This window comes from Monodon monoceros, unplaced genomic scaffold (genome assembly GCF_005190385.1).
Source record: "Monodon monoceros isolate NGI ecotype Baffin Bay Population unplaced genomic scaffold, NGI_Narwhal_1 Super_Scaffold_10, whole genome shotgun sequence".
NCBI lineage: Eukaryota > Metazoa > Chordata > Mammalia > Artiodactyla > Monodontidae > Monodon > Monodon monoceros.
In genome coordinates, this window is record NW_021703766.1 from 53,390,824 (window position 1) to 53,462,912 (window position 72,089).

General features: G+C 42.3%; 4 protein-coding genes, 1 long non-coding RNA gene and 2 pseudogenes across 5 annotated transcripts in view; 1 reads left to right on the forward strand and 6 right to left on the reverse strand.

Moving 5' to 3' along the window:
* LOC114907469 overlaps positions 1-829 on the reverse strand; it is a 1,128-nt pseudogene extending 299 nt beyond the window's left edge.
* A 4,967-nt stretch (positions 830-5,796) lies between these two features.
* On the reverse strand, positions 5,797-11,000 carry LOC114903498 (annotated as a pseudogene).
* A 3,896-nt stretch (positions 11,001-14,896) lies between these two features.
* Positions 14,897-24,148, reverse strand: LOC114907473. Its single transcript, XR_003796746.1, has 4 exons — positions 24,116-24,148; positions 21,340-21,429; positions 20,970-21,019; positions 14,897-15,192 (listed from the first exon to the last, which is right to left on the reverse strand). It is a non-coding gene; the product is annotated as an uncharacterized LOC114907473 (long non-coding RNA).
* Positions 24,149-29,175: 5,027 nt separating this feature from the next.
* LOC114907442 (zinc finger protein 160-like) lies at positions 29,176-47,824 on the reverse strand. Its single transcript, XM_029243114.1, has 4 exons — positions 47,654-47,824; positions 45,252-45,341; positions 37,080-37,206; positions 29,176-32,026 (listed from the first exon to the last, which is right to left on the reverse strand). The coding sequence occupies exons 2-4, from the start codon at positions 45,264-45,266 to the stop codon at positions 30,699-30,701; spliced, it is 1,470 nt and encodes a 489-aa protein (XP_029098947.1). The 5' UTR covers positions 45,267-45,341; positions 47,654-47,824; the 3' UTR covers positions 29,176-30,698.
* On the forward strand, positions 41,890-44,325 carry LOC114885133 (CDKN2A-interacting protein-like). Its single transcript, XM_029204550.1, is given in 1 exon segment — positions 41,890-44,325. A coding segment is annotated over 1 exon segment (1,179 nt). The 3' UTR covers positions 43,069-44,325.
* A 5,385-nt stretch (positions 47,825-53,209) lies between the features above and the next one.
* Positions 53,210-66,009, reverse strand: LOC114903503 (heterogeneous nuclear ribonucleoprotein A1-like). The gene is made up of 3 exons (XM_029236336.1): positions 65,911-66,009; positions 65,519-65,760; positions 53,210-54,143 (listed from the first exon to the last, which is right to left on the reverse strand). Exons 1-3 carry the CDS (start codon positions 66,007-66,009, stop codon positions 53,210-53,212), a joined length of 1,275 nt encoding a protein of 424 aa, XP_029092169.1.
* Positions 66,010-71,339: 5,330 nt separating this feature from the next.
* Positions 71,340-72,089, reverse strand: part of LOC114883925 (zinc finger protein 160-like) — a 20,292-nt gene continuing 19,542 nt past the window's right edge. Inside the window, exon 4 of the mRNA XM_029202265.1 lies at positions 71,340-72,089. This exon is cut by the window's right edge and continues 1,331 nt beyond it. Within this exon, the coding sequence (XP_029058098.1) occupies positions 71,832-72,089 (258 nt within the window). The 3' untranslated portion in view covers positions 71,340-71,831.

A 72,089-nucleotide genomic window follows, 5' to 3' on the forward strand; every position in this document is an offset into this window, starting at 1 on the left:
AGCTTCATGGTCAGAACTTGAACGTTTTCATAGAAAGGAGTCAATTTCATCTATAAAGATGATGGAAGACTGTGGCTTCATGGCAGGGAGAAAACAGCAGCAGGTAGTTTCTGAGATTCTCCATACCACTTACCGGCCAGTGTTGAAGGCTGAAGGTTAAGAAAACAACCTGCTTTTTTGGCTGTAGCCTTGGTAATCAATGTTCTACCACAGCATGGAGGCACATAGAGAAAAAGCACCTTCTGGAGGCTGCAGAACCTTGGAATTTTCAAACAAATGTTTCTTTTTTTTTTTTTGGCGGTACACGGGCCTCTCACTGTTGTGGCCTCTCCCGTTGCGGAGCACAGGCTCCAGACACGCAGGCTCAGCGGCCATGGCTCACGGGCCCAGCCGCTCCGTGGCATGTGGGATCTTCCCGGACCGGGGCACGAACCCATGTCCCCTGCATCGGCAGGCGTACTCTCAACCACTGCACCACCAGGGAAGCCCCAAATGTTTCTTTTTGATAGGTAAGATGACTGTATCTTTCAGATCCATAATGACATCATTTAAACCTCCTATATCACTCCAAGTAACATACGTGTTCAGACGGTCTAGTTGATGAGCAGCAATACCCATTTCATATTCTGAAAGCTTCACATTTTTCACGCCAATTGGCTTAATTTTTCTGCCTGTTTCAGAGCTTTTGCTTTCTGATTGGATGAATTGCATCCATCATCCATTCGATTGTAAAGTATGTTATTGCATCAAATATCATCAAACAGAAAATTAAACCAACATCATTCCGACCCAGGGGACGAGAAAAGGCTTCAGCATGTTCCATCTTGATTGTTAACAGTCGCATAAAGAACAGGAAATTGTTAACACCACCATTCTCTGCGAAAGGGTGCCTAGGCTTGAAGAACCATCTCCATTTTTGCACTAGGTCGTACCAGTGCCTGTGCAACAATCAGATCTGGCTCATTCTGGCCACCTTCACCTAGGACCCTGGTTCTGAGGTCACCCAAGACAACCCCATGCCCCTGCGGCAAGCCAGCTACCTAAACTTTCCCTGGAAATGACCTAACTCATAGGGGCAGCACTAACAGAGACCTAAGGGCCTAGGCCAGGTGGACGGCAAGGTGAGGACTGGGACGCCCTTGGAGGTTAATCCAATGGATACCAAGGGCTGCGGGAAGCTGGGGGGTGGCACTAAGGTGGGGGGTGAGAGGAAAGGGAGGTGACCTTTCCAGCTTGGCTTCCCAGATCCGATCTGGTCCGCAAAGGACCTCAGCTGGACACTTCACCCCTGCCACAAAGCCCTGTGGGAACCCATGACTCACTCCCTCACAGATACCTCACTTTAAAAAAAAAAAAAATTTATTTTTGGCTGCATTGGGTTTTCATTGCAGTGCACGGACTTCTCATTGCTGTGGCTTCTCTTGTTGCAGAGCACAGGCTCTAGGTGTGCGGGCTTCAGTAGTTGTGGCGGGCGGGCTCAGTAGTTGTGGCTCACGGGCTCTAGATCACAGGCTCAGTAGTTGTGGTGCACGGGCTTAGCTGCTCCACGGCATGTGGGATCTTCCCAGACCAGGGCTTGAACCCGTGTCCCTTGCATTGGCAGGTGGATTCTTAACCACTGGGCCACCAGGGAAGCCCAATACCTCACTCTTCAAAGGCCAACATACAGAGACAAAAGGCAAAAGCAGTAATAGGATAGAAGCATGGGCCAGACCTATCTGCTGGTCTTACATGGTCTACTGGGGAGGCGTCTGTGGCTCACACTGGGGACATAAACACTGGTGGCAGACATCTCGGGAAGCATTCATCTGCATGAGCTCTTCAGGAGGCTGACATGTCAGCACCAAGACCCAGCTCCATCCAACAGCCTGTAGGTTCCTGTGCTGGGACTGCTCAGGCTAAACAAGAAACTGGGTGGGGACACAGCCCCAACCATAGCCGACAGGTTGCCTAAAGAAATCCTGAGCCCACAGCCATCTCTACACATGCATCTACACCTGGCCCTGCCCACCAGAGGGCCAAGACCCAGCTCCACCCACCAGTGGGCAGGCACAAGCCTCGAGACCAGCCTCACCCACCATGGGGCACACGTGAGAAGCAAAAAAACTGAAGTCCTGCAGTCTACAGACAGAATCTGCAAACACAGGCCAGACACAACCCTGGGACCAGCTGGCCCCTGACCCTTGGCTTGCAAGAGGGGAGTGTACTGCTCTCCAAAGGATGTCGCCTAAAGTGGGAGACACCTTCTCATCTCTCCAAGGATGAGAAGCTCAGCTAACCTACCACATACCTAAAAATACAAATAGCAATTTAGACAGAATGAGGCAACAGAGGATTATGGTTCAGATAAAGGAAGAAGATAAAAGCCCAGAAGAACTTAGTTACATGAAGATATGCAATCTACCAAAGGAAGAGCTCAGAGTAATGACCATAAAGGTGATCAAAGATGTCAGAAGGAGAATGGATGCACAGAGCAAGAAATGAAAAGTTTTTAACAAAGACTTAGAAAGTATAACAATCCAACAGAACTGAAGAATACAACAACTGAAATGTAAAGAAAAAAACAAAAAACTAGAAGGAATCAACAGTAGACTAAATGAGGCAGAAGAATGGTCAGTGAGCTGGAAGACAGAGTAGTGGAAACCACCCCCGAACAGAAAAAAGAAAAAAGAATGAAAAGAAAGGAGGACAGTTTATGAGACCTCTGGGACAACAGCAAGTGTGCCAATATTCACATTATAAGGGATCCAGAAGGAGAAGAGAGAGAGAGGGCCTGAGAAAATATCTGAAGAAACAATAACTGAAAAATTCCCTAACAAGGGAAAAGAAAGAATCACCTAAGTATAGGAAGCGCAGAGTTCTATATCCATATAAAAACTTCACAGTAAACACAAACCAAAAATCTGTCATAGATACACATTCAGAAAGCACCTGAGGGCTTCCCTGGTGGCACAGTGGTTAAGAGTCTGCCTGCCAAGGTGGGGGACAGGGGTTCGAGCCCTGGTCCAGGAAGATCCCACATGTCATGGAGCAACGAAGCCCATGTGCCACAACTACTGAAGTGTACGCGCCTAGAGCCCACGCTCCACAGCAAGAGAAGCCACCACAATGAGAAGCCCGCACACCACAGCAAAGGGTAGCCCCCACTCGCCACAACTAGAGAAAGCCCGCATGCAGCAACAAAGACCCAACACAGCCAAAAATAATTAAAAAAAAAAAGGAAAGCACCTGAAAAGATGCTCAACATCATGGGCTCTTCCACTTTGTACAGCTCCATGGAGCACCTCTTTATTTACTAGGTGGGATGCTGCCCAATGCATGAATCATTCAATAAAGCCAATTAGATCTTTCCATTTCCTTGGTTGAACTGCTGTACACAAATTGAAGTCAAGAGTCTGAAAGGCACTGCTATATGATTTGCATTATAGTCATTTGAATATTCTGCAATAGAGTGTGGAGAGAATAACCCAAGTACAAATTACGAGTATATAATCTCCAACTTGTATGTTGCTTGATCCCATATTGGAAAGATTGTTATAGATGCTTTCAATCCTGAGATACTAACGGTGCATTGCTAGCTTCTGCTATAAAGTACAGAGACGGAATAAAACTGTTGGAAAAAGGAATAACATACATCCAGTGTTGTGACAAAGTTGATTATTTTATTAGTTAAAACAGGAGACTAATGATACATTCTGAATAAAACAGCAGCAAAATGTAACGGCGAGAGTTAAGTGTGAATCATATACATACACACACTATTCTGAGTATTTTCATTAAATGTTCCTCTCCAGAATATTTCTCTCTTCAATTTCCAACAATAAGACTAATTTTCCTTTAAACATAGATATATAAAACTACTATTGCCACTCAATGAAGAAAGTGACCAAGTCTACCCCTGCATTATTGCTACTGGATAAACAGTCCCCAGTAACCTGTCACTCTCCTCTCAGGTAAAAAAAAGCCCAGGGACTTCCCTGGCGATCCAGTGGTTAAGTCTCCTGGTACCAGTGCTTCCATTGGAGGGGGCACAGGTTCCATTCCTGGCTGGGGAACTAAGATCCCCCATGCTGTACGGCAAGGCCAAAAAATTTAAAAAATAAAAATAAAACCCAATCACTTGATATTCTTCCTGCGTTGTTCATGGTCAGCTGGTAAAGCATTCTGCACCATAACACACAGTGGTCTATCTATGAAAGGGCACCCTGAATATAATAATCATGATGAGTCAAGTCACAGTCTTACACTATTCTCTGGCCCTCCCTCATGCTAATTCACACACTATTGAAGTTAATAATTCAGGGGCCTTGTTTTTCCAGGGAACATGGATGCGAATGAACCACAACTAATGAAGTTGGCCCCTTCATCTTACTGATTCCTTCCCAGAGACTGCCATCAAGGCCTGTAATGAAGGCATAAGATCACCATGTTTCCAATGCTAAGCTCTTACTGCTCGCTGCAGGCCAATAAATCCAGAGACTAGTTGCTGGGACAAGGAATGACAACTTTATTCAGAAAACCAGCAGACCGAGAAGATAGTCAACAACTGATCCAAAGAATCATCTCCCCTGAGTTAGAATTCAGGCTTCTTTTTTTTTTTTTTTTTTTTTTTTTGCCGTACGCGGGCCTCTCCCGTTGTGGAGCACAGGCTCCGGACGCACAGGCTCAGTGGCCATGGCTCACAGGCCCAGCCGCTCTGCGGCATGTGGGATCTTCCCGGACCGGGGCACGAACCCGTGTCCCCTGCATCGGCAGGCGGACTCTCAACCACTGCGCCACCAGGGGAGCCCCAGGCTTCTTTGATACTAAAAGGGGAGAGAGTAAAGTCCTGCTTCAGATCAGACTCCCGTGAAATAAAATTTATACTTTATGGCAAGACAAGAAAAATTTACATAAATTCTTCTCTGCCTTTTGGCTTCCTCTCTCCCAGCACTGTGCATTGTGTATTTGCCTGATACATCAACCAAACCTGACCCATCAGCAGGAATAAATACTCAACCGTAAAGACACATTCTCCTAGCATCAACAAGGCAACTCCTTAAAAGATAACATTCCTTTTTGATCTTGTAAAGGTTCACATGACCTACCACGATGATGCTTAGACCTGGATTATGTGAACTGTCAAAAATATGTCACTTGGGGCTTCCCTGGTGGCGCAGTGGTTGAGAGTCCGCCTGCCGATGCAGGGGACACGGGTTCGTGCCCCGGTCCGGGAGGATCCCACATGCCGGGGAACGGCTGGGCCCGTGAGCCATGGCCGCTGAGCCTGCGCGTGCGGAGCCTGTGCTCTGCAATGGGAGGGGCCACAACAGTGAGAGGTCCGCGTACAGCAAAAAAAAATATATATATATATATATGTCATTTGATGTATAACTGTCTGTCTCACAAAAATTATATAACTGTGCTTTGATTTCTAACAGGCAGAACAGTTCTCAGAGCTTTCTGAGATGCTCTTCCCAGGATACAATCCTCTATTTTGGCTCAAATAAAACTTTCCATTTTTTTCTTAGATGCACTGGTTTATTTTCTGGTGACACTCTGGAAGGGGTATGTTAATTTCTTCCTTCCTGAAGCCATTCACAGGTGGGTCTGGTCAGGATGCTTCCTGGGAGCTAAGCAAAGGTATTTTACATTAACACTCATTACAAGGGTGGCAGTGTATCCAGAGATGGCCCATTATATATAATTTAAGTGTATAGGCAACATCCCTTTAGTGACTGACTTCTACCAAAAGCAATAGAATACAAAGGTTAAAGTAAAAGAAACAAGTCCAATATGGAATCATATTTCTTCTTCTCTATTACTTCATCCTTTTTTTTTGGCCGCACCCTGCAGCATTTGAGATCTTAGTTCCCCGAGCAGGGATCAAACCCACACCTGCTGCATTGGAAGCACAGAGTCTCAACCACTGGCCCACTAGGGAAGTCTCTGTTCTCCCCTATTACTTCAAACTTCAGATTGAAAAGCACAAATAGTAATGTATGCTTTTTGAGAAAAATCAAATAATTTAATATTTTATACACTGAAGACAATGGGCCATTTCCATACATGTCCTTCTTCCTCAAAATACACATCATGTCATAAGTTTTAACAGCGGGTGACTTGTCATGGTTCTGCTGTATGTAATATCTCAAAGAGGTAAAGATTTATTCCTAGTATGCATTCTCTAGTGTATGGGCTGTTGTAAGAATTGCTCAAAATATTCACCAGATGCCTTAAATTTTTAAGAATTCTCCCAAATATGTGTTCTTGGGTGAACCATACGGACACACTATTTCAAAGAGCTTCCATGTGTATATATATTGACCTGTATGAATGCTCTCAACACCAAAGGTGTGCATACTTGATGTAAAAATTTACAACATCCATTACATTTGAAAGTTCGCTCTTCAACATAAATTCTCACTGTTCTACATTTTTGATCTTCAAAAATGAGACTTAGCAAACCATATTGCTTTGAGTGGTTTCTCTCCAGTATGTATTCTCCAATGAACTCAAAGATGTGATTTTCGACTAAAGGCCTTGCCACACTCATTACATTTGAAAGGTTTCTCTCCAGCGTGAATTCTCTTATGAACTGCAAGGTTTGATTTCCGACTAAACATCTTGCCACACTCATTACATTTGAAAGGTTTCTCTCCAGTATGAATTCTCCAATGAACTCGAAGGTGTGATTTTTGACAAAAGGCCTTGCCTCATTCATTACATTTGAAAGGTTTCTCTCCAGTATGAATTCTCCAATGAAGTCGAAGATGTGATTTTCGACAAAAGGCCTCTTCACACTTATCACAGCTGTAAGGTTTCTCTCCAGTATGAACTCTCTCATGCCTTAAAAGGGCTCCCTTTACACTAAAGGCCTTGCCACACTCATTAAATTTGAAAGTTTTCTCTACAATATGTACCCCCTGATGACTTATAAGATATGAATTTCGACTAAAGAACTTGCCACACTCATTACATTTGAAAGGTTTATCTCCAGTATGAATTCTCCAAAGAATTCGAAGATGTGACTTTTGTCGAAAGGCCTTACCACATTCATTACATTTGTAAGGTTTCTCTCCACTATGGATTCTCTGATGACTTAAAAGAAGGGTTCCCTTTACACTAAAGGCCTTGCCACAGTCATTACATCTGAAAGCTTTCTCCACGTTATGTACTCTGATGATCTGTAAGATGTGCATTTTGATGACTTGTAAGGTGTGATTTTAGACTGAAGACCTTGCCACACTCATTTGAAAGGTTTCTCTCCAGTATGTATTCGACAATGAACTTGAAGATATGGTTTTTGACTTACCTTTTTTTTGCCTTACCACATTCATTACATTCATAAGGTTTCTCTCCAGTATGAACTCTCTGAAGACTTGCAAGGGTTCCATACTGACTAAAAACCTTGCCACAGTCATAACACTGATACGGTTTCTCTCCAGTATGAACCCTCCGATGAGCAGCAAGGTGTGAGCTTTGGCTAAAGAGTTTGCCACATACATACATTTATATACACTTTTTCCTATATGAATGATCTGATGTCTCCTGAGGTATGAGCTGCCATTAAAGGTTTTGCCACACTCATTACATTTGTAAGGCTGCTCCACAGTATGAATCCTCTGATGGGTTGCAAGCTTTGCATTATGACTAAAGACTCTGCCACACACATCACATTTCTGTAATTTCTCTCTTGTGTGGATGATCCGATATCTAATGTGGTGAGATCCCTGAAGAAAGGTTTTGCCACACTCATTACATTTGTGAGGTCTTTCCCTGAGTGCTTTCTGATCTTGTGTCTGTATTGAAAGATGGATAAAATCATTCTCATATGTATTAGGGACGTTGGTTTTGACATTAGGAGGAATTCTTTGAAGTGGTGAAAATGAGGAACTACTGTTGTTAGACCTTTCAACTTCATCACATTCATAAAATATCCCATCAGTTTTAAATATCTACAGTTTCTCTTGAACATTTAATCCAAGCCTATTTCCAGTGGGTTTGATCCCTACATCCCTTTTACCATGTCAATCTCTTTCATCAGTGAGATTTCCATTATGGGTTATAGGCATTCCTTTGTCATTTCTTTCATTACCTCTGCACCAACACTGAAAGTCATACATATCTTCCTGGATTTCTCTGATGTGCAAATGTTTTGACTTCATGGTTTTCAGGTCTTCCCAACATCAGTGTTTGGAACACTTCTCCTGGATCAGTGTTCGCTTTTGGTTGTAATTGCTTGATCACATGTATAGGAAAAATATCTACAAGACATAAACATCTATAGGTATCCTGTCACTACAATTCACAAATAAATATTTCGTGTTGAATACATGATATTACACCAAAAGTAATACTTATACCAAGCACAGTTAGGAAACTTTCCAAACATGATCTTAAAAGTTTGATAAACTCAAAGCATGTAATGCTTAACTAAAGAAAGAGTGATAAAATATAATTCAAATTACTTTTACGGTAGTCTAGTTTCAAACTCCTAAGACAAAAACGCTCACATTTGACAAACATATGTCAGCTCTCAGAGAAAGGGTATTTTTCCACCATAACCCCAAAGACCATACTCATTAACAGTAAACATGCTGCTGGCTCATAATTGAGGAGAAAAATTTTTATACTGCAGATATATTCTGCCTACTTCCTATACATAAATCAATGCTAAATAACTGACAACATATTGTAATGGTAAATAATACAAAATTAGCTCTGCCAATGAATAATCTAAGTAACTGGCTCTTTAGAATTGTAAAACAGATACAGCATAGAGAAAGTGAAGAATCCAACAAAACAGTTGTTAAGAAAATAATGCATTTTTCTAAATCATGCTATAAAACTATGTACCCATAAGGAAAAGCATTTTATAACATTAACAAGTAGTACGTTAGTCGTATTGCATAATACATGCTGAACAACCACCATCTGTAAATCACACGTATAAATTAATATGTAAAATATTCTTCAGTTCTCTATCAGGCAATAAGTAGAGAATTCCCTATCTATGCAGTACCATTAAAAAGGTAGTTCCAAAATATATGGAATGAACAGTGAACACTTTGTATACTCATTAACTGAGGTCAGACACGTTGCTGAGAACAAAGTGCAAACGAAAAGCAAGCAGGATATAATGAAGACAAAGGTGTATCATGAAAAACATGACAGAATACTAACATATCTTTTTCTAAAAAAGTAACTTTTCACTATTTATGAAAAAACATGCAATATTCTAAGCCATCTAACAGCAAAAATTTGTTTTAAAAGGCTTGAGGTAAATTAACATGATTTTTAAAATCAGGGCAGTAGATGCACAGGTTTATGTACATTAACCCAACTGACACAGAAAGGGGTGACAGAACCATAACTTGAATCCGGACCTATAGACTGAGAACGCTCATTCTTAAGCATGACCACCCACAGGCAGGACAGATTACCAAATAATACAACTAATACCAGAAGTTTAGAAAGAAAACGTCAAGGGAGATGCAAGAAGAAGTCAGCTGTGTAACTACTAAGTTTATTCGGCCGTCCCTCTGGGAAATGGTTTCTGAGTCATCACTGCGGCAGGTAGTGCCTTGGGTCATGTCCTGAGAAAGTTGTTCAACAGATTATGAGGGATCATTTCTACAGTGTGAGTGATGTGGAATGTGGATGGATGGGTGAAGGAGTGCTGTCGATTTGGGGACCACAAGGAGAACAACTTAAATATTGGAGCAAATGACAGTGTTTCCAGGACATCAAGATACCATGTGAGGAAAAGTCAGGACTGAGAAAGGATTTGAGTGGTGGGCAGCGTATATGTATACATGGGAGCACAGCTGGTGACTGCGTACCTGTGTGAATATAACTGTACGAGGGCAACTAAAATACTGACCTTAAAAAAAAAGAATTGGTTTAGCAATTGATATGATACTGTCGATTTTTAACTATGAGAATTATACTATGAGTATAGGACAGAAAGAAGAGAGATTTAAAAAAGGAGAGAGTGCGATGCTGTAGGGAGAAAGCAGGATTATATCTATTATATGATTTGCTGTGTAATGTATCCAACTGTATATTCCATAATTTCCACTGTCATACTTACATTCCAGAAAAACACATAATATTCCAGGAGATTGCACAAGAATGTTCTTAGCAAAAATCAGAAGAAAAAAAAACAGGAAAAGGCCATCTAAAGGAGAAGAATGAGTTTCTTCTGTACACACATGTGCAGATACAAAGAAACCGAATAAACAGTCCAGTAGAGTAGGAGGCCATGATTGTAAAAGTGAGTCTCCCTAAATCTGTGTTCCCCTGCTGTTTGATTAACCTCTCTATCCAAAATTTTATTCCATTTCTTGTCTTCCCACACCTGTTCCCCTCAAGACTGAGCAGTATCAAGAAAACGGGGGATTGAAACAAACGGGACCCAGCAGGGCCCTCCTAGATACCTCCTAGATACCAAAAGCCTTTCCAAGTGCCGTGATTCCTCTTGGTAGAAAAAGGCTTCGGTCTCCTGGATCTTCCCTGAGTTTCAAAGAGCAGATTCAAGCAGATACTCATTAGGGGAAGGAGGGAATGCAGAAAGAAAGGAAAAGCAAGCCCAACATAATCTTTCCCATGACTCATAGCTTAAACTGATACCTTGATCTATGAGCCCAAACTGTGGCTTCAACCAGCTGCCCCAAGAGGACTGAAAAAATTGATGACAGTCAGAGGGCCAAGTGAGAAGTAAAATTCTTAAGCCGTCACATCGGTTCTAAGTAAATAATAAAATGTCACAACTATTGCTTTTGCTTTCTCCCAGAAGGAAGTTAAGGGATCAGAAGACTGTGATTAGGAATTTGTTTTGCAGGAACCTACAGAATAATCAGGAAGATGCCACAACATGGTGCCCAAAGTCTGCAGCTGAGATCTTACAGGGAAGCTGGGATCACAGACACTCCCCTCCCTTCTCCCCTTTTCTCTCCAAAAATCTTACACCCTGGCCAACCCGCAAGATGCATTTGAGGCAAGTTTAGGTCTACCATCTTCCGGGTTGGTGCCTCTTTGATTAATAAACCTTTCTCTGCTCCAAACTCCAAAGTTTCAGTTTGTTTGGCCTCACTGAGCACACAAACTTGGGTTCAACCTCATTATGTTTGAATATGTTCTCTGTTCAGAAAAGGTATAGGACTATGCTGAAAGCCATGCTTCAATGGAGTAGCTCCTCAGACCTCTCATCATACTTAATGGTGAAAGAATGAAAGCTTTTCCTCTAAGATCAGAAACAAGACGAGGATACCTGCTCTCAGTATTTCTAAAAAAACATAATACCCGAAGTCCTAGAAAGAACACAGACGCAGAAAAAGAGATAATAGGGATCCCAATAATGAGAGGAAGCAAAATTATCTCTGACATTATATAACATGTAGGAAACCCTGAAGGGCTTCCCTGGTGGTGCAGTGGTTGAGAGTCCGCTTGCCAATGCAGGGGACACGGGTTCATGCCCTGGTCCAGGAAGATCCCACATGCTGCAGAGCGGCTGGGCCCATGAGCCATGGCCGCTGAGCCTGCGTGTCCGGAGCCTGTGCTCCGCAACGGGAGAGGCCACAACAGTGAGAGGCCCGCGTACCGGAAAAAAAAAAAAAGAAAAGAAAACCCTGAAGACTCTGTAAAAAAAGAAACTGCTAGAAATAAAGAAAGACTACAATAAACTTACAAGACACCAAGTCAACATGCAAAAATCAATTCGGTTTCTAAACCTTAAAAATGAACAATCAAAACAGAAATTGAGAAAACAATTCCATTTACAATAACATCAAATAATAAAATAAAATACTTAGACATAATGTTATACATGACAGGAAAGACTTGCACACTGCAAATTAAAAAGACTGCTGAAGGACTTCCCTGGTGGTCCAGTGGCTAAGGATCCGCACTTCCAATGCAGGGGGCCCGGGGTTCATCTCTAGTCAGGGAACTAGACCCCACATGCTGCAACTAAGAGTTCACATGCCGCAGCTAAAGATCCTGTATGCTGCAACTAAAGATCCCTAGTGGTGCAACTAAGACCTGGCGCAGCCGAATAATTAAATAAATATTAAAAAAAAAAAAAGACCACTGAAAAAGCTTATAAAAGACACAAATAAATGCAAAGGTATCTCAAGTCCCTAGACTGAAAGTCAATACTGTCCAGGTGTCAATACTACACAAACTCGTCAACACGTCAAATTATCCCCTAGTGAAATCCCAATAGCTTTTTCCCAAAGAAACAGAAAAATCCATCCAATGTTTCATATGGAATCTCCAGAAACCCTGAATAACAAAAATAAGCTTGAAAAAAAACAAAGTTGAAGGTCTCACACTTATTTCAAAACTTCTTCCAAAGCTAAACTTACCAAAACAATGTGGTACTGGCATCAAGACAGAGAGAGGGATCCTTGAAACAGAACAGAGACATCAGAAAAAAAAACTTGTGTATATGCTAAACTGATGCTCCACAAGGGTGTCAGGACCATTCGATGGGAGAAGGGCAGTCTACTGAACAAAAGGTGTTGAGAAAACTGGAAACCCACTAAGAAAAGTATTTAGTTGCACCACTGTCTTACATGACAGAAAAAAATTAACTCAAGACGGTTCAAAAAGCTAAACCTAACTCCCAAGTGTATGAAACTACTAGAAGTAATCATACAAGGAAAGTTTCTTGACATTGGATTCACCAAGGACTTATCAGATAACACTAAAAAACACAGCCCACGAAAGAAAAACAGATAAATTGGACTATATCAAAATTATAAAATACTGTGAATTAAAGCATGCTCTAAGTGAAAAGACTCTATGGTATAAGAGAAAATATTTGCAAATTATATATTTGATAACAGATTAACATCTAGAATACATAAAGAACTCTAAAAGGGACTGATCAATTCTACCATGGCGGGGCGGGGGGGGGGGCCTTCCCCAATCAACCAACCCACACATTGCAAACATAAAAACAAAAACACGAAGATTAACACAAGATTATGAACTTAATAATAAATACAAATAAGAATCACGTATAATGCATATGAATATACAAAATGAAAGTACCACTGTCTTAAAAAAAGCAAATGATTCTTCATCACTGAAAGTATCATTCCACTTCATAAGCTCCCTCATTAAGATTCTTCAATATTAGCTGTTGAGGTAAATGAACAATGGCACACAGGCAACGAAAAATGTGGCATCAACAACAGATCAGTTCACATTTAGCATCCTGGGATAAATTTCTACACCATTTACAGAGGCTAAAATGTATGATCGTTGGTATATGTGAACAACATTGTCATAGTGCCCTTGAGACAGGCTTTTGTGACAGTCCCCAAAGCCAGAAAAACACCTGGAAAGACTATCAGACAGGCTCTCGTGATACTTTCTACCTCGTGTCTCAAAACGTGCTGACCACTCCAATGAGTAGCTTCAAGTGGTGACTTTGAACGGAGGAGGAAAATATTACAACATGAGGGAAAGTGTCTCCATTAAAGGTTTTCTGGTAACCAGTAAACACAATCCCTAGAGAATCCACCACAAGTTCCCTATTACACATGGGTACATTATCAGAGCAAAGAAACCAGATAAAATTTCAGACCTTAGGACTATACTGCAAAGGAATTTAAGAGATGAAATCATACAAACTAAGCAGAATGTAAAATCAGGAAGAGTCGACATTCCAAGACTAAGGAGAGCAGTACAGGAGCAAAAAACAATGCAACATGTGAGGGTCAGACATTAAAGGCTCTTGAGATGGGACCATGTGCTCAATCCACAGATGCCAAGCTAAGAGCCTGACAGATTCACCACTGGTCTCCTGGTAGTATTTAGGATCAAAAAGAGGATCTCTCCATCCACTGTCCTTACAGTTTTCCTAAGTACAAGCACAGAAGATCCAATCCACCTAGCTGTTCCACACACTCCTGAACAGAAGAAACGGCTGAGGGATCTAAACCAGCAGAGAGGACCTGAGACAGCTACGGCAGGTGCTGAGGGGCCACGTGGAATACAGAGCAGCCAGTTTTTCCACATCTTCTGATTACTTCTTCCAAGTACAGCAACTCTGATCAAACCGGGATGGGCTCAGAGGTGGGACTCCAGAGGCATCAGCTCTGATCTACAGGGACTAAGGACTGAGCATCCAGGGGAATCAAGACCAGAAGGAGACATGAAGCGGCAAGAGACCCCTTTAACACAGCCCGCCTCATGCTCCTCAAAGTCAAGCAAAACCCAGTTCACAGCAGCCAGATGATGAGTGCTGTGGATCATGATAAAGACCTTGCCTTTGTCTCTGGTGGAGCTGCAGCACCACTGCAGGGTGAAAGAAAGCATTTTCCATGATGAAGGACAGGGTGATAACTCCAGGAGATAAAAACTATCCTCTGAGACTTTTCAGTAAATGAACTTCTGTTTTCCCAAAAAAAAACTCTCCACCGTGAGAAAAGTTTCCCAAACACTATTAATGTTGTGGCTTCCTCTCTGCCCTTATGAGGTCCCATCTGTGTTCACACTTCTCACACATTCCCACCCATTCGGTTTTTGGGTCTTTTCACAGCACACATCACAGTCCAGGGCTCTTTCTCTTGCTCCAAAAGGGAGATAATATTCAGATCAAAAACAGAACTGCCTGATTATCAGAACAAAAAATGTAAAGTGCTACGGTTTTCTGAAAATCACAGCTCTTTCTTCAACTAAGGAGTGAGGACATTACAGGTGGGTCAGGAAAAATATTTCACAAATTCATCCACTGCCTCCTTCTAAATGCATCAGGAACAGTATATAATATGCAAATATTGAGCTCTCTTCCTAGAAACACTAAGTCAAAAGCCAAAAGGTAGAAAATGGGAAATTGGGTATTTGTTTAAAGTTTGCCATTGAGCTTTATACATAATTAAGCTCTGGAACAACTCCTGATGTAACATGAAATGGACAGATTATCCAAAGAAAGGGTCAGTTTAAACGCATGATGGCACTTCATGTCTGAGTCCACAGGCTTTTCAGATCAAAGGAAACAGGGCCTCCCAAGAGGCACAGAGGGGAAGATGCAAAGGCAAATCCCAGCTGTGGAGGGAAGTTATCCTCACCCAAGGAGATCAGGTTCCTGTAGGTCTCCACCATCACGTCCCTGTACAAGGCCCTCTGAGCAGCGTCCAAGCATTCCCACTCCTCCTGAGTGAATTCGATGGCCACATCCTCAAAAGTCAACCGTTCCTGAAATGAAAATATATTTTCACCAAGGGGCCATGAGGAGAGTTCACATCTTCATACAAAAGGAAAAGAGGAGTAAGGGGTAAGGATTGACTTGGTTGAAGTGTATGTTCTACCAGGTCCATGTAGAAGTATTGGAAGACATTATGTGCCTCTAATTTTAACTCCTTATGCTTTTTCATAAGAAATTATGATATCTTCCAATTACTAAGGGTTTTTCATCTTTGTGGAAAATCCATGAAACATCTATAAATAAAACTCAAAAATGGGTTGTCTATCCAGATGCGTTTGATATTATGTTCTACACAGTAACTGAAAGTCAATATCTTGATAGGTTGCAGTCTGAGTGGCGTCTTGAGAGAGACAAAGTCCACAATGGCTCTAGAGAAAAGTCAAAATCTTCAATTATGATGATTATAACAACAATGATTAAAAGTTTGGGAATACTTTTCTTTTTTAATTAATTTATTTTATTTATTTGTCTGCGTCGGGTCTTAGTTGTGGCAAGTGGGATCTTTGTTGTGGCATGCAGAATCTTTCATTGCAGTGTGTGGGCTCTTCAGGGCAGCGCACGGGATTCTCTCTAGTTGTGGCGCAGGGGCTCAGTCGTCCTGTGGCATGGGGGATCTTAGTTCCCTGACCTGGGATCGAACCCGCATCCCCTGCATTGGAAGGCGGATGCTTAAGCACTGGACCACCAGGAAAGTCCCTGGAACACTTCTTATTACTCTAAATTACTGTAATATTAATCTAAACAGTACTCTATAAAGTGCTTTACGGGTATGAACATATCATCAACGTAATAGCTCATTAGAGAAAGATCTGTTCTCATCTTACAGAAGAAAAAACTGTGTCAGAGACCCTCTGAGAAACTTGACTCAGGTCAAGAAGTTAACAAATGACACAGCAAGCACCTAAACTCAGAGGGTTGGGCTCTGAAACTGAAACTTAAAAATCAAACAGATAAGTAACAGAGAGCATTAAAAGGACACACAGAGAGATACCTGAGAAAACCTGAAAAAAGTCCAAGGTGAATGCAGAAAAGCATGAAAGGCCATTATAAATGTGGGCACGCACACACATATATTAAAAATTTTAGTAATCTTACTACAATTTAAACCATTAACATGATAGCATAGAAAAAATTCAAGGCCAATGAGTATACTGAAGATATAATTTTGACTACAAAAGATGTAATACATAGTTTTAAAATCATGTTGTTTATCTAAACCAGGGATGCCGTGCACATCCATGAACTTATGCACACACATGTCCACACTAAATTACTGAAATGATAGTTGTTTCCTGACATATTTTCAATTTTTTAATCACCCTTTTACTCACGGGTATTTCAGCATCTTTCAGACAATGAAAATGTATCAACTGTACTGAATTTAGTTTGTCAACATGATTCCATAATAGGCTACTAAAAGAAAAATGGTATGATCATAAAAAAAAATACTTTAACTCCAATCTCAATAACTATATTCAAAAATATAAATACAACTTCAGCCATTAAAATTTACATACTTGGGCATTAACAACAGGCCAAGAGTTTCCTTGTTTTTTCTAATAATAAAACATTGATTTGGGACTTCCCTGGTGGCACAATGGTTGAGAATCTGCCTGCCAAATGGAGGGGACACAGGTTCGAGCCCTGGTCCGGGAAGATCCCACATGCCGCGGAGCAACTAAGTGTGTGAGCCACAACTACTGAGCCTGCGCTCTAGAGCCTGCGAGCCACAGCTCTTGAGCCTGCATGCCACAACTACTGAAGCCCACGCACCTAGAGCCCGTGCTCCGCAACAAGAGAAGCCACTGCAATGAGAAGCCCATGCACCACAACGATGAGTAGCCCCTGCTTGCCGCAACTAGAGAAAGCCCACACGCAGCAACAAAGACCCAACGCAGCCATTAATTAATTAATTATTTAAAAATCGATTCAAAATTAGAATAGTAGTATTCTACATTATTTTCACAGATTAAGAAAAAGTTTATCACAACAGTGAAGTTATAAACTTCTTGGAGAATTAAAAATCATGAAAAAAAGAATGTGGAAAAAAATTATTATTAAAAAACACATTTCAAACAAACATCATGATGAAAAGGAAATACTTGATGCATTCCCTCTGAAGTTACAGTGCAGTGAAGCGGGCTGGCCAGGGTTCCTGCCTTTCACCACTGTACAGGTTTCCTGAGCAGGGACCACTAGAGGAAGTAACAGGAGGAAAACCGAGAGCGAGAGTGAGAGCCACAGAGAGAGCATATCAGAGATTTAAAACTGTGAACATTCACACATCGAAAGACACGGAAAGGTGAAAAGTGAAAGGATGGAAAAGATATTCCATCCTAAAGAGAGCAGGGGTGACTCCATAATACCAGAAAAAAATAAAAAGACAAAAAACATTATATAATGATAAAACAGTCAATTTATCAAAAAGATAAAACAAAAACAATATACAAATATAACATTAGATCTGCAAGAAAACGGAAGCAAACATTAACAGAAATGAAGAGAGAAACAGCACAAGAATAGTATGAGACTTCAATGGCTCATGTTTACTTATGGATGGAACCAAAGAGAACATCAACAAGGAAACAGAGGACTTGAACAACACTGTAGACCAAGTAGACATAACAGACATGTACAGATCACTCCACCCAACAAGAGCAGCAGAAACATGCTTCTCAAGCACACATGGAACATTCTCCACAACAGACCATGTATTAAGGCAAAAAGCAAATCTTAATAATGTTAAGAGATTGAGATCATAAAAAGTATGTTCTCTATCATAATAAAATAAAACTAAAAATAAACAGCAGAAGAAAAAAGAAAATTCCCCAAATTGTGGAAATTAAACAACTCATTCTTTTTTTTTAAGTTGAAATATTTTATTCATTCATTCATTCTTTCTTTCTTTCCTTTTTGGCTATACCACGCCACTTGTGAGATCTTAGTTCTCCAACCAGGGATCAAACCCAGGCCCTAAGCAATGAAAGTGTGGAGCACTAACCACCGCATTGCCTGGGAATTCCCTAAACAACTCATTTTTAAAGCACCAATGGGTCAAGGAACAAATCACAAGGGAATTTTTAAATATTGGGCTGAAAATGAAAATACAACATACCAAAATTTTGAACACACAGTTTAGGCAGTACTAAAAAGAAAATCTAAATGCTTAAAATAAGAAAATGAAAAGATCTCAAACCAGAAATCTATTTTTATACCTCTATGAAGTAGGGGGAAAAAAATCAAACTGAACCCAAATTTAGCAAAAGGAAAGAGGTAAATCATAAAGATTAGACCAGAGATTAACAAAATACAAAGCAGAAAAATATAAAAGCAAAGTAGCGTTGGCGTTTTGAAAAATTCAATGGAAAAACACTTAGCTGGACTAAGAAAAAAGATTCATATAACTGAAAACAGAAACTAAAGTGGAGAGATTGCAAATAATGTCAAAGAAATGTTTTAAAGGATTATAAAAGAGTATTATGAACAATAATGCCTACAAATTATAGAATGGAGAAGATACAGGTAAATTCTTAGAAACATATAACCTACTAAATCTTAATCCTTAAGAAATAAAAAAAATTTGAACCCAATTATAACTAAAGACATTCAAGCAGTAATCAAAAACTTCAAACAAACAAAAAAAACCCAGGACCCAATTCTACCAAACATTTACAAAAGAATTACCACTAATCTTGCTAAAAATGTTAGAGTTGAAGAGGGAACACTCACAAACTCAACGTATGGAGCCATCATGATTCTGATACCAAACCCAGACAAAAACAGAAGAAAGGAAAACTAGAAATCAATATCCCCGATGAATATTGACACAAAATCTTTAACAAAACATTAGCAAACCAAATTCAACACCACATTAAAAAGACCTGACATCATGATCAAGTGGATTTTATTTATATCACTATAAGGGGTAAGGAGGACTCAACATACAAAAATCAATTATGTGGTACACCACATTAACAAAATAAAGGAAAGAATGTCACAAAGGGGGCTTCCCTGGTGGCGCAGTGGCTGAGCGTCCGCCTGCCGATGCAGGGGACGCAGGTCCGGGCCCCGGTCCGGGAGGATCCCACATGCTGCAGAGTGGCTGGGCCCGTGAGCCGTGGGCGCTGAGCCTGCGCATCCGGAGCCTGTGCTCCGTGGCGGGAGAGGCCACAGCAGTGAGAGCCCCGCATAACGCAAAAAAAAAAAAAATGTCACAAAGGATCATCTCAGTTACTGCAGAAAAAAGCATTTGACAAAATGCAACAAACTTTCAAGATATAAACACTTGGGACTTCCCTGGTGGTCCAAGTCCAGTGGCTACAACTCCGCACTCCCAATACAGGGGGCCCAGGTTCAATCCCTGGTCAGGGAACTAGATCTCCCATGCCACAATGAAGATGGAAGATCAGGATCTGCCACTAAGACCCAGTGCAGCCAAATAAATAAATAAACATAATTAGAAAAAAAAAAAAGACAAACACTCAACAAACTAGAAACAGTAATTATCTCAACATAATAAACACCATTTATGAAAAGAGCACAGCTAAAGTCATACTCAAACATGAAAGACTGAAAGCTTTTCCTCTGAGATCAGGAGGAAGGCAAGGATGCATACTTTCTGCACTACTCTTCAACAAAGTACTGAAACCCCTAGCCAGAGCAATTAGACAAGAAAAAGAAATCAAAGTAATCCAAATTGAAAAAGAAGTAAAATTATCTTCTTTCCTAGACAAGGTTTGATATGAAGAAGCCGTAACCTCTTGACAAGAAAACTGCTATATCAAAATACATGTTTTGAAAAATTGCAGTATACAAAACCAACATGCAAAAACTTTCAGTTGCGTTTCTATACACAATGAACAGTATCAAAGGAAAATTAGAAAACAATCTTATTTATTATAGCATTAAAAACAAATGAAATATCAATATTTAGGAATAAATTCGCCAAGAAGGTGAAAGAAGTATACGCTGAAAACTACTTAACAGTGCTAAAAGAAATTTTAAAAGATACAAATAGTCATTCCATATACATGGATGAGAAGACTTAATACTCTTAAAGTATCCCAGCTACCCAAAGTGTGCTACAGATTCAATGGAATGATTATCAAAATTCCCATGGCAATTTTTGAAGAAACAGAAAAAATCATGCTAAAAGTCATAGAGAATTTCAAAAAACCACAAATAGCCCAAAGTCTCTTGAATAAGAAGAAAGATGGGGACCTCCCTTTTTTAGATTTCAAAACATATCACAAAGCAATAGAGATTGTGTGGTATTGGTATAAACACAGATACATAAACCAATTGAACACAAGAGAATGCTCAGAAATAATCCTTTGCATATATGTAAAATGTATTCATAAAGGTGCTAAGACTACAAAATGAAAATAAGAGAGTCTCAATAACAAATGCTGCTGGGAAACTGGATACCTCCCTGCAAAAGAATGAAGCTGAAACCTTACCTACATCAAAGGTAAAACCTTCTATGTGTCAAAGGACGCAACCAACACAGTGAAAAGACAAAAAACTGAAGGATGGAGGTATCAAAACTGATTCCAAGAACTTCCAAATCTCAACAATTTAGGTTGATTTCATAGTTTAAAATGGATAATGGAATAAAACACCCTCTTATCACTGATGTCTATTTCTGAACTTTCCATTCCATTCCCAATCATGAAGATGTTGAAATCAGTGACAGAGTCATTTAGCTGAGAATGTATTATAAAAACTCAGAACAAATTTCTCCTTATTGGTCTCTTCCAGAACTTACCAGGCATTTCTGCATATTAATATCTGCCTTCCACGTGTAGCTTCTTCATTCTGTTTTGTAAAGAGAGGACAGTGCATTCAGATGGGGCCCCTTTACAATCCCTGGTGCCCAACAGCATTGACCCATCCGTGGGTGTGAAGCCCTGCCCAGGACTATGCCCAGCAAAGAAACTTCACAAGTGCCAGATCCAGGTCACAGGATTGTGTGGAGATGGAATCCAAGTGGACATGACAGGCCCTGAGGGAAGGCCCTGGTGACTGTGATGTACAGGTGTCAGGCAGGATACTTCAGAGTCAGAGAAGATTAGTGAGTCCAAAGAATGGCATTTCAAGAAATAAGATGAAATAATCAACTGAGAATATGACTTTACCTGAGAAAGAGCCATTCCAAACTCCAGTTCTTTCCTCTTCCTCCTCTTCCGGGCATACTCCTTAGGCAACATGATTCTTTAGCAGTCAATCTTGAAAGTTTGAAAGATACTGTTTAATGCTTAGAATCAACACACCCCCTTCCTGAGTCACCACCACACACACAGGGAAGCCCTCAGCATGTAGAACAGACGGTCCTCTGCTGCCCACTGTCCCAGGAGGGACTCAGGACAGTAAACTCCCACACAGAGACCAACAGGTGAAGTTTCCCACACTTTCCTTCAGATCACGCTTCCCTGGGACTTCCCTGGTGGCCTAGTGGTTAGGATTCTAGGCTCTCACTGCTGTGGCCCAGGTTCAATCCCTGGTCACGGAACTGAGATCCCGAAAACCGTGTGGCAAGGCCAAAAACAAACAAAAATAAAACAAACAAAAAACCAAGTCACTCTCCCCTCCTGGTGAGGCCCTCACGTACCAAGCAGCAGCGGGCACCTCAGCTGGACCCGACAATCCCCTTCAGGTCACAGACCAGCCCTGATCCATCCCCACGCAGAGCAGAGCCCCTCAGCCCAGATCTCAGCCCTCAGGAATGGGGGGAGTCAGAGTCACTAAGTCACTCAAGCCAGGGATAAATTTGAAACAAATTTTTAAAAGCAATAATCTATTATTTTTAATCCAGAAGACGGGTGTCAACGTTTTGAAAAAAACAAAACTGAGGCTATGGTAATTCCCTGGTGCTAGGTCCAGTGGTTAGGACTCCACACGATCACTGCCAAGGGCACAGGTTCGATCCCTGGTCAGGGAACTATGGCCCGACAAGACCAAACAAAAAAAAAAGTATCTTCTCTAACCACAGTGAAACAAAACTACAAACAGAAAGCATAAGGAAAACAGGAAAATCCCCTAAATGCAGAAATTACATAGTTCCTTCTTAACGATGCAATGAATGACATGTATAGAAAATTGGAGGCCAGCAAAGCTTCTTTCAGAAATTAAAAATTATTCAGAGTAACAAAGAAATTGAATGAACTAAGATTTATTTCAAGCTACAAAAGAATTAAATGTAAAGAAACAAAAAGAAAAGAAGTAAATCCATTACAAAACACACTTTCAATGTTCCTTTAAAAGGCACCATGTAGTGACACAGTCAGTCTTTTCTTGCTCCACTTTTCTCCCCTGAGCTCTACTCCACACCAGGAAAAGGGAAGGGGGTGACCCACATCTAAGTGAATCAAGTCACTGCCTCTCTGCTCAACAGGGTTTGCAAATGGAAGTTTTCTTCTGATACAAATAATTACAAAATGCACAGGCCTTATAGGCAGGAGTTGTGCAATTCTCATCCTCACCTGTATAATTTAAACAAATGTTAAATACATTAGATTCTAAAGACTCAAATCATTATTATCACAACATAATCATCCACATCCAAACAACTCACCACCCATCTGGATCCACTTTCCCCCTCCATCTGCACTATTAGGTGTTTCCATTTTAGTCTGTTTATCTGTCTCCCTATTTCGTTTCTGCCTTTCTCTATTTCTTTTCCTCTACTTTCCTGTTCCTGCCCTTCCTCTCCATTTCTTCCCTCACACCTGTCCTGCCCCGCTCTGCAAACTGTTCCCCCTCTTGATGGTCCTTCTCCTCAACCTGTATGACTGTCCTAAATCTCTATATACTTCTTTCTTCCCCCATCTCTGCGGTTACACCATGCCTCCAGTTACACTCCTTCCCGTCTCTGTTACTCTACCTTCCTCCCCACTCTCGGGCACCCCAGGTGACTGTGCTTCCTTCCTGCTCTCTCTCTTCCGCTGCTCTTCTTGTCACCCTTTGTCCGGTTTTTCTCCCAGCACCATGATACTCTGGAGGCCAAGGTTCCAACTCTTTTATCATCTCCCCCTACTCTGTGTGAAGTGACTCCATTGTTATCCCCTTCTAAGGCTGATCCAGGTCCCCTTCCTTATGTTGCCGTGCAATCTCTGCAGATCCGGCTTATATTCACCTGCTACTTTCAAGACTTAATCACTTTCATTTAACTATCTTTGCACGTCCTTCAGCCACCCTCTATGTTCCCACTGGTTCTCCCTCATTCTTTTCTCCTCAGTTTTTCTACTTCGATCTCAGCCTCTCTGTCTCTGCTTTTCCTGATTCCATTCACTCATGTATAAAATGCCCATCTACCAGAAGGGAATATTTTCTAACGGGGTGGAATTGGGGAAGTAACTACACTGGGTGTTCCCGCGTCTGGCCCAGGTCACCGCCCCCTACGCGAGGTGCGGGGAAGGGCTGACTACGAAGCAGAGGCCTGCGAAGCAGAAGGACCGGCCTGAGGAGGACGCGAGGACAGAGGGGCTGGGAGGGAGGGGGTCTCCGGAGAGGGGCGGGCTCTCCAGAATCCCAGGACCGGGGAGAGGACGCGGGCTGTCCGGGAGCAGGGCGACCGGCGCTGCCCTCCAGGGGCCGAGAGGGTGAGGCTGGGGGTCGCGCATCCACCTCGCGGAAGAGGACTTCACAAGGGAGGCCGGGAAAGTAACGTTATAAGCAGGAAAATGTTGCGAAAAGCGGTGTCTACGTGGACCAGAGGCAGAAGAGTCAGAAGACTAGCCTCTGCGAGACTTCAAACCCAGGGAAAAAATACCCGACCCGTAAGGGCGACGTCTGGATTTACTGGGGCGTAGGGCCGGACGCTGGGGTTTAAAGTCCCTAGAAACTCCCACACCCCAAGGACGGGGTAGAGCGGTACCGCGCAGTACAGACTTAGGCTAGAAAGACGACACTTACGCTCCGCTCCGTGACCTTCGCTCCGCGCTCTCCGCTTCCGGGTCCTTAGGAATGGGCTTCTGGAGTTAGAGGCGAGGCTTCCGGGACGGGGGCTGGGCGGGGCCCTACCAGTGAGGGGCGGGGCGAATAGAGCACCCAGGTGTGCTCACTGAGCGCCGGAGGGAGGATCTGGGAGCAGAGAGGGGTTGGTGCTTCCAGTACCTTGGCCGGTTTAAGTTACTCTCTGCAAGAGTTTGCGGGTAAAAGGTTACGGCTGTGTGGGCCAATTACGTCTGAAGCCAAAATGTTTCCTCTTAAGACTAAAAGAGTTTAAATAAAAAGCTATTTTTGCCCTCAGGTTGTTCTGACATCCTGCTAGTGAGGCGGAAGCAATTCAGTGATCTGGAAACCTGAGTCTCCTGGAGCAGAGGGAGGGGTTGACATGGATCATCGGTTGGATCCAGGAACATTTCCTAAATGGGAATTAATTTAAGTAACTTTAAAAAATAGGAATGCCGTGACTTCCCTTGTGGTACAGTGGTAAAGAATCCGCCTTGCAATGCAGGAGACCCGGGTTCGGTTCCTGGTCAGGGAACTAAGATCCCACATCCTGTGGGGCAACTAATCTCGCACTCCACAACTACTGGCTCGCGCGACTCAACTGGGGCCCGAGAACCACAAGCTACAAAACCCACCCGCCATGGAACCCGCGGGCCACAACTACAGAGAAGCCTGCATGTGGCAACGAAGATCCCGTATGCCGCAACTAAGACCCGACGCAGCCCAAAATAAATAATTTTTTTTTAAAAGAAATAATGGGGACTAGTCTCTATTACAAATACAAAACTCTCTCTGGGTAGAATGATCTATTCCCTACTGACACCGTATAAAATAGCTTTTCCGTTTCTATTCCCTATTAATGCAGAAGGTCAAATTCAACATACTACTCAGTTTCAGAAACTCAGGGACAGGACCTGGAGTCTGAGACTGGAGGACTAAGGCATGTGATCATTTAGGTCACTAACCATTGCCTTAAAAACAGCAATACATATTTTTAAATTGTTATAAACTGCATTATTCTTTGTTTTGTCCAACGTGTTTTAATTCTTTGCCTTTTTAAAACCAACTATTTACACAGTAACATGAGTTGTATAAACAACTCTTTATACAATGACATACATCACTCTAAGCTGTAGAGCATAATGAACTTATACATACTGTGAAACGATTATGACAGTAAGTTTATTTTATCTATATGAAATTATGGTTGCAAACTAAAGAGAAAGCGAAATAGGGGGAAAAAATTCTTTTCTGTTGATGAGAACTGCATTGCTCTTTAAAATACTTATCCTATTCCACACTTGTAATGAATTCCCTTGTGAATTTACATTGTGAATAAAAAATTCCTTTTTTTGAAAAAGAACAAAGTAAAAAGATCTTAGAAGAACAAAATATGCCTAAGCTAGCAGAAGGTAGGAAAAAGGATTAGACAAATGAAAGAGAATAAAACTACAGAAAAAGACAACACAACAGTTCTTTGAAAAATAGAACAAAATGGACAAATCCTTATCTAGATTTAAAAAAGAGAGCGAGAAGACTCAAATTACCGAATCAGAAATGAAAGAGGGGACATTATAAAAGATTACAACTGACCCTACAAAAAAATTTTTTTTTCAATTTAGAAGAAAATACTTAGACAATTCTATGTCTAAATATTGGCTAACCTAGGGACTTCCCTGGTGGTGCAGTGGTTAAGAATCCACCTGCCAATGCAGGGGACACAGGTTTGATCCCTGGTCCCAGAAGATCCCACATGCCAAGGAGTAACTAAGCCCGCGTGCCACCACTACTGAGCCTGTGCTCTGGAGCCCACGAGTCACAACTACGGAGCCTGTATGCCACAACTACTGAAGCCCGTGCACCTAGAGCCCGTGCTCCGCAACAAGAGAAGCCACCGCAGTGAGAAGCCTGCACACCAAAACAAAGAGGAGTCCCCACTCGCCGCAACTAGAGAAAAACCGCCTGCAGCAACAAAGACCCAACGCAGCCAAAAATAAATAATTTTTTAAAAATACTGGCTAACCTAAAATAGATAAATTCCTAGAGAAACAAAATCTACCAAGATAGAACCATGAAAAAAATTTAAATCCGAACCTACACATTGTAAGGAGACTGAATCACTATTCAAAAATCATACAACAAAGGAAAGTCGGAGAGCTTCACTGCAGAACACTACCCAACATTTAAAAACAATTAAGACCTCCCTTCCTTAAACTCTTCCCCAATATATTGAAGAAAAGGGAACAGTTCCAAACTCTATGAGTCCAGAATTATTCTAATACAAAGTCAGACGGTGACACTACCAGAAAACCACACAGCAAAATCCCTAACAAATAATGACGCAAAAAATCATCAATAAAACAATAGTAAACTCAGGGAATTCCCTGGCCACCGAGTGGGTAGGGCCCTGCACTTCCACTGCAGGGGACGCGGGTACCATCCCTGGTCATGGAACTAAAATACCGCATTCCTCGTTGCACAGCTAAAAATAAAATGAAAACAAAAAAATAGTAAACTAAAATCAAAGTCACATTAAAAGTTTACATACCATGACTAAAGGGAATATATTATTGAAATGTAAGGAAGGTTCCACATATAAAAATCTTTCAATGGAAAATACAAAAGGAGAATGAACCGGAAAAAAAAAAAAAACACTACCGATCGTCTCAGTTGACACAGCCCCACCCATCAGCAGACAGGCTGCCTAAAGGCTTCCTAAGGCAGCCACCTCTCTACATGTCCCTAGACATAAACCTGCTCACCAACCAGGGCACAGACACCAGAAGCAAGAAAACTACAGTATACAACCTGCAGACACAGTCCAGATATAGTCCAGACACTACCCTGAAACCACCTGGCTTCTGGCCCTTGGGTGACATGAGGGGGAGTACACTGCTGAGATGCACAGGACATCTTCTACCAAGACCACTTCTCCAAGGTCAAGAAAGGTAACAAACCTACCACATAGATAAAAATACAAATAGCAAATTAGGCAAAATGAGGCAACAGAGGAATGTTTCAGACGAAGAAAGAAGACAAAAACCCAGAACTGACGTGGAGATACGCAATCTACCCGAGGAAGAGCTCAGAGTAATGATCGGAAAAACGATCAAACAATTCAGGAGGAGAATGGATGCACAGAATGAAAAATGAGGCATTTTTTGGGGGGGGGGTTGTTTTTCGGTTTTTTTGCGGTACGCGGGCCTCTCACTGTTGTGGCCTCTCCCGTTGCGGAGCACAGGCTCCGGACGCGCAGGCTCAGTGGCCATGGCTCACGGGCCCAGCCGCTCCGCGGCATGTGGGATCCTCCCGGACCGGGGCACGAACCCATGTACCCTGCATCGGCAGGCGGACTCTCAACCACTGGGCCACCAGGGAAGCCCGAAATGAGGTTTTTTAACAAAGATGTGGAAAACATAAGTAACCCCAAAACAGAATTGAAGAAATACTGAAATGAAAAATACAATAGAGGAAGTCAATAATAGGCTAAATGAGGCAGAAGAATGGATCAGTGAGCTGGAAGACAGAGCGTGGAAATCACGCAAGTCCAGGAAGTGCAAAGAGTCCCATATCCACATAAAAACTACACATTCAAAAAGCACATGAAAAGATGCTCAACATCATGGGTTCTTCCACTTTGTACAGCTCCTTGGAGCACCTATTTACTAGGTGGGATGCTGCCCAATGCATGAATCATTCAATAAAGCCAATTAGATCTTTAAATTTGATTCAATTTTTGTACATCAATGAAGTCAGAGTATGAAGTTCACTGCTATGCTATTTGCACTACAGCCATCTGAATATCCTGCAACAGAGTGGAGAGAATAACTCAAGTACAATTTATGAGTTTATAACCTCCAACTTGTATGTTATTTGATCCCATATTGGGAAGAAATCGTCAACACTGAGAACCTAATGGTGCACTCCTAGCTTGTTATAAGGTACTGAGGCAGGATAAAACTGTATTGGTAAAAGGAACATAATGCATCCAGGATTTAAAAGATGATTAAATTTTATTACTTAAAACAGGAGACCTATGGTACATTCTCAATAAAACAGTAGCAAAATGTAATGGCAGCAATTAAAATGTGAATCATAAACATACACATACTCCTGGTGCTTCTGATTAAATTTTACTCTGAAGATAACTGCTCTCTTCAATATCCAAAAATTAAGACAATTTCTTTCTTGGTCAGAAATGGAGACAACACATATGCTCATGCAATGGATAAAGTGATTAAGTTTTCCTGTGCATTGTTCCTACCACATAATCAGTCCCTAATAACCTGTCACTATCCTCCCACAAAAAGCCCAGTCCCTGCACGTCCTTCCTGCTTTGTTCATGGTCAGCTGGTAGAGCATTCTGCACTATACCCACACTGGCTTATCTATGGAAGGGCACCCTGAACATAACCATGATGAGTCAAGTCAGTTTTACACTATTCTCTCCCCCGCCCTGTTGCTAATCCACATGGTATTGAATTTGATAATTCAGGGTCCTTGTTTTTCCAGGGAACATGGATGTGCATGAACCACACCTAATGAAGTTGGCCCCCTCATGTTATTGATTCTTCCCAGAGACCATCAACAAAGGCCTGTAATGAAGAGATAAAATTATCTTCTCACCAAGGCCAAGCTCTTATGGCTCGCTACACAACAGGCCAAAAAATAGAGAGACTACTTTTGTGGGCAAGGAATAGTGATGTTATTCTGAAAGCCAGCAGACCGAGAAAACGGGGGACTAGCAATGCAAAGAATCACATGTCCTGAGTTAGAAATCAGGCTCTTTATAGTAAAAGGTGAGGGAGTAAAGTCCTGGTTCAGGTCAGATTCCTGTGAAATAAACATAAACAGCAACATTCTCCTAGCATCAACAGGAAAACTCCTTAAAAGATAGCATTCCTTCTTGATCTTGTAAGGGTCACATGACCCACTGCAATGATGCTTAGATCTGGATTATGTAAACTGTCAATAATATGTCATGTGTTGTACCACTCTCTGTCTTACAAAACTTATATAACTGGGCCTTGATTTCTTTTTTTTTTTTTTTGCTGTACGCGGGCCTCTCACCGTTGTGGCCTCTTCCGTTGCGGAGCACAGGCTCCGGACGCGCAGGCTCAGCGGCCATGGCTCACGGGCCCAGCCGCTCCGCGGCATGTGGGATCTTCCCGGACCGGGGCACGAACCTGTGTCCCCTGCATCGGCAGGCGGACTCTCAACCACTGCACCACCAGGGAAGCCCACACACCATATTTTAACACATTGTGACTTGAAATGATTCTGCAGTATATAATATCTCAGGTTAACCTCAGAGAACTAAAGACTTGTTTATTCCGAGTATGCATTCTCTGATGTGTGGTCTGTTGAAAAGAGTGCTGAGAAAACTCAACAAATTCATTACATTTGTAAGAATTCCCCCAAACATGAGTTTTTTTGTTAAACGCTGAGAATGCACTGATTCATGAAGTTTCCACGTATACACTTTATAACCTGTATGAATTCTCTCATGACACCAAACCTACTGGATGTATCCATATTTACAACATTCGTAACATCTGAAATCTTGTTCTCCAACATAAATCCTGTGTTCCACAGTTTTGTTCTTCAGTTACAAGCCTTAGCACGCATATTGCTTTGTGTGGTTTCTCTTAAAGATGTGTATTCTAAAGTCCAGTGCATGGGGAGGCCTGGATAAAGCCTCGATTCACATTTCCATGGCTTCTCTTCAACATGGACTCTCTGCTGCTCCCTAATACGTGAACTCAACGTAAAGGTTTTGCCACACTCATTGCATTTGGGAGTTATCGCTCCAGTATGCTGGGCAAAACATACTGTGATGTTTGGGTAAAAGCCTTGCCACACAAATTACATTTGTGCGGTTTCTCTCCACGATAAATATTCTGGTATTTAAGTACGAGTAAGCAATATATTAAATTTTGACATATTCATTGCATTTTAAAGAATGAAGTATTTGATGACCCCTGAGTTTAAGGCACAACCTAAAAGCTTTGCAAAATTCAGTACATTTGTAACATGCTGTCCAGTGCAGACTACCTGATTATTGGTGGGATGTGAGCCATGAGAACAGATTTCTCACATTCATGGCACTGGTGAGGATTCTTTCCAGAATGCATTATCAAGGGCCTGACCACATTAAATACATGTATCTGGGCTCTATTCAGTATGAATATTCTCAGGAAGCCTAAGATGTGAAGATTCATTACATTTTTAAGGGCTCTCACCTGTATACATCAGCTGATGGCAAGTTAGGCCTGAAAGCACACTTAAGAACTTACCACACTCATTGCATTTCTCACAGTTCCTCCCAATATGAATTCTGTCATGGATCATAAGGTAAGCACTTTGACTAAACACTTTGAGACACTCATTGCATTTGTAATGTAACACTCCAGTATGAATTATCTGATCATAAGTGAGGCTTACACACATAAAAGCTTTGCCACACTCATGATATTTGTATAGTTTCTTTTCTACTTTGAGATTTAAAGACCTTCCCACATATAATACACTTACACAATTTCTCTCAGGTATGGATTTTCTGATGTTTAGTGAGGGTTGAGACCTCAGTGAACGCTCTTCCACACTCAAAACATTTGAAAGGTCTCTCTACCATATGTACTCTCTGATGACTTGTAAGGTGTGAATTTCGACTGAAGACCTTGCCACACTCATCACATCTGAAAGGCTTCTCTCCGGTATGAACTCTCCAATGAAGTTGAAGATGTGCTTTTTGACTAAAGGCCTTTCTACACTCATTACATGTGTAAGGTTTCTCTCCAGTATGAATCCTCTGATGTTTTGCAAGAGTTGCCTTTTCACTAAAGACCTTGCTGCACTCATTACATTTGTAAGGTTTCTCTCCAGTATGAATTCTCTGATGAGTTGAAAGGTGTGAACTGTAACTAAACAGCTTGCCACACTCATTACATTTATAAGGTTTCTCTCCAGTATGAACTCTCCGATGATCTGCAAGGTTTGATTTTCGACTAAAGACCCTGCCACATACTTCACATTTATATAATTTCTTTCCTGTATGAATTATCTTATGTCTACTGAGGTTTGAGTAGCGATTAAAGGTTTTGTCACACTCGTTACATTTGAAAGGTTTCTCCCCAGTATGAATTCTCTGATGATTTGCAAGGGCTGTTTTTTGACTGAATACCTTGCCGCACTCACTACACTTGTAAGGTTTCTTTCCCGTATGAATGCTCTCATGAATTGCAAGGTGTGACTTTGTACTAAAGCCCTTGACACATACATCACATTTATGTAATATCTCTTCTGAATAGATTATCTGATTATTCCTGACAATTGAGCCATGACTAAAGGTTTTCCCACACTCAGTACATTTAAAATCTCTTTCCCTGTGTGTTTTCTGATCTTGTGTCAGTACTAAAGGATGCATAACGTCATTCCCATATACATTAGAAATGTTAGTTTGGACACGAGGAGGAATTCTTTCAAGTGGTGAAAATGAGAAACTATTGTTGATGGATCGCTCAACTTCATTACATTCAGAAATTAACCTGTCAGTTTGAAATACCTGCAGTTTACCCTGAAAGTTTAATCCAAGCCTATTTCCAATGGGCTTGATTCCTGCATCCCTTCTACCATGTGTATCTCTTCTATCAGTGAGATTTCCATTATGGGTTATAGGTATTCCTTTGTAATTTCTTTCATCATCTCTCCAATGACACTCAAAGTCATACATATTTTTCTGGATTTCCGTGAGGTAAAAATGTTTGATTTCACGACTTTTAGATCTTCCCAAGATCACTCTTTGAAATACTTCTCCTGGATCACTGTTCCCTTTGGGTTGTAATTGCTTGACCACATGTATTGGACAGATATCTACAAGACATAAAGAGCCATAGGGATAAATTCAAAATTAACTGTTTCGTGTTTAATATATGATATTACACCAAAGGTAATACTTATACCAAACACAGTTGTAAAACTTCCCAACTATGTATTTTTTTAAATTTTTTTTAATTTTTTTAAAATTTTGAAATTGCCCAACTATGATCTTAAAATTATTAGAAACACTAAAGCAATAGAATTGTTTACTAAAAAAAGAGTTATAAGATATAATTCAAATTGATTTTAGAGGAGACGACTTGCAAACCCGCTATGACAAAAACACTCATACAGGAAAAACGGACGTCAGCTCTCAAAAGAACGGAATTTTTCCACCATGACTCCAAAGCATGTACCAATTAACAGTAAACATACTGCTGTCTCTGAGAAAAATACATTATACTACAGATATATTCTGCATACCTGGTGTACATAAATAAATGTTAATGAACACACAATATACTGTAATGCTAAAAAATCCAAAACAAGCTTATCTAATAATATGTCGCTGTTTAGAATTATAAAACATATACACCATAGAGGAAAAGAATTCAATAGGACAGTTTTTATGAAAACAAAACATTTTTCTAAATATCTTCTACAAAATGACATACCCATAACAGGCATTCTGCAACAATAAGTAAAAAAAAACTTATAGAAATAATGAAAGACTTCAAAAAAAATTACTAGATACAACATCAACATGCAAAAACCAACTGGGTTTCTAAACATTAAAAATGAACAGGGCAGGGCTTCCCTGGTGGTGCAGTGGTTGAGAGTCCACCTGCCGATGCAGGGGACACGGGTTCGTGCCCCGGTCCGGGAAGATCCCACATGCCGCGGAGCGGCTGGGCCCATGAGCCATGGCCACTGAGCCTGCGTGTCCGGAGCCTGTGCTCCGCAACGCGAGAGGCCACAGCAGTGAGAGGCCCGCGTACCAGAAAAAAAAAAAAAAAAAACAAACAATCAAAGCAATTCAATTTACAATAGAATCAAAAAAGAAGAATACTTAAACATAACATTATACAAGAAGGGAAGGATTTGTAACTACTGCAAAATAAAGTCTTCTGAAACATATTAGAGAAGACACAAATAAATGCAAAGATACCCCAAGTTCACGGATTTGAAGTTGATACTGTCAAGATGTCAATACTAGCCAAAGTTATCAGGATATTCAAAATAATCCCTAGTGTAATCCCAAATCCCAATACCGCTTTGCTGAAGAAACAGATGAATCAATCCTACAATTCCTGTGGAATTTCAGGACACAATGAATAGCAAAAAGAAGCTTGAAAACAAAGTCAGACAATTCACATTTCTTTATTTCAAAATTTTTCCAAAGCTACACTAATCAAAGCAGTATGGTACTGGCATAAAGACAGAGAGACCTGTGGAACACAAGAGATTGAGAAAAATACTTTCGTGTATAAGGTCAAATGATGTTCCGCAAGGTTGTCAAGACCACATAATGGGGGAAGGGCAGTCTATGGAACAAAAGGTGTTGAGAAAACTGGATATCCACATGCAGAAGAATTTAGTTGGACCATTATTGTATTAACTCAAAATGCTTCAAAGATCTAAACCTAAGTCCCTAGTGAATAAAACTCCTATAAGCAAATTTACAAAAAAAGATTCTCAACATTGGATTCACCAATGATTTATCAGATGTAACAGCAAAAGCTCACGCCAACAAACTAAAAACAGATAAATTGGACTACATCATAACTATTAACTACTGTGCACTAAACCATACTCAGCAGAGTGAAAAAAAAATGTATGGTAGAATACAAAATATTTGTAAATCATATATTCAATAATAGCTTAACATCAAGAATATTTATTTAATAAATAATTTTGTTGTTGTTTTTTTTTTTTTAAAAAGAAAGACCCCAAAATTCCAACTATAGTTTGTGACAAGGAGAGAGTCTCCATTGCCAAATGCCTGGAAGCTATCCTGCCATTTTCCAGTGATGTAGTGACATTCAGAGCCAAAGTATGTTGCAGAGAAAATAAGATTTGTGCTACTTCCGACTTGACAACTGACACCCTATATTCTCCAGTTAGAATTTGTTCTCAACCAAAAATAATATATTTTTCTTTGATAAGTGATCTTGGGACTTCGCTTGTGGCACAGTGGTTAAGAATACACCTGCCAATGTAGGGGACACCAGTTCGAGCCCTGGTCCGGGAACTAAGATCCCACATACCGCGGAGCAACTAAGCCCATGCACCACAACTACTGAAGCCCGCATGCCTAGAGCCCGTGCTCTGCAACAAGAGAAGCCACTGCAATGAGAAGCCTGCACAAAGCCTGCGCACCGCAATGAAGAGTAGCCCCCTCTCACCACAACTAGAAAAAGCCCGTGCACAGCAACAAAGACCCAACGCAGCCAAAAATAAATGAATTTAAAAAAAAAAAGACTACATAAAGAACTCTGAAAGGAACTGATCACCTATTCCACCATGGGGTGGGGGGCTTTCTAAACCAACCATCCCACATATTGCAAATAAAAAACAAAAATAAAGAGAAACAAAAAACAAAAACCTAATGATAAAAATAAAAGACAGTCATTTATAATGCATACAAAATGAAAGTTGCAGTGCCTTGAACAAAACAAATGATGGTTTATCACTGAAGGTATCACTCTACTTCATAAGGTCTCTCATTAAGTTGCTTCAAAATTATGTGTGAAGGCAGAAAGAACAATGGCACACAGGTGATGGAACATGTGGCATGGCACAGACAACAGTTTAGTCAACAGCCTCACAAATATGAGTATGTGAACTTGGACAATACTGTTGTTCGGAGAAACCGCTACACCACTTACTGAGGCTCAAAGGGGATGGACATTAGTACATGTGAACAACATTGTCACAGTGCCCTTCACACAGCCTTTTGTGACATTGGTCAAAGCCAGAAAAAGAAACTGGAAAGACTTATAGGTCAAGGTCTTCAGACACTTGCTGTCTTGTATCTCAGAACATGCTGACCACTCTACTAAGTAGCTTCAAGCGGTGGTTTTGTATGTAATGGGAAAATATTACGGCATATGAGGGCAAGTATTCTCCTTCAAAAATTTTCTGTTACCCAGTAAACCCACTCTACAGAGAGTCCACTAGAAGCTGCCCATTAAACATAGGTGGATTACCACAGCAAAGAAACTGGATACAATTTCAGACTCTAGGACTACATACTTCAAAATCAAGTTTAAGAGGAAAACTTACACAAACTAAGGAGAAAGTAAAGTCAGGAAGAGTCTACATTCCCAGACTTGATAGAGCAGTACAGGAGCAGAAAAAGACAAGATATGGGAGTTGGATATTATAAGATCTTGAGATGGGACCATTTGCTCGACCCAGGGATGCCAAGCTAAGAGCCTGAAAGATTCATGTATGTTCCCCTTGCTGGATTTAGGATCAAAAAGAGGATCTCTCTGTCCACTGTCCTTACAGTTTTCCTAAGTAACAATCACAGAAGATCAAATGCACATGGCTATTCCACACACCCCTGAAATGTGTGGCAAAAGCAGAACAGAAGAAATGGCTGACAGATCTAAACAGGAAGACAGGGACTGAGACAGCTCCATACACGTTCTGAGGTGCCAGATAAAATCAAATAGCAGGGACTTCCCTGGTGGCACAGTGGTTAAGAATCCGCCTGCCAATGCAGGGGACACGTGTTCAAGCCCTGGGCCAGGAAGATCCCACATGCCACGGAGCAACTAAGCCCGTGCGCCACAACTACTGAGCCCACGTGCCACAGCTACTGAAGCCCATGCACCTAGAGCCCGTGCTCCGTAACAAGAGAAGCCACCGCAGTGAGAAGCCCACGCACCACAACAGAGTAGCCCCCGCTTGCCACAACTAGAGAAAGCCCACGCACAGCGACAAAGACCAACACGCAGCCAAAAAAAAAAAAAATTAAATAATTAAAATAATTTAAAAAAATTTTTTAATTAATAAAAATTAAATAGCAGCTGGTATTTTCCATCTTCTGATTGTATCTTCCAAATACAACAGACATGAAACCAGGACAGGGTCAGGGGTTAGACACTAGAGGCATCAGCTTTGATCTATATGGACTAAAAACTGAGCATCCAATAGAATCAAGTCCATAAGGAGAGAAGAGGGGGCTAGACAAGCCAATAACACAGCCCGCCTCATGCTCCTCAAAGTCAAGCAACAACCAGTTCACAGCAGCCAGATGATGAGTGCTGTGGATCTTGATAAAGACCTTGCCTTTGTCTCTATAGGAGCTGCAGCAACACTGGACGGTGAAAGAATACATTTTACATGTGGAAGGATAGAGTGATAACTCAAGTAGAAGAAAAGTCTCCTCTGAGAGTTTAATAAAGAAACTTTGGTTTTCCCAAAGAACGCTCCACCATGAGAAGCGTTTCCCAAACACTATTAATGTTGTGGCTTCCTCTCTGCCCTGAGATCCCACCTGTGTTCACACTTTTGATACATTCCTACCCATTTGGTTTTTTTGCTATTTTCACACCACTCACCAGAGTCCTGGGCTCTTCCTCTTGCTCCAAAAACGGAGATAATGTTCAGATCAGAAAAAGAAATTTCTGCTTATCAGAACAAAGAAATGTAAATTGGTGTGGTTTTTCCAAAACCACAGCTCTTTGTTCAGCTGAGGAGTGAGGACATTACAGGTGGGTCAGGAAAAATATTTCACAAATTCATCCACCTCCTCCTTCTAAATGCATTGGGAACAGTGTAATACATATATCTAACACTCTTCCAAGAAATAGTCAGTCAAAGCCACAGGGCAGAAGACAAGAAATTGGATATCTTTTAAAAGTCTGCCATTGAGCTTTATACATAATTAAGCTCTTGAACAACCCCTAATGTAGTAACATGAAATGGGCAGATCATCTGAAGAAAGGGTCAGTTTAAACTCGTGATGCCACATCATGTCTGTGTCAACAGGGCTTTCAGATCACATGAAGAAAACAGGGCCTCCCAAGAAGCACACAGGGAAAAATGCAAAACACCCAAGGGGAGATCCCAACTTCTAGAGGGAAGTTATCCTCACCCACAGAGATCAGGTTCCTGTAGGTCTCCAACATCACGTCCCTGTACAAGGCCCTCTGACCAGGGTCCAGGCATTCCCACTCCTCCTGAGAGAATTCAATGACCACATCCTTGAAGGTCAACCATTCCTGAAATGAAAATACATTTCAACAACGGGTCATGAGAAGAGTTATCTTCATACAAAATGGAAAGATGAGAGAGGGGTGAGGATCGATTTGGTTCAAGTATATGTTCTGGAAGATCTGTGTTAAGGTATTTGGAGCAAATACAGTGTCCCTTATTTTAAATTCTTATGCTTTTTCATAAGAGATTATCGTATCATCCAATAAATATGGATTTGTCATCTTTGTGGAGAATCCATAAAACATATATAAATAATACTAAACAACGGGTTGTCTATGCAGAAGTGTCAGATCTATGTTCTAAACACTGAGTGATATTCAATATTTAAATAAGTTACACTATGAGTGGCAGCTTCAGAGATGACAAAGTCCACAATGGCTTTAAAGAAAACTCAAAATCTTCAATTATGATAATGATAGAAACAGCAATGACTAAAAGTGTTTGAATACTTCCTATAGACAAAACATTACTCAAAATAAGTACTTTACAAGCACGAACTTCTTATCAATATAACAGCTCATTCGAGAAAGATATGTTCCCATCTTACAGAGCAGAAAACTGTGTCAGAGACACAAAGAGAAACTTGAACCAAGTCAAGAAGCTAAGCAATGACACAGCAAGCACCTGAACTCAGGTGGTTGAGCCCTGGAATTGAAGCTTAAAAATCAGTTAAGTAAAGGAGAGCATTAGAAGTTCACTGACACTTTGTTATAAAGCAGAAACTAACACACCACTGTAAAGCAATTATACTCCAATAAAGATGTTTAAAAAAAAAGAGTACATTGACAGAGGAATCCCTGAGAAAAGCTTGAAAGACATTCAAGGTGAATGACATGGAATAGCATGAAAGGTCATTATAGATGTGGGCACACAAGCACATGCACATACAATGTTAGTAATCTTACTACTATTTAAACCATTAACATGATGGTGTAGAAAAAAGTCAAGGCCACGGAATATATATATATATATATTTTATACCTTGGTTAGGGCATTTATTACTTTTACTTTGGATTGCAGACACTTGCTTATGTATATGTACCTTAAATCATTAAAACAAGGATTCAAATCTGTTTCATCTCTTCATGTCTTCTATTACTTAAATAGGTCTTTTTTTTTAATTAGTTATCCATTTTATACATATTAGTGTATATACATCAATCCCAATCACCCAATTCATCCCACCACCAAGGCCACGGAATATACTGAAGATATAATTTCAACTGCAAAAAGATATATACTTTTGAAATCACGTCTTTTATCTAAATGAATGGCTTGCACATCCATGGCACCCATCACACACGTCAACACAAAATCAACTGGAATGAGAAGACTTATCTCTTTACATATTTCAGGACAATTTTTTTTATCATCGGTTTTTTTGTTTTCCACTAATAAAACATTGACACAAAATTAGAGAAGTTTAGTGTTATACACTATTTTCACAGATTAAGAAAATTATCACAGTGGTAAAGTTAAAAACTTCTTGGGGAATTAAAAATCATGACAAAAAAAGCGTATGGAAAAAATATATTGTTATTAAGCAAGAACATTTCACTGAATGTCATGAAAAGTAAACACTTGATACGTATCCTCTGCAATTACAGTGAAATGAAGGGGCCTGGCCAGGGCACCAACCTTTCACCACTGCTCAGTGTGCCTGAGCAGGGACCACTAGAGGAAGTAACAGGAGGAAAATGGAAGACCAAGTGTAAGAGACACAGAGAGAGTGTGTCAGACAGTTGGAAATGTGAACATTCACACATCAAATGAGACGGAAAAGCTAAAGGTGAAAGAAAGGAAAAAGATATTCCATGCTAAAGAGAGCAGGACTGAGTATATTATATCACACAAAACAAAGGCAAAAACTGACAGAAGGCACAAAGGATATTATACAATCTTAAACGAGTCAATTCACTAAGAAGATATAACAGTTGTAAATATATACATTAGAGCTTCCCCCCAAAAGAAGCAAACGTTAACAGAAATCAAGAGGAAAACAGGGACTTCCCTGATGGAGCAGTGGTTAAGAATCCGCCTGCCAATGCAGGGGACACGGGTTTGAGCCCTGGTCCGGGAAGATCCCACATGCCGCAGAGCAACTAAGCCCATGTGCCACAACTACTGAGCCTGTGCTCTAGAGCCTGCAAGCCACAACTACTGAGACCGTGTGCCACAACTGAAGCCCGCACGCCTAGAGCCCATGCTCCGCAACAAGAGAAGCCACCGCAGTGAGAAGCCCACGCACCGCAACGAAGAGTAGCCCCTGCTTGACGCAACTAGAGAAATCCCACATGCAGCAACGAAAACCCAACACAGCCAAAAATAAATTAATTAATTAAAAAAAAAAGGGGGAACAGCAGCACAGTTAACAATATGACACTTCAATACCCCCATTTTACTTGAAGGCTATAATAAAAGAGAAATCTACACAGCTAAATGGTTACAACAGAAAGGGAAAAGATCTCCACTCAAGAATTTTTTACATCTCAATGAAGCAGAAAGAGAACAAACTGAATCCAACTTTGGCAGAACAAAAGAGTTAAATAAGAAAGATTCAGGGCTTCCCTGGTGGCGCAGTGGTTGACAGTCCGCCTGCCGATGCAGGGGACACGGGTTCGTGCCCCCATCCAGGAGGATCCCACATGCCATGGAGCGGCTGGGCCCGTGGGCCATGGCCGCTAAGCCTGTGCTCCGCAACGGGAGAGTCCCCAATGGTGAGAGGCCCGCGTACCGCAAAAAAAAAAAAAAAAAAAGGAAGATTCAGATCCTGCAAACCCACTCCTAGGCATATATCTGGAGAAAACCATAATTCGAAAAGATACATGCACCCCAATGTTCACTGCAGCGCTATTTACAATACCCCAAGACATGTAAGCAATCTAAATGTCCACTAACAGATGAATGGATAAAGAAGATGTGGTGTATGTATGTGCGTATATATATACACACACACACATATATATACACACATACACAATGGAATATTACTCAGCCATAAAAACAAATGAAATAATACCATTTGCAGCAAAATGGATGGAACTAGAGATTATCATACTAAGTGAAGTAAGCCAGACAGAGAAAGACAAATATATCACTTATATGTGAAACTGAAGGAAAGAAGATACAATTGAACTTACATATGAAACAGAAATAGACCCAGAGACATAGTAAAGAAAGTTAGGGGTGACCAAAGCAGAAGGGAGGGGCATAAATTAGGATTTGGTATTAATATATACACACTATTTTGTATAAAACAGATAACCAACAAGGACCTACTATATAGCACAGGGAACCATACTCAGTATTTTGTAATAACCTATAAGGGGAAAGGATCTGAAAAAGAATAGATATAAAATTGAGTCATTTTGTTGTACACCCAAAACTAACCAAACACTGTAAACCAACAATACTTCATATAGGGATATATGTGTATGTATAGCTGATTCACTTTGTTATAAGGCAGAAACTAACACACCATTATAAAGCAATTATACTCCAATAAAGATGTTAAAAATAAATACTTCAGTAAAAAATTGCTAAGTAGTTCGACATCACTAATTATTAAAGAAATGCAAATCAAAACTACAATGAGCTATCACCTCACACCAGTCAAAATGGCTACCATCAAAAAGTCCACAAACAGGGCTTCCCTGGTGGCACAGTGGTTGAGAGTCCGCCTGCCGATGCAGGGGACACAGGTTCGTGCCCCGGTCCGGGAAGATCCCACATGCCGGGGAGCGGCTAGGCCCGTGAGCCATGGCCGCTGAGCCTGCGCGTCCAGAGCCTGTGCTCCGCAACGGGAGAAGCCACAACAGTGAGAGGCCCGCGTACCGCAAAAAAAAAACAAAAACAAAAAAAACCAAAAAAAAACCCACAAACAATAAATGCTGGAGAGGGTGTGGAGAGAAGGGGACACTCCTGAACTGCTGGTGGGAATGTAAATTGGTAGAGCCACTATGGAGAAGACTATGGAGGTCCCTTAAAAAAAAACAAAAATAGAGCTATCATACGACACTGCAATCCCACTCCTGGGTATATATCCAGAGAAATACATGGTCCGAAAGGATACATGCACCCCAGTGTTCACTGAAGCACTGTTTACAAGAGCCAAGGCATGGAAGCAACCTAAATATCAACAGAATAATGGATAAAGAAGATGTGGTACGGGGCTTCCCTGGTGGCGCAATGGTTAAGAATCCGCCTGCCAATGCAGGGGACACAGGTTCGAGCCCTGGTCCAGGAAGATCCCACATGCCACGGGGCAACTAAGCCCATGCGCCACAACTACTGAGGCTGCGCTCTAGAGTCCGTGAGCCACAACTACTGAGCTCACATGCCACAACTACTGAAGCCCATGCACCTAGAGCCCATGCTCCGCAACAAGAGAAGCCACTGCAATGAGAAGCCCACGCACTGCAATGAAGAGTAGTCCCCACTCACCGCAACTAGAGAAAGCCCGCATGCAGCAACAAAGACCCAAGGTGGCCAAAAATAAATAATAAAATGAAATTAAAATAAAGAAGATGTGGTACATATATACAATGGAATATTACTCAGCCATTAAAAAGAATGAATTAATACCATTTGCAGCAACATGGATAGACCCAGAGATTGTCATACTGAAGTAAGTCAGACACAGAAAGAAATATCGTATGATATCACTTATATGCGGAACCTAAAAAGAAATGATACGGAGCTCTGGTACCCTGAGTCAGAACAGCTCCACAAGTGATGGAGAGCAATCTGTTTCCAGCCAAAGCAGCAGCAGCATTCCCTCTCAGGTAACAACGGTAGGGTCTGGAAAAATTTCTGAACCAGAAGCTCCAGATAAACATGATTCAGCGTCCTTTGTTTCTTCGTTGTTGAAATCCAGTGTGAATAGTCATGTGACCCAATCTACTGATTCCAGAGAACAAAGTGGATCCCCAAAAAAGAGTGCTTTGGAAGGCTCTTCAGTCTCAGCCTCTCAAAGCATCTCAGAGATTGAGGTGTCCTTGTTGGGCTCCTCAGGAAGCTCAGAAGTAGAGTTGCCACTGTTGTCTTCTAAACCTAGTTCAGAGACAGCTTCAAGAGGTTAACTTCCAGAACTAGGTTCAGAGGTAAGTGTTTTGTCATCCGTTTCTAAAAACAGTTCCTCATCAGGCACATCTTTACTAACCCCCAAGAGCACCACCTCAGCAAACACGATGCTGACTTCCAAAAGCACTTTGCAGGTAGCTGCATCACTGTTAGCTTCCAAGAACAGCTCCCGGACCAGCGGCTCTCTGGTTTCCAAAAGCACTTCCATAGCAAGTGTGTCCCAGCTGGCTTCTAAGAGTAGCTCTCAGACCAGCACGTCACAGCTGCCTTCTGAAAGTACTGCGCAGGCGAGCGAGAGTTCTGTCAGATTCTCTTGTTGCACGTTAACCAATGAAGATGTAAAACCAAAGCAGCCTTCTGTCAATAGACTGTACAAAATGGTGGCATGGAAGTTGGTGACTGTTGGTGACTTCAGTCCCAGCATGAATCATGGAGAGCTCCTAAACGCAGCTATCAAGGCTCTGAAAGCAACATTGGATGTGTCTCTTGTCCCACCAATAGAACTTGCAGATCTGCCTCAAAATAAGAGCTCTCAAGAAAGTATTGTTTGTGAATTGAGATGTAAGCCTGTGTATTTGGGCACTGGCTGTGGAAAAAGCAAAGAAAACGCAAAAGCAGTTGCATCAAGAGAAGCCTGGTAGTTATTTCTCAAGAAAAAGATGGTGGTAAAAATATGTAAAAGGAAATACAGAGGCAGTGAAACAGAAGACTTAGTACTCCTCGATGAAGAGTCAAGGCCTGTAAACTTACCTCCAGCATTAAAACATCCTCAAGAATTACTATAATACGTCCAAAATATCACTGCGTACAATATCTGGTATTTGAAGAGAAAAACTTGCTTACTTTTGTATAATATGAAACACAGGCTTTCACAAATGTTGTATTGCTTTTTTCCAGTTTTGCAGAAAATCTACATTCTAGTTCTCTTCACACAGTGGAAGTTGTAAATAACTTGTGAATGACAGTATACATTAAAAGGTTTATGCATTAACAGCATACCAATATGCTGTTTTATTTGAAGAAAATACTGTCTTCTATTTTTTTTTTTTTTTTGTGGTACGCGGGCCTCTCACTGTTGTGGCCTCTCCCGTTGCGGAGCACAGGCTCCGGACGCGCAGGCTCAGCGGCCATGGCTCACGGGCCCAGCCGCTCCGCGGCATGTGGGATCTTCCCGGACCGGGGCACGAACCCGCGTCCCCTGCATCGGCAGGCGGACTCTCAAGCACTGCGCCACCAGGGAAGCCCCCTGTCTTCTATTTTTAATGACACATTAGGTACAATGTGTAGTTCTGTAGTCTTAATTTTTGTACTACTTTGAATTTGGTGAAAATGTATTGTCTACCATGCTTTATTTTTCTAGCTGAATAGTCCTTCACATCAAAGAAAAGGAGACCATAGTATGTGAATGTCTGAAAGTCTGTGAAGCTTAAGGTTTTAAGAATGTTGCCCATAATGTTGAACATGTCTGTTACAGAATAAAAGAGAAAATAGTTGCCTCAGACTAAAAAAAAAAGAAATCCAAAGATACAGATAAATCTATACTCATGGACTGGAAGTCTCAAAACTCTTGAAATGTCCAAACAAACTACCCAAACTGTTCTACATATTCAATGCAACCATTATCAAAATTACAATGGCAATTTTTGCAGAAATAGAAAGAACACTGGCCAGACATCACAGAAACTCAAGGGACCGCAAATTGCCAAAACACTCTTGAATAAGAAGAAAGATGGAGGCCACCCTTTAATTTTCAAAACATATTATAAAGTAATCAAGATGGTGTGGTACTGGCATAAACACAGATATATAAACCAATGGAATAGAAGAGAACGCTCAGAAATGATCCTTTGTATATATTTAAAATCTACTGATACGAAGGACGCTAAGACTACACAGTGGAAAAAAGACAGCTGCCATTAACAAATGGTGCTGGGAGGGCTTCCCTGGTGGCACAGTGGTTAAGAACCTGCCTGCCAATGCAGGGGACATGGGTTTGAGCCCTGGTCCAGGAAGATACCACATGCTGCAGAGCAACTAGAGCCCACGAGCCACAACTACTGAGCTGGCGTGCCACATGCCTAGAGCCCATGCTCCACAACAACAGAAGCCCATGCACCGCAACAAAGAGTAGCCCCCACTTGCCACAACTAGGGAGAAGCCTGCGTGCAGCAAAGAAGACCCAATGCAACCAAAAATAAATAAATAAATAAAATAAATTTATAGCAAAACAAAACAAATGGTGCTGGGAAACTGGATACCTGGATGTGATAAACAATGAAGAGGAAACCTTACCTTCATCAAACGTAAAAATTTCTCTGTGCCAAAGAACAAAACCAGCACAGTGAAAATACAAAATCTGAAGAATGAATGTGATGAAAGTGATTTAAGGAATTTCCACCTCTCAGACATTTAGACTGATTTCATAGTTTGAAATAGATGATGGAGTAAAACACCCTCTATCACTGATGTCTGGTTCTGAATTTTTCATTCTGTTCCCAATCATTAAGATTCTGAAGTCAGTGACTCACTCATTTAGCTTAATTGCCTTAGAAAAAGTCAGAACAAATTTCCCCTTGTTGGTCTACTCCCAGATTTTATCAGGTATTGTGCACCTAATAACTGACTTTCATGTGCAGTTTCTTTATCCTGGTTTACAGAGAGCAGACAGTCCATCCAGATGGGGCCCTAAACAATCCCTCCCACCCAATAGCACTGACGCTCTGCCTGAATCTGTGGGTGTGAAGCCCTGCCCAGCACTGCACCCAGTGGAGCCTTTTCACAAGTTCCAGGTCACTGGGTCATGGGGAGATGGGATCTAAGTGGAGATGACAGGCCCTGAGGGAAGGACCCGGGTGAGTGTGAATGTACAGGTGTCAGGCAGGATACTTCAGAGTCAGAGATTAGCGAGTCCAAAGAAAGGCATTTCAGGAAGCACAGACAGAAGAAACAACTGAGAACATGACTTTACCTGAGAAAGAGCCATTTCTGACTCCTTTTCTTTCCTCTCCCTCCTCTTCAGGGCTCTTCCTCAGACAACGTTGAGTCTTTAGAGGTTGACCTTTAAAGTTGAAAACAGGCTGTTTAATGCTTGGAATCGACACACCCCCTTCCTGACTCACCATCACACACACAGGGAAGCCCTCAGCATGTGGAACAGACGGTCCTCTGCTACCCACTGTCCCAGGAGGGGCTCAGGACAGTAAACTCGTAAAAGACCAACAGGTGAGTTTTCCCACCCTTTCTTCAGATCTCGCTCCCCTCCTGGTGAGGCCCTCACGTACCCAGCAGCAGCGGGCACCTCAGCTGGACCCAACAATCCCCTTCGGGGCACAGACCAGCCCTGATCCATCCCCACACAGAGCAGAGCCCTCACCCTCAGCCCAGATCTCAGCCCTCAGGAATGGGGGGACTCAGAGTCATGATGCTCAATGCTGGATCCAAATTAGAATTAATTGGGGGCACTTTAAATATTATTGAGCTTTGGCCTCACACTGACGATCTGAAGAAGAATCCCTCATTAGAGAGTACAAAACATGTATATGCAAAATGCCTCATCGATCTAATGTGAAGCCTGGGTTGAGCACCACTCAGCAGTGGCAAGGCCAGCACAGCCCTCACTTTCTTTTTCTTTCCCAGCTTAACTGAGGTAGGATTGATGAGTAACAACCGTGTACATGTGAGGCATATAATGTGATTATTTGATAGATGTATATTCACTGTGTAATAATTATCACAATAAAGTATTTACACTTCCATCAACTTACAATTACCCTTTTATTTCTGTGTAGTGAGAACACTTGAGTGTTACGCTCAGAGCAAACTCCAAGTATACAGGAACACAGTGTGATTAACTATAGTCTGCATGCTGTACATTAGATATACATGTGGTACTTTTTCATCTTACAACTGAACGTTTGTAACCTCTGACCAACATCTCCCCATTTACCCCACCATCCAACCCCTCCTAATACCCTTTATACTCTATGACCCTATGAGTAAGACATTTCTACTTTCCACCTATAATATCTGTCTTTTTCTGTCATAATAATGTCATAATTTACGGCTGAAATAAATTTTCTATATCCATTCATTTGTCAGACATTTTAGTTCTACATCTTGGCTGTTGTGAATAATACAGTAATGTTCATTGCAGTGCAAATATTTCCCTCGCTATAATGATTTCATTTCCCTTGGATATCCAGCCAGAGGTGGATAACATAAGCGGATAAACTTTAAATGTTTTACATTCTAAAGCAACAAATTAAAATATCACAACTTAATCACCCATATCCAAAGAACTCACCCCCCATCTGTATCGTTTCCCCCTCTACCTGACTACTATGTGTTTCTATTTCATTCTTTATCTATCTCCCTATTTCTTTGTTCCCCTCTACTCTCCTGTCTGCCCTCCTATTTATTTTATCACACCTGTCCTGCCCCACTACTCTGCAACTCGTTCCCCCTCTTGTTGCTCTTTACGCCCAACTTTTCTGATTGTCCTAAATATCCATATATTTCTGCCTCTTTCTTCCTCCATCTCCGCTCCCTCTCTGCCCTCCAGATTACATTCCTTCTATTCCAGTTACACTCCCACTCTATGGCACCCCAGATGGCTATGCTTCCTTCCTGCTCTGTCTTCCTCTGCTCTTCTAGTCAACACCGTCCTCTGTGTCTCTCCCACGACCACGATGCTCCGAAGGCCTTACTTCTAACTCTTTTATCCTCTCCCCCCACTCTCTGTGAAGTGCTCTCACCACTGCTGTCCCTCCTGCTACAGCTGACGCAGGGCCCCTGTCCCCATGTTGCTCTCCAAACCCAGGAGATCACACTCCTTTATTCACTTCTCTATTTTACCTACCCGCTACTTTAAGAGCTAAATCTGTTTCATTTTACTATCCCTTTGAGAACAATTTCCAGCGAGATGAACTTGTGACGGAAGAATACTGGGTGTCACACGGTTGGCCCTGGTCACCTCCCCCTACACAGGGTGAGCGGAAGAGCTGGCTAGAAGAGGAGGCTTGCGGAGCACAAGGACCGGCCTGAGGAGACGCGAGGACAGAAGCGCTGGGAGGGAGGGAGGGAGTCTCCGGAGGGGGGCGGGGTCTCCACAATCCCGGGACCCGGGAGAGGACGCGGCCTGTCCGGGAGCGCGGCGGCCGGCGCTGCCCTCTGGGGCGGGGGAGAGAGCGAAGCTGCGGGAGCGCGAATCCACCTCGCAGAAGGGGACTTTACAAGGGGCAGGCGGAAGTAATAAAGGATTGTAAGCAGGAAAATGTCGCGAAAGGCGGTGTCTCAGTGGACCGAAGGCCGAAAAGCAAAGGGCAAGGACCCTCACAGCGATTTCAAACCCAAAGGAAATTAATACTCGACCTGTAACGGCGACTTCTGGATTTACTTGGGGCGGACGGCGGGCGCTGGGCTATTACCCCCGCAGAACCTCGGAGACCCTAAAGATGGAGTAAGGGGGACCGCGCAGCACAGACTTAACACTAGAAGGAAAAACTTAAGCTCCGCTGTGCGACCTTCACTCTCAGGTCTCCGCTTCCGCTTCCGTAAGAAACTGCGCACGCAGCGCGTACTTCAGAGGCGAGGCTTCTAGGCGGGACTTGGGCGGAGCGCTGAAGGTGAGAGGCGGGGGGAGGAGAGTCCAGGTCTGAGCCCGAGAGCCCGAAAGGCGGGACAGGGGGTGGGGGGGCAGTCCGGGAATGGTGCTTCCCAGTACTTTGAAACCCCTTAAGTTACTGGCTGTTACAGTTTTCAGGTAAAAGCTTACAGCTTTGGGGACCAGTTATGTTGGAAACTAGGATGTTTCCTCCTAACAAGTAGAAAATGATTTTAATAAAAAATTGTTTTTGCCAGCATGTTGCTCACAAGTCCTACTCCTGCGGCTCAAGCAATTCAGTGGTTGGGAACTTGGGTCTCCAAGTGGTAGCTGTGGGGCAGTCATTGGATGTGGAACATTTCCTGCAATTAGTATTAATTTAAGCAGTTTAAGAAAACAAGAGCTTGACTTGTCTCTGTATTACAAACTAGAATAAAAAATACAAAACTCTGGGACTTCCCTACTGGCGCAGTGGTTAAGAATTCGCCTGCCAATGCAGGGGACACGGGTTCGAGCCCTGGTCCAGGAAGATCCCACATGCCACGGAGCAACTAAGCTCATGCACCACAACTACTGAGCCTGCGCTCTAGAGCCCACAGGCTGCAACTACTGCAGCCCACATGCCACAACTACTGAAGCCCGCGCTCCTAGAGCCTACGTGCCGCAACTACTGAAGCCCGCATGCCACAACTACTGAAGCCCACGCTCCTAGAGCCTGAGCTCTGCAGCAAGAAAAGCCACCACAATGAGAAGCCCGCACACCACAATAAAGAGTAGCTCCCATTCACCGCAACTAGAGAAAGCCTGCGCGCCACAAGGAAGACGCAAGGCAGCCAAAAATAAATAAATAAATAATAAATAAATGCAAAACTCTCCCTGGGAAGAATGGGCCATTTCATACTGGCACCCTGCAGAACAACTTGTCCTTTCTGTTTCTTATTCAGCCAGGAGGCCAACTCAACACTGCTCAGTTCCAGAGACTCAGGGACAAAACCCAGGGTCTGGGCTTCCCTGGTGGCACAGTGGTTGAGAGTCCACCTGCCGATGCAGGGGATACGGGTTTGTGCCCCGGTCCGGGAAGACCCCACATGCCACGGAGTGGCTGGACCCGTGAGCCATGGCTGCTGAGCCTGTGCTCCGCAACAGGAGAGGCCGCAGGGGTGAGAGGCCCACATACCGCAAAAAAAAAAAAAAAAAAAAAAACAGGGTCTGAGACTGGAGGACTAAGGTATGTGATAACTTCTGTCAGTAATGATTACTCTTTTTAAAAATTTTTTTTTAATTTTTAAATTAAAAACATTTTTACTAACCATTGCTTTAAAAAGAGCAATACATTTTTAAAAACTGATATAAATTACATTGTTCTTTTGTTACTGAGTCTAAGCCCCTACTGCTCGCCACATAACAGGCCAACGATCAACAGACGAGTCGTTGGGACAAGGAGTAACGACTTTATTCAGAAAGACAGCAAACCAAGAAGATGGTGGGCTCATGCCCCCAAAGAACCATCTTGCCTGAGTTAGAATTCAGGCTCCTTTTATACTAAAAGGGGAGGCAGTAAAGTCAAACACTTCCTGGTTTCCATCAGCCTCCAGAGGGGGATGTGTCAATTTCTTCCTCCCTGCAGTCATTCACAGGTGGGCCTGGTCAGGAGGTTTCCTTTGAGCTAAACGAAGGTATTTTACCTTAAGGCTCATGACCTGGGAGGCAGGGTTCCCAGAGATGGGCCATTATGTATAATTTAAGCTTCTAGGCAACATCCCTTCAGTGATGAACTTGTAATAGAATACAAAGTGTTCTTCCCTATTACAATTCCCCACTGTCAATTTCCATCCCACAATCTTGTGGGAAAAGGAATGAAGACCCTTCTGCTGAACAGAGGTGAGGAATATTCCTTAGAATCTTTAGTTAGTCCTTTTTATCTACAACTATTTAAACCTGATGAAACCTCTTAGCAGTTTCTTGGCTAATTCGTAACGGAACTTGGGGTTTGGGTTCCCGTTCAATACATATACTAAATTCTGGTGCTATTTCTTTGGACACAATTAAACAAATTGGTTGCCCCTTCTCCAATGGGCAATGGAGATGGAATTCCCATCTACTTCGGTTGGATGGGCAGACCTGTTGGAGGTATACTCATGAATAAATAGAGCCCAAAGTTTTAATGTGATTGGCCACTGCTAGGTCTTTAGCATTTATAGATTCGCCTGCCTGGGAACACACCTGCAAGGCCTGCCATACAGTATTCTAGTGGCTTAATTTAAGCCTGCTTCTGGGAGCCACTGATCCATAGCAGAGCAACTGGCAAGGCCTCATCCCAAATTCAGTGTCTCTTGACATGTTTTAGCGATGTTCCTTTTTAATGTATGATTAATTTTCTTGGTTTTTCCTGTTGATTATGGTCTCCAGGATGAATGCAGTTTTAATGCCTTCTTCCAAATCCGGGGATAATATCCCTTAGAAGGGCTTTAACCACTTCAGAGATTTTCTGTCTGTGGGACATGCTTCCACCCATCCTGAAAAAGTGTCCACACAAACACTAGCAGGTTATCTGAAATTTCTTGCAGTTCAAGGCATTTGAGGACAGTCTGTTTTTCAGTCCTGGGTTGGGCAGTTTCCTCTGTGTTGAGTCCCCATCTGTGGAGGTCTGACAGCAGTCTTTGGGTTATTTTTAAGACCTTGCGGGAAAGAGCTTTGTCTCCTTTCCAGGGATTTTCATGAGCCCCATCTGTAGGCTTAAATTAAAGCGTGTTCTGGTGGGACTCCGATGTCAAGCTATTCTGGTGGAAAAACTTCACGGTGAGGTCTATCAGAAAGTTAATCAGGGCTTCCCTGGTGGCACAGTGGTGGAGAATCTGCCTGCCAATGCAGGGGACACAGGTTCGAGCCCTGGTCTGGGAAAATCCCACAGGCCGCAGAGCAACTAGGCCCGTGAGCCACAGCTACTGAGCCTGTGCATCTGGAACCTGTGCTCCGCAACAAGAGAGGCCGCAGTAGTGAGAAGCCCGCACACCGCGATGAAGAGTGGCCCCCACTTGCCGCAACTAGAGAAAGCCCTCGCACAGAAAGAAACGAAGACCCAACACAGCCATAAATAAATAAATATTTAATTTTATTTTTTTAAAAAAAAGAAAGTTAATCAGCTCATTCCCCACTGTCAATTTCACCCCCAACTTCTGTGGGGAATTAGGTGCCTCAAGTCCAAAGGAGCCCCTGGGCCTCTTCATTCAGTGTTCCTCTCTTTCTACCAAGAGAGGTTCTTGTCTTTTATTGTTCTTCTTCTGTTTTAGCCGAGGGCAATCTTCTCCAACGTTCCCCCTCCTTCCAGTAAGCACATTGTTCCTTCCCCAGTGGGCGCTCACCTCTCTTCAGGTTACTCGCCTTCCGGGAATCCAATGCCACTGTCAAAAGAGTGGCGCGTCGTTTTGCATCTTCATTTTTCTGTTGTTCCCTGTTGAACACTTTAAAAGCAACATCTACCAATTGAGGAGGGTTCACTCCAAATGTACCATCTAATTTTTCCAACTTTCTCCTGATATTGGAGGCACTTTGCCCCAAAAGGTCGAATGTACTATTCTAATATTTTCAGGGGCCTCAGGATCTGCATTAGTATGACGTCTGTAGGCCTGATAAATCCTTTCCAAACTTTCAGAGAGGTCTTCATTTGTTTTGCTGAATGTTGCTCAAACTCTTTTGCTTTGGTTTCCCTTTTCAAGGCCCTGCCAAGGTGCACTAATGAGTGATGCTCTAATAAGGGCCTTCTTCCCTGAGTGGGGTCCCAATTCGGTTCAGCTGTGGGTGCTTCCAAGTGGGCTTCGGGTGTAGGGGATCCTCCCTATAAGGAGGGCTGCGATCTTATGAGGACTGCAATCTTTCCAATTAAACAAGTCTGAGAAACCCAGCCGGATATTCATTTGTATTTACGCCCCCTATGAGATAACGGCGTAAGGGGAACTGCCCGTCCCAGAAATGGCTCCTGGCCCAAATTGGGTGCCCTGTCGGGTCTTAGATGACAATACCAGACCAAGTCCCCGTACCCCTGAAACTAAGACAGGATTTTCTAACTGATCCCTATAAGGAGGGGCTGTCCTGGGCCTCAGTGTAAGGAATACGGGCTGGATAGGAATGGAAAGTGGTGGAAGGGGTGTATATAGTGGCATAATTGTCAGAGCAGCTGGGACAGCTAGCTCAGCCAGAGGAGTTAAGGTTTGGAGCAACATATCCTCACGCTCATTCCCTACCTTTTCGTATTTTCCCTGACAATACTACCAATCCCTGCGCATAAAGGATTTCATCATTCTTCCCTGCTTTTTCACAAAATACCTACAGAGTCATTCAACAGCCACTGTAAAACTATAGATAACAATTGATCATATAACCATTAAAAGGGCGAATTTCTTTTTAAGAGGGTATTAAATCATTTGTTGATTACACATGATAATGGATGATACACAAGCTTCATTCCCATCTATAACTTTATCTGGTACCATAATTCAATTTAGATATATTGCACAGGATGTGCCAACAATCATATTAATAACCAAAAAACTCCATGACTTTGCTTGGGTGACCCTTTTAATGGTGAATTCTAGGTCACGACACAGTAACGGTCAGTTCATAGTTTCTCCACCAAAGCAGGTTGTAAATAAACTTTGAATGGAACCTGGCACCACCCTGAAGGAATTCTAACGTCACACTGCTGGGGTAGTTTACCAAAATGGCTTCAGAGTAGACTAACTACACAGCACATTTAAAAAAACACACACATTTATTCAGCGTCATGATCAGACTATTACATTTAGCAATCAACAGCATGGGTGCAAAAAAAAAAAAAAATCTACATTAAAACCCTTTGTTGGAATGCTTTACACTTTCCACAGAACAGAAACTAAAGTAACCTGTTAGGGCTTCCCTGGTGGCGCAGTGGTTGAGAGTCCGCCTGCCGATGCTGGAGACACAGGTTCGTGCCCCGGTCCGGGAAGATCCCACATGCCGTGGAGCGGCTGGGCCCGTGAGCCATGGCCGCTGAGCCTGCGCGTCCGGAGCCTGTGCCCCGCAACGGGAGAGGCCACAACAGTGAGAGGCCCGCGTACCGCAAAAAATAAATAAATAAAATAAAATAACCTGTTATACAATTAGTCACAAATACAGTCCTTGAGTTTTTTTTCCCCACACACGAGTACTGTCTAAAACATGTCTTCTTTGTAGCAGCTAGGCCCTGCCACCACTGTGCTTGGCTGAGTTCACAAATCTTTTGTAACCTGGAGTTTCCCCGTCACTTCTCTGTCTCTCCTCTCCTGCTAAGCTTTGTTTCCCGAGAGTAGTTAAAACCTTCTGCCCCCACCACAGCTCCTGCTGCTGCTGGAACCGCCACAGCCACCTTGGTTTTGTGGTTTGGCAGAGTATTGGTCTCCACCACCACAGGGGCCAGCACTTCTGCCTCCAAAGTTTCCTCCTTTCATGGGTCCAAAATTTGCAGATTGTTTGTTGTAACTGCCAGAATCATTGTAGCTTCCACCACCTCCAAAATGGCTTCCATCATTACCGAACCCATTATAGCCATCCCCACTGCCACCATATCCCCCGCCACCGTGGCTGCCACCAAAGGCACCTCGGCCACTGAAGTCTCCTCCACAACCAAACCTGTCATTCGCACCAAAACCCCCTCCACGACCACCACCAAAGTTTCCAGAACCACTTCGACCTCTTTGGCTGGATGAGGAACTAGCCATCTCTTGCTTAGATAGGGCTTTCCTTACGTCACAGTTGTGGCTATTCACCGTGTGGTATTTCTGACTGACAGTCTTGTCTACAGAGTCATGGTCGTCAAAGGTTACGAAAGCAAAGCCTCTCTTTTTGCCACTACCTTGGTCAGTCATGATTTCAGTCACTTCAGTTTTCCCATACTGTTCAAAATAATCTCTTAGGTGATGTTCTTCAGCATCTTCTTTAATGCCACCAACAAAAATCTTTTTCACAGTTAAGTGGGCACCAGGTCTTTGAGAATCTTCTCTTGAGACAGCCCTTTTTGGTTCCACAACTCTTCCATCCACCTTGTGTGGCCTTGCATTCATGACTGCATCCACCTCCTCCACAGTGGCATATGTGACAACCCCGAAGCCTCTGCAGCGCTTGGTGTTTGGATCCCTCGTTGCCACACAATGTGTGAGCATTCCCCGCCGCTCAGAATGGCTCCTCAGACACTCATCAGTTGTTTCAAAGCTCAAACCTCCGATAAAGAGCTTCTGCAGGGCTTCCCTGGTGCCACAGTGGTTGAGAGTCCACCTGCCGATGCAGGGGACACGGGTTCGTGTCCCGGTCCAGGAAGATCCCACATGCCGCGGAGCGGCTGCGCCCGTGAGCCATGGCCGCTGAGCCTGCGCGTCCGGAGCCTGTGCTCCACAACGGGAGAGGCCACAACAGTGAGAGGCCCGCGTACCGCAAAAAAAAAAAAAGTCAGACCAATGAACAGTTTTTCTTTTACACCCAGAGGTCAACAAGGTAGGAAAGCCCCCATATGGAAGAGTGGATGATTAGGTGGCCTGAGGCTACATTCTCAGGGGATGTTTTACACTAAAGTCTCCTACTTGGAGGAGATGTTCAGGCAGTGCTGTTGTTCTGAATTACAATGCTCAAAAGCGGTCTAAAATAGTGACCTTGGGAGGGGAGACAAGCATACTAAATTTTGATTAAATCATGGTTACGGGGCTTCTCTGGTGGCGCAGTGGTTGAGAGTCCGCCTGCCAATGCAGGGGACACGGGTTCGTGCCCCGGTCCGGGAGGATCCCACATGCCGCGAAGCGGCTGGGCCCGTGGGCCATGGCCGCTGGGCCTGCGCGTCTGGGGCCTGTGCTCCGCAACGGGAGAGGCCGCAGCAGTGAGAAGCCCGCATAACACACACACACACACACACACAAAAATCATGGTAACGGTCACTGTACCCAGTGATCACTGAGGACAACTGAGAATGACACTGAGGCTGGGAATTTGGAGTATTCCTATCTGGCTGGTTCCTAAGGAAACAAGGGAGCTATCATGAGTCATACTGAAATTGACAGGGAGGTGTAGTCTTAGCTAAGTAAGCTGTTTCCTTTAGCAGAAAAGGAGCTCTTTAACCTTTGATATTTTCAAGTTACAGAGTTTAAGTAAAGTCTAACATTTTCACTCCGTAATATGACATCAAGCGAAATTCAAAAAATAATAAATACATGTGTTATATTTGAATAAAGGAATATTAGAAAATTTAAACTAATACTGGTAATAACAAACTTGCCCAGGAACCTTAGCGTTTATGACTTTGGATGGCATTGAAGGACCCTTCATACTCATTGTGCCTGTGTTGTGACTCTCCCTGTCACATACAAGAGAAATCATTAAGTGCTGAAATATGTTGCTCTAAATCACCAAGTCAGAAATCTATGAACCATAAACTGAACAAAATCCTAGAGGATATTTTCAGACCAAAATTTAGTCTTAACTGAGCTCATCCAGTTCTGAGGCTTTCTCATTCAGATGAAGGCGGCACCATGAAATAGGGCAATTTCAGTGAGATTATTTACAAATATTTGATCATGATAAACCAGTTCGAAGTTTTATAACTGAAAACACAAAGCCCTTTAAGGGTAGTTAGACAGTGAACGTAATATATTTGCAATTGAATTAAAAACAAATGAATCTACTATACAAGTGTACTTATTTACAAAACAGAAATAAACTCAAAAACATAGAAAACAAACTTATCATTACCAAAGGGGAAAGTGGGGGAGGAATAAATTAGAGTTTGGGATTAACAGATATACAGCACTATATATCAAATAGACAAAAAACAAATACCTACTGTACAGCACAGGGAACTAAAATCAATATCTTGTAATATCCTATAATGGATTAGAATCCAAAACAGAATATATATATCTGAATCACTTTACTGTACATCTGAAACTAACACAACATGGTACATCAGCTATACTTCAATAGAAATAAATAAGTATGGAGGCTCCTTAAAAAACTAAAAATAGAACTACCATACAACTCAGCAATCCCACTACTGGGCATATACCCTGAGAAAATCATAGTTCAAAAAGAGTCATGTACCACAATGTTCACTGCAGCACTATTTACAATAGCCAGGACTTGGAAGCAACCTAAGTGTCCATCGGCAGATGAATGGATAAAGAAGATGTGGCACATATATATAATGGAATATTACTCAGCCATAAAAAGAAATGAAATTGAGTTATTTGTAATGAGGTGGATGGACCTAGAGTCTGTCATACAGAGTGAAGTAAGTCAGAAAGAGAAAAACAAATACCATATGCTAACACGTATATATGGAATCTAAAAAAAAAAAAAGGTTCTGAAGAACCTAGGGGCAGGACAGGAATAAAGATGCAGACGTAGAGAATGGACTTGAGGACACAGGAAGGGGGAAGGGTAAGCAGGGACGAAGTGAGAGAGTGGCACGGACATATCTACACTACCAAATGTAAAATAGATAGCTAGTGGGAAGCAGCCACATAGCACAGGGAGATCAGCTCGGTGCTTTGTGACCAGCTAGAGGGGTGGAATAGGGAGGGTGGGACGGACACACAACAGGGAGGGGATATGGGGATATATGTATACATATAGCTGATTCACTTTGTTATACAGCAGAAACTAACACACCATTGTAAAGCAATTATACTCCATAAAGATGTTAAAAATAAATAAATAAGAATAAATGCGGGACTTTCCTGGTGGTCCAGTGGGTAAGACTCTGAGCTCCCAATGCAGGGGCCCAGGTTCCATCCCTGGTTGGGGAACTAGATCCCGCATGCATGCCGCAACTAAGAAGTCCACATGCCGTAACTAAAAGATCCCGCATGCCACAACGAAGATCCCGCGTGCCGCAACTAAGATATGGCGCAGCCTAAATAAATAAATAAATAGTTTTTTAAAAAGAGTAAATGCATGTTCTAATGGCAAGAGGCAATATATGAGAAGGAATAAGGGTAATAATTTAGGAAGTGAATCCAAGGGTTAAAGGTGGAGTAATTACTGGAGATAATGAGTTCTCACCTATAACCTTGACTTTGGGAGGTTAAGATGGGTATGGAAAAAGAAAAGGTCATTGAAAGTGTACCAGTTAACTGTCTACAAGTTTTGCTATGGTAACAAATATTCCTGAATTCTCAATGGCTTACAACAAGAAACACTGATTGCTTCCCTATATTATATGAATCATTATTCACCTCTTGCTTCTTTCAATAATTTGATTTTGTCATTCCCGGTAAAATTTCAGTCTATCCAAGACCATTCTTGCAGTAGAGAGAAGACAGGGTTATATGAAGCAAATAAAAGCTCTGAAAGCTTTGATTTCAGGTTGAAACACGCCATTCTACTCACACCAAATTGGCCCAGGAGGAACTCAAAAGGCATAAATGGGCAAGGAAGTACAATCCTCTCAAAGGGAAGTAAGGGTTGCCTAAGTCAAGCAGCCAACCTTGTTATCAGAGGGCAGACATGTATAATCTCACAGGGTGATAATTAATAGGAAATTATTACAATATATGATACTGCAGCTTCTGTCACAAATAATTTGTCCCTCCTCTGTTCACAATAAATAAAACTACTAATTTCAAATGAAATAGGGGATATTACTACAGAACATGAATACATCAAAATGATATAAAGAAGCTATGAAAAAACTCTACACATTATACCTAACAACTCAATAGCACATTAAAACGATTATATACCATGGCTAATGGGAATGTATTTTTAAAATATAAGGATGGTTCAACATATGGAAATCATTCAATGTAAAACAGCATGTTAACAGAATGAAAGAAAAAGACAACATGATCATCTCTACTGATGCAGAAAAAGCAGTTGACAAATGTCAACAGTCTTTTATGATAACAACACTCAATAAACTAAAAATAGACAAAAATTCCTCAACATTAAGGACGTATAGTAACAGCCCATGGCTAACATCATACTCAACAGATTTTCCTCTAAGATCAGGAACAACACAAGGATATCTGCTCTCACTGTTTCTAAAAACGAATTACTAGAAAGTCTAGCAGGAACACATAGGCAGAAAAAAATAAGTAAATAAACGGTATCCAAATAAAAAAGGAAGCAAAATTATCTCTGTTGACGAACAACATGTTCTAGTATGTAGAAAACCCTGAAGGTTCTGCAAAATAAACCTGCTAGAAATAATGAAGGAAGTCAGAAAAATTATGAGATAAAATGAACAAATAAAATCAGTTGTGTTTCTATAAATTAAAAATGAACAATCAAGAAGGAAATTCAGGGGGAGATCCCTGGTTCCCTGGGGTCGAGCAGTTAGGATTTGGCGCTTTCACTGCTGTGGTCCGGGTTCAATCCCTGATCGGGAAACTGAGATCCCTCAAGCAGTGCTGTGTGGCACAAAAAAACAACCAAAAAAAAAAACTCCTTAAAAAAAAAAAAAAACAAGGAAATTCAGAAACAACTCTATTAACCATAACATCAAAGAAATAAGTAAAATACTTGGAATAAGCTGACATTTAAAGGGAAAGATTTGTACACTGTAAACTGAAAACACAGCTGAAAAATATTCGAAAGGACACAATGCAAAGATATCCCAAGTTCATTAATTGGTAGTCAATATTTTCTAGATGTAAATACTACCCAAAGCAATCAACAGAGTCAACCCAATCCCTAGTAAATCCCAATGGTATCTCTTGAAGGAATGAACTTACAAACTCTCATGGGGTCCAACACAGTCTCCGTACAATCTAAGAGTCACTGCCCTTGAGAAATGGTTTGTGATATTCCTCAAAATCAGAAAAAAACCTTTGGAAAGACTTATCAGCCAGGCTCTGTTGATACTTTCTGTCTCATATCCTAGAACATGCTGACCACTCCACTACATAGCTTGAAATGGTGATTTTGTACGCTGCAGGAAAATATTACAACATATGAGGGAAACTGTTCTACATCAAAAATTTCTGTTACCCAGCAAATCCACACGATGGAGAGTCCACCTGAAGTTGTGCATTAACTAAGAGTGGCTTATCACAGCAGAGAAACTGGATAAAATTTCAGACCCTAGGACTAGGTATTTCCAAAACAAGTTTCAGAGGTAAAATCATGCCAACTTAGGAGAATATGAAATCAAGAAGAGTATACCTTCCCCAACTTGACAGAGCAGTACAAGAGCAAAACAAAATACAAGATTTGTAGGTCAGATATTATACGATGAAACCATGTGATCTACCCACAGAAGACAAACTAAAAGGCTGAAAGATGCATATTCATCCTTTGAGGGACTGCGGACTAGACATAGGATCTCTCTGGGACTTACACTCTAACAGCCTTTATACTCTATGGCTCTATGAGTTTGACATTTCTAGTTTCCATATATAATACCTTTCTTTTTTGTCACAATGTCATCATTTATGGCTGACATGTATTTTCTATATCCATTCATTTGCCAACAGGCATTTTAGTTCTTTCTACATCTTGGCTGTTTTGAATAATGCAATAATATTCATTGGAGTACAAATATTGACCTCACTATAATGATGTGATTTCATTTGGATATGTAGTCAGACGTGGGTGTCATAGACTGTGTGCCTGTTCTATGTTTATTTTATTAAGGAAACTCCATACTGTCTTCAATAAAAGCCCTAACACTTACATTCCCACCAACAAAGCACAAGGGTTCCCTGTTCTGTGTATTGGGCATGCGTGTATGTGTGTGTGTGCGTGTGCATTTTCACACAGGTAGGGAGAGGACAGTAGAGGAACCAGCACTGACCTGGCAGCCAGAAAGTAGCAGCTACAGCTTCCCAAGGATGAGCCTCTGGGCTGCAGATCACTGTGGTGCTACTTGCCCTCTGATTCTTGGAAAAATCTTTCACTACATCAGAGAACTTAATGGCCCCTCTCAAGTTGTGTCCACAGACACATACCTAGCAGAATATCCCTAACGAAAACCTTTTGCCATTCAAAGCTTAGTACTCATAATTTTCCTTCTGGACTCAAATGAACTTACAAACTCTCATGGGGTCCAACACAGTCTCCGTACAATCTGTATCAACTCATCCTACTATAAAATACGAGAAAACATTCTACTTCAATAAATCACGCCTGAGGGAAAACTACATATATTTTCCTTCACCATGACCACAGACCAAACACTGTCATCTCCAAAAAAACTATATATAAAAGAAAGATGTTTCCAATGGTGCACATGCCCCAGTGATAACCCCAAATCTCCCACGGAAACACTCCAAATTCTCTTTTGTATCTTTCACAGTGCATCTAAAACTTTCTTCATTTGGGACCCAAAATACTTAAAAATACCAAAGATAACTCACAACACGATCACTGAAATTTTCCCTGTATTACTCTAACAATCGCACAATGATTCTACACCATCCAAAAGACCCAACAGAAGTCACCTGTGGTGTGGAGGCTGTAGGGCACCCTCTAGATGAATAGACTGAGGACAAGGCACCCATCCTCATGCACCCAAAGATCCCTGTGGGCTCAGCTCAGGCCATACTTCTCACAACACTGGAGAAAAATGTTTTTCTCTGCCTAAATCCACTGCCTTCATTCATCCCCAGGTATAACCATGAAATATCCAAATAAACCAATGCATGGAAACCTCAGTCTCAGCAGCTAGGTCCCAGGGAACCTGAGCTAAGACACTATGGCACCTCAAACCATGCAATGCACCCACAACTACCCATAAACCCAATTCCAGGTGCTCCAGCCAGAATTGACACATCCCTTGCCACAAACCCCTTGAGACCAAAGGGACAGCTGAACACACCATTCATGGGGCTCATCTTGATGCTTGCCCTTGCTGCCATATCCAGCCTACAGAACCCTGCAGGGCCCCCTTCAATTTCCCCATTTTTCCACCTCTCCTCATGCAAACACGGGCAAAGAGGGCTAAAAGGCACAAGTATCTGTCTGCAAAGGCATCGCAACAGGAATATTCACAAGAAACCATCCAAAGGATGCCGGGCGTTCAGTATGGAGGTCAAGAAGTTGACCCGCCTGGGAAAATTTACCAGCAACTGGGGACGTTATGGACTTCAGTTACAAAGGCATCGGAATTCAGTGAGGAAGTCTCAAAGAGAGAGGGTCCCCAGGTCTCTTGTCTCCTGTTCTCCCAACTCACAGGTAATTAAAAGATTAATTAGGGCTTCCCTGGTGGCGCAGTGGTCGGGAGTCCGCTAGCTCTTTGACAGGGACTTCCTTCATTCCCCTTAGGTTCTGGATTTATGCCCCCCACTTACCACAGTGAAATCACTATCCTGGACTCTGAGTACATGAAATGCTTGAAGGCAAAGCTCCTGTCCAAGGTGGCGACTGGTCACTGGATGTGCAGAGACTGGAATACCTGGGGGCTACAGGGGAGCAGTGACACAGGAGACTAAACACAGGGACACCTCAGGACACTGCATGAGGACATCAGATTTGTAGGGCTTTTTACAGCTCCCTACATCTTTTTGCTTTTGAGTAATTAAGTAGCCACATGGGGTAAGGATCAATTAAAGTCGAAATGTCCAGAACAAATATGGGAACCACCCTCATCACCTACCCTGTTCACCTGGTCTCTCCTTAGGGGAGATTACTCAGCCCATCCCACAGTCCTAGCTTCTAAACACATCCCCAGAGTGAGACGTTGCAGCCATCCTCAGAAGAGGAAAATGTGTGCTCTTCAGTGAAGTGAAAATGGGAAAGACTCCAAATAATCAATGGAGAAGGGCATTTCTCATGAGGGTGATTGATGTAGGGACAATAAAACCATTAGTGTGACAAGAGATTGTCAGGAGGGGCTGGGGAGACCTCCCTGAGCCTAGACCTGAAGGAGGACAGAGGGCCTGACCCATGGTGACTTAAAGGGAGAAGGTAAGAAAGGAACTAAGATCTGAGACAGAAAAGGTTTTGGTGTTTGGGAACAAAGAAAAGGTGAATGTGACCGGGGCAGAGTGGACCATGAGAAAAGGTTAAGCTCCCAGGATGAGGCTGGAGACCCCGGCAGGGTCCTGAGGATGACACAGGGCTGTGTACCCACAGTGAGGAGTCAGGATTTTGTCCAGCGGACAAACGGTAGCCAGTGGAGGTCTGAGTGTAAGAACTGAGAATTAAAATTAGGGGCTTCCCTGGTGGCGCAGTGACTATGAATCCGCCTGACAATGCAGGGGACACGGGTTCGAGCTCTGGTCCGGGAAGATCCCACATGCTGCCGAGCAATTAAGCCCGTGTGCCACAACTACTGAGCCCGCATGGCACAACTACTGAAGCCCATGTGCCTAGAGCCCATGCTCCACAACAAGAGAAGCCAGCGCAATGAGAAGGCTGTGCACTACAACTAAGAGTAGCCCCCGCTCACCACAACTAGAGAAAGTCCGCGCACAGCAACGAAGACCCAACGCAGCCATAAGTAAATAAATAAAATAAAATAAGTTAAAATTAAAACTCTAAATTCAACTGGGCACTGCCACACACAAACTCACGCCCAACTGGGCCAATCATTTCAAGGGTCTCTGTTGCTCAAATGAAGAATTTCTGGTGGAGTCGATCACCTCCATGTTACGAGTGGGCTCTCTGAGGCAGTTATGAGAAAGTCTGAGTTGAGTGAACAGAATCAGGCGTAACTGAATTCTAAAAAGGTCACCCAAAGGGTTAAGTGGGAAGAGTTTGTCCTAATTGCTCATCCTATTTAAAACACCTTCTATCACGGGTCTGAGCAATGGAAACTTCTCTTTCAAGGTCAGATCACACTGGTACCAGCCATTTAATTCTTCTTTTCCAGAAAAATCACATTAAAATAACTTAAAAATACAGGGAGTTTCCAGTTGCCCTAGTGGTTAGGATGCTGGGCTTTCACTGCCCTGGCTCGGGTTCAATGCCTGGTCAAGGAACGGAGATCCTGAAAGCTGTGCAGCGTGGCCACTGCAAAAGCACAGCTGTTGGTGCAGAAAACATTGTAAGGGGTCAGCTGAGAAATAAGCTCTCAGCAAACTTCTTCATCATGAATAGAGAGACTCTGTTGGAAGCTTCCAAGTCAATCTAGTCCATCCTTCATCATTTGTACAGAACAGGTAAGAGGGACCTGAGGGAAAAATCTTCCTATCATCTCACAGCCATTTTAACATATCACAGAAAAAGGAAGAAAACAAAATATAAGGCTAACTGGCTAAACTTGATTTTGAATGTTAATATAAAACATCATTGGGGCTTCCCTGGTGGCGCAGTGGTTGGGAGTCCGCCTGCCGATGCAGGGGACATGGGTTCGTGCCCCGGTCCGGGAAGATCCCACATGCCACAGAACCAAGCCCGTTCGCCACAACTACTGAGCCTGTGGGCCACAAATACTGAAGCCCGCGTGCCTAGAGCCCATGCTCCGCAACGAGAAGCCACCGCAATGAGAAGCCCGCTCACCACAACCAGAGAAAGCCCGCGAGCAGCAACGAAGACCCAACGCAGCCAAAAATAAATAAATAATGAAGTTATCTTCTGATACAAATAATTACTAAATGCACAAATCTTATAGACAGTTTTGCAATTGTCATCCTCATCTGTAAACCTAAGTAAACAAATTTTATATTTACTATATTCTAAAGCCACAAATCAGCATATCACAACTTAATCATCCATATCGAGACAATTCACCTTCCATCTGGATCCAGTTTCCCCAACACTACCTGCACTACTGTGCGTTTCCATTTCATTCTCTTTATCTTTCTCCCTTTTTCTATTTTGTCTCTGTTTTTCTTCCCCTCCACTCTGCTGGTGTTCTTGTTACGGATCAGGATTTTTGGGCTCCTTTATCAATAGAAATTGCTAAGAGTCCAGACAAGAAATTCAGGCAAGGCTTTATTGGGACTCATGCAGCAACAAGTAACAGGATCCCTTGCTCACTCCCAGGGTCAGGGGTCAAGTTTGTCCCTTATATGGAGTGAGGCAGGGGTGGGTCCAGGGGTCAGGCTGGAGCGGTGTGCAGGGTGCATGCACAGTATCCTGTTTTTGCACCCAACACCTCAGAAGTGGCAATTGGGTTTTTAGTTTCTTTGTATATTGTTTATAATTTGCCCCAACTGTTCATGCACACAGTTATTTTTAGTTCCTTCTACTTTCTTTGTATTGTTGCTCCAGATGTTTGTCCAGGTGTAAGCACTGCAGCAAAGGTTGCCAGGTCCCAGATCCCAAACTGTCTCATTCTTGCCCTCCTATATCGACCCTCACATGTGTCCAGTCCACTCTGCAACTTGTTTCCCCTCTTATGGCTCTTTCCCAAAACCTTTCTGATTACCCTAAATCTCTGGATATTCGTGTCTCTTTCTTCCCCCCATCTCTGCTCCCTCTCTGCCCTTGGGTTACACTCTTTCTATCCCTGTTATGCTCCCTTTGTCCCCACTCTCTAGCACCTCCAGGTGGCTATGCTTCTTTCCTGCTCGTTTTCTTCCTCTGCTCCTGAAATCTTTGTTTCTTCTATCTCTCCAGGCACCATGTTGCTCTGAAGACCAAGGTTCCAACTCTTTTGTCTTCCGCCGCCACGCTATGTGTTGCCTCTCCACTGTTATCCCCCTCCTGCCAATGATCCTAGGTCCCTCCCACTACGTTGCTCTCCAATCCCGCAGATCCTATTTTAATTACTTCTATATTTTATCACAGTGCAAGACTTTCAAGGCTAAATTTATTTTATGTTACTATTCCTCTTCAAGATCCTCAGTCATGGTTCACGTTCCCTTCGATTCGCCCCGATTCTTTTTTTTTTTTTTTTTTTTTTTGGTACGCGGGCCTCTCACCGTTGCGGCCTCTCCCGCTGCGGAGCACAGGCTCCGGACGCGCAGGCCCAGCGGCCATGGCCCACGGGCCATGGCTCCCGGACCGGGGCACGAACCCGCGTCCCCTACATCGGCGGGCGGACTCTCAACCACTGCGCCACCAGGGAAGCCCCGCCCTCATTCTTTTCTCCTCAGTTTTTCTCCTTGTCAGTCACTGTGTCTCTGCTTCTCCTGATCCCCCTGCCCCACATATTTAGAGGAATGGAGAATAAACAAGATGCCCAGCTACTGGAAGAGACCATTTGGAATTTGGGACGGAAGAACACTAGGTGTCACACGTCTGGCCCAGGTCACCTCCCCCTATGCGGGCTGAGGGGAAGGGCTGGCTACGAAGGGGAGGCCGGGGGAGCACAAGGACCGGCCTGAGGAGACGCGAGGACAGAGGGGCTGGGAGGGAGCGAGGGGGTCTCAGGAGAGGAGCGGGCTCTCCAGAATCCCAGGGCCAGGGAGAGGACACGGCCTCACCGGCAGCGGGAGAGAGCGAAGCTGCGGGCGCGCGAATCCACCTCGCAGAAGGGGACTTTACAAGGCGCAGGCGGAGGTAATGAAGGGTTTTAAGCAGGAAAATGTCGCGAAAGGCTGTGTCTCGGTGGACCGAAGACCGAGAGTGCGAGGCTAGGGGGCGCGAATCCACGTTGCGGAAGAGGACTTCTCATTGCGGAAGGCGGGGGTACTGAAGGGTTTTATGAAGGAAAACGACGCGAAACGCGGTGTCTACGTGGAAGGCAGAAAAGCCACGAGAACAGGCAACCTCGCACCGATTTCAACCGAAATGAAGAGATACCCAACCTGTAACAGCGTCTGGATTTACTCGGCCGGAGGGCCAGGCGCTGAGGTGTAAGGTTGATAGCCACTCCCAAGACCCTGAAGGCAGAATACGGAGAACAGCGCAGCACACACTTACAGCAAAGTAGAAATACTTCGTAGCGAGACCTCCAACACGTGTACCCCGTTTCCGGTTCAGGAGGAAAGTGCGTCCGAAGGGACCAGGCGGGACTTCCGGGGGCGGGCTCTGGGCGGGCCGCTACTGGCTAGGGGCGGGGCGAGAGCCCAGCTCTGCGCAGAGAGAGCGGGGGGAAGGGTCTGGGGTGGCGGGGCGTGTGACAGCGCCGTGCTTCCCCTTCCCTAGTAACTGCTGATTTTAAGTGACTTTCTGGAACACTTTTAAGGTAAAAGCTTACAGATGTGTGGGCCACTGATGTGGAAAACAGATGTTTCCCTCCCAACAAGTTAAAAGTGGTTTCAATAAACACCTGTTTTTGCCAGCAGGTTGCTCGCATGTCCCGCTCCTGAGACTCCAGCAATTCAGTGGTTGGGAACTTGGGCCTCCAAGTGGTAGCTATGGCGCAGTAGTTTGATCTGGGAACACTTCCTGAAGTTGAATTAGTTTTAGGAAACAAGAGCTGGAATTCTCTCTCTATTACAAACCAGAATGAGAAATACAAAACCCTCCCTGGGGAGAATGGGCCATTTCACACTGACACCCTACAGAAGAGCTTTTCCTTTCTATTCCTAATTCAGCCAGGACAACAAACCCAACACTCTGCTCAGTTCCACAGACTCGGGCAAAACTTGGGGTTTGAGGCTGGAGGACTAAGGCATACGATAATTTCCGTACCCAACCACTGTTTTAAAAAGAGTTTTTAAAAGGGTTTAAAATTTTAATTGTTATAAATTGCATTGTTCTTTCTTTTTTGCTAGTGTTTTATTTGCCTTTTAAAACCACATTTTTATCCCCAGTTTTGAGAGGTACGTGACATACATCACGGTATGATTTTAAGGTGTACAGCATCATGTTCTGACTTACATATATTGAAATAATTACCACAATGTTTAGTAAGCATCCATCATCTCATATAGATACCATGAAAATAGGGAGCAACAAAACAGAAAAAATATTTTGCTTTCTATGAGAACTACATTATCCTTTGAGACACTTGCTCTATTCCACACTTGTGAAAATTATGTTTAACTATATACTAGAAAAACTTGTTTATGAAATTATGTACATAAAAACTAAGCAATGTAATCTCAGATGACTCTATGTTCATCATGAAGATAATTAGAACGTTTTACTTTGTATTTTTTGCAAGATGCAGTATAGTTTAGCTCTTCTCTTTGTTTATATTTTTGAAAGTTCTGACAAGTGTAGATAACAGAGGCTGTGAAATATTCTTCAGAAGACACTGGAATTTATTTCCATGTAAATAATAATTACGTTGCAACATTTCTAAGGGCATTTAATAGGGAGGTATATTCTCCTTATATGAACCCTAGAGAAAGTAAAACTAGATTATCAAATATGCAATAAGTTCATTTCAACCCTCGATATTTTGATGACAATATCTCTTAGATAACATCTGCTACAGAGTGCGTTTTATCACATCCCTAACATGTGAAACATTTCATCCATAGAGACACTAGAATCCATTCAAATATGATGAATTTTAGATAGGGAAATTAACATTTTAAGTATTTCCAGGTACAATGATCAGAACGTGCTGGTGTATCACACATACGAATACAAGAAAATATATCACATTTTTATTATTTTTTTTTTTATTTTTTTTTCTGTACGTGGGCCTCTCATTGTTGTGGCCTCTCCCGTTGCGGAGCACAGGCTCCGGACGCGCAGCCTCAGCGGTCATGGCTCATGGGCCCAGCCGCTCCGTGGCATGTGGGATCTTCCCAGACCGGGGCACGAACCCATGTCTCCTGCATCAGCAGGCGGACTCTCAACCACTGCGCCACCTGGGAAGCCCTCAACTGCACTTTTTTTGAACACAGACAACAATATGTCTCCCACAAGAAATGCACTCCAAAAATTTACACAGTAAAAAAGCATAAAAAAATACACCATTTCAACACCATTCAAAATAGTGGCTAACATAATACAAAGTAAATTAAAGAGTAAATAATGTGTCAAGAATAAGGAAATCTATTTTATAATCATAAAGACAGAAATTCATCAGAATGACATGACAATCAGAAACTGCCATAGAACTGCATTTCATTATAGCCACAAAAATATTCTGGAGAAAAGTTTGGAGACAACAACACAAGGATAAATAATCTACTTATAAGTTTTTCGAACCCATCATGGATAGAAATTGTTAAGATTCTCTAAAGCCCAAGAACTTACGGATACACTGTTACCTTCTGGTATAAAGTACCTAGGTGGAAGAAAACTGTGGTGGTGAAAGGAACATGATTCATTAGGATCATAAAAAATAATTAAATTTTATTAATTAAAACAAGAGACCTATGATACATTCTGAATAAAACAGTAGCAAAAGGCAATGACAGCAGTTAAATGTCAAACATACATATACACATAGAATTCTGGGGCTTTATTTTTTTTATACATTTATTTATTTTATTTATCTTTGGCTGTGTTCGGTCTTCATTGCTGCGCGCAGGCTTTCTCTAGTTGCAGCGAGTGGGGGCCACTCCTCGTTGCGGTGCGCAGGCTTTTCATTGTGGTGGCTTCTCTTGTTGCAGAGCATGGGCTCTAGGCATGCGAGCTTCAGTAGTTGTAGCACGTGGCCTCAGCAGTTGTGGCTCCCGGGCTCTAGAGCACAGGCTCAGCAGTTGTGGCACATGGGCTGCAGTTGCTCCGCGGCGTGTGAGATCTTCCCAGTCCAGGGCTCGAACCCGTGTCCCCTGCATTGGCAGGTGGATTCTTAACCAATGTGCCACCAGGGAAGCCCTAGAATTCTGGGACTTTTGATTAAATTTTCCTCTTGTGATAACTGCTCTCCCTTTAATTTCGAAGAATAAGACTAGTTTTTCATTAATCATAGATCTATACAACAGCTATTCCCATGCAATGGAGAAAGTGACCAAATTTTCCCATGCATTCTGCCTACCACATAATCAGTCCCTGTTAACCTGTCACTCTCCTCCCATGAAAAGCCCATTCCCTTAACGTCCTGCCTGACCTATTCATGGTCAGTTAGTAAAGCATTCTGTCCTATAACCCACTATGACCTATCTACAAAAAGACACATGAGGCTTCCGTGGTGGCACAGTGGTTAAGAATCTGCCTGCCAATGCAGGGGACACGGGTTCGAGCCCTGGTCTGGGAAGATCCCACATGCTGCAGAGCAACTAAGCCCGTGAGCCACAACTACTGAGCCTGAGCGTCTGGAGCCTGTGCTCCGCAACGGGAGAGGCCGCGACAGTGAGAGGCCCCCGCTCGCCGCAACTGGAGAAAGCCCTCGCACAGAAACGAAGACCCAACAGAGCCAAAAATTAATTAATTTTTTAAAAAGACACATGAATTAACTTGATAAATCATGTCACAGTTTTACATTATTTTTTGTCCCCCCTTGTTGATAATTCAAACAATATTGAATTTGATAATTCAAGGTCCTTGTTTTCTCAGGAAACATGGATGTGACTGACCCACACCTAATCAAATTGGACCCCTCATTTTATAGATTCCTTCCCAGAGACTATCATGGAAGACCTGTAATGCAGGCGTAAGATCAAGACTTCAAACTTCAGGTTGAAAGCTTATAAATATAATGTAGTCTTTTCAAAAGAACTCCAATAATTACATATTTATACAGAGAAGATACTGGCATACTTCTACATACGTCCTTCTTCTGGCACTACAGACATCATGTCATACGTTTTAACGTATTGCCACTTGCAATGATTCTGCAGCATACAGTATCTCACATTAACCTTGGACAGATAAGACATTTATTCCTAGTATGGATTCTCTGATATGTTATCTGTTGTAAGAATTGCTCAAAAAATTTACCTAATTCAAAAAATTTACTTTTGTAAGGATTCCCTCCCAATGTGAGTTCTTTGGTGGACCCTGAGGATGCACTGTTGGGTCAATTTCTTTCCATGTTCAGTAAATATCTATCGTTTCTGACCTGTATCAATGCTCGCATTACAACAAAGGTGTGGATAGCTGATGAAAATTTTTCCAACATTCATGACATTTGAAACGTTGCTCTTCAAAATACATTCTCTGTTTCAGAGCGTTGATCTTCAGGTACAAGCCTTAGCACACATACTGCTTTGTGTGCTTTCTCTCAAAGATATACATTGAGAAATCTAGTGCATCGTGAGGCCTGGATAAAGCCTCTGCTCATACATTTGAAGGGTTTCTTTTCAATGGACTGTCTGCAGTTAACTAATACTTGAAGTCAAGAAAAGGTTTTGTCACACTCATTTCATTTATAAGGTATCGCTCCAGTATGTCCCACCTTGTGATCTTTGGGTAAAAGCCTTGCCACACACATTACATTTGTGTCTTAACTTCTGGATCACCAGGGATGTCCCTAAAGTGTCCATTTTGAATGAAGACCTTTCCACATACATCACATTAGTATGATTGCCCCTCTGTACTTATTACCTGATTTGTAGTACGGGTTGAGATCTCACGAAAGGCTTTCCAACACTCATTACCTTTTAGAGATTCTTCTGCATTATGAATTCTCTAATGAATTGCCAGGTCTGAATTTCAACTACAGACTTTGCCAAATTCATCACATTTATATTGAGTTGGCCAAAAAGTGCCTTCTGTTTTTAAGAAAAAATAAAAGACACATTTTTTTTCATTTTCACCAAGAACTTTATTGAACAACATACACCCTTTTGTTCCACTACCTTCTGCCATTTTTCAGGAAACTTCATAATTCCAACTTCCCAAAGCTTTTCATCTTTTTGAGCAAAGAACTGTGCCGGTTGCCTTTTACAGTCTTCCAGGGAATTGAAATTTTTTCCATTAAGAGAATTTTGTGAAGACCGAAATAAACAGAAATCCATGGCGCCATGGTGAATATGGCAGATGAATTAGAACTTCCCAGCCAAGCTGTAACAGTTTTTGCCTGGTCATCAAAGAAACACGTGGTCTTGCGTTATCCTGATGGAAGATTATGCGTTTTCTGTTGACTAATTCCGGATGCTTTTCATGGAGTGCTGCTTTCAGTTGGTCTAACTGGGAGCAGTACTTGTTGGAATTAATCGTTTGGTTTTCTGGAAGGAGCTCAAAATAGAGGACTTCCAATCGCACTGTAGACACATCATCTTCTTTGGATGAAGACTAGCTGTCCGTGTGGTTGGTGGTGGTGCACTTCACATGCCCCACGATCACTTCCATTCCACATGATTGTACGGTATCCACTTTTTTTTTTTCTTTTTTTTTTTTTTTGCGGTAGGCAGGCCTGTCACTATTGTGGCCTCTCCCGTTGCGGAGCACAGGCTCCAGACGCGCAGGCTCAGCGGCCATGGCTCACAGGCCCAGCCGCTCCGCGGCATGTGGGATCTTCCTGGACCGGGGCACGAACCCGTGTCCCCTGCATTGGCAGGCGGACTCTCAACCACTGTGCCACCAGGGAAGCCCCCAGTATCCACTTTTCATCACCCATCACAATTTATTTTAAGAACAGAACTTTTTATTATGTTTAAGTAGAGAATCGCATGCAGATATACGGTCAAGGTTTTTTTTTTCACTTAACTTATGTGGAACCCAAGCATCAAAGCAATTCATATAACCAAGCTGGTGCAAATGATTTTCAACGCTTGATTTGGGTATTTTGAGTATGTCGGCTATCTCCCACGTGGTATACCGTTGATTGTTCTCAATTCATGTCTCAATTTGATCACTATCAACTTCAAATGGTCTACCTGACCGTGGAGCATCACCCAGTGAGAAATCTCCAGCACGAAATTTCGCAAACCACTTTTGACACGTTCGATCAGTCACAGCACCTTCTCCATACACTGCACAAATCTTTTTTTGCGTTTCGGTTGTGTTTTTACCTTTCTTGAAATAATGAAGAGTAATATGCTGAAAATTGTTGTTTTCCTTCCATCTTCAATATTAAAATGGATACACAAAAATTCACCAATTTTTATGTCTTTTTTTAAAATGCACGCTGATATCGCAGCTGTCACATAAAATCTAACAAAATTGTTTGAATGAAGTTAAAGACAACTAAGTGCTCCTAGAGCCACCTTACGGAAAAAACTGAACCTTCCGGGCAACCCAATATAATTTCTGTCCTGTATGGATTCTCAGGTGTTGAGTGAGGGCTGAGATGTGATAAAAGGTTTTGCCAAACTCATTACATTTGTATCAGCTCTCTCCGGTATGAATTTTTTGATGACTTACAATGTGTGATTTTTCACTAAAGACCATGGCACACTCATCACGTTTGTAAGGATTCTCTCCAGTATGAATTGTCTGGTGTCTTATAAGGTGTGCTTTTCGACTAAAGAACTTATCACACCCGATACACTTGTAAGGTTTCTCTCCCGTATGAATTCTCTGATGTCTTGTTAGGTTACTTTTTCGACTAAAGAGCTTGCCACACTTAATACATTTGTAAGGTTT

Bases quoted from the DNA above. Each gene is read 5' to 3' on its own strand.
- LOC114907442 (XM_029243114.1), bottom strand. The intron at 32,027-37,079 runs GTGAGGATAACT...TATGTCTTGTAG, and splicing joins CAGGAACCTGATCTCTGTGG to ATATCTGTCCAATACATGTG.
- LOC114903503 (XM_029236336.1), bottom strand. From the start codon at position 66,009: ATGCGAGCAACCTGCTGGCAAAAACAGGTGTTTATTGAAACCACTTTT. The intron at 65,761-65,910 runs GTAAGCTTTTAC...CCCCGCCCCTAG, and splicing joins CATCAGTGGCCCACACATCT to CCAGTAGCGGCCCGCCCAGA. The intron at 54,144-65,518 runs GTTGGGTATCTC...CTGTGGCACCAG, and splicing joins AAATCCAGACGCTGTTACAG to GGAAGCCCTGCAGAAGCTCT.